Genomic DNA, 72089 nt, shown 5'->3' on the forward strand with positions numbered 1-72089 from the left:
ATAAATACATAAACTCATGTGTCTTCCAGTCAATGAAGATGAAAATACCCTTATTTTATTTAGATATTCTTATATTTCTCTCAACACATTAATAGTTTTCTATATAGAGATCCTGCACTTTTTCATTGGATTTATTCACAAGTGTTTGATAATTTTATTATTTTGTAAATTGTATCTTTTTAAACGATTTTAATAGTCAACCTTTGTTGCTAGGATATGGAAATACAATTGATTTGATACATTGACCTTATACGCAACAATTTTTTCTAAATTTATGCATAAATTCTGACAATTTATCTTTAGGTTTTGAATTTTCTACATAGATAATCATATCAACTGTAAATATTGTCAGTTTTATTTCAACTTTTTTGATTGTTACATATTTTATTCATTATTCTTGACTTAATGTGCTGTTAGCTAGTGCCTCCAGTACGATGTTGAATGGTTCTGAAGGTTGTGGGCATTCTCTCTAAATCCCAAACTCAGAGGCACACACCAACATTTTGCTGTTAAATGTGATATTTGATTGTGATATATAATAGATGTCCTTCTTAATATTAAGACAGTTCTTATATTTTTGTGTTAAGAAATTTTTAAAATAATAATCACAAATGGATATTTAATTTTATTACATTTTCATTAACTTCCTAAAGTGGTTCACTAAATGAGATCCAAGATTTACCATGGTAGCATTAGAAGTTGAAAGTGGTTCTAAGAGTTTGCTTGGCTGGGTAACTGAAACTTGGATTTAAAGATGGCTTAAATTTAAGGAAGTTAAAATTATTAACTTCCATAGTATAATACGGAGAAAGATACCAAAGATTCAGGAAGATAGGAATGCTGTATGTATTTATTACGTGAAACATGTTTACATTCCCACTGTTCCCCAGGAGGGCTCAGAAGACACTCTATTCGCTAAGACATTACCAAGTATCAGTGAAGCATCACTAGCTTCCATAAAGCCAGCTCTGTGGGGTCAGCCTTCTGTAGTACACCATTGTAATGGGCTCCTTTTTTGATGGGGATGATTTCTTCACGGCAGCACTTAAACATTTAACTAAGCACAAAAGTACAGTAATAAGCCAATTTAATCTGTATGATCTCTGTTTGTGGCCCATTAATCACGATGAACCTAGAAAATAAATAGGTAACTACTGATACATAGTATTACTCAATATATGCAACTGGGAAAAAACATCAAAGACTTTAGATCTGGAAACTTTAGATCTAGAAACTTCATAGAGAAGTTTCTCTATGTCTCTAATCTTAGAAGAGAGAACTCCAGGCTGGGAACGGTAGTTTAGGCCTGTAATCCTAGCACTTTGGGAGGCCAAGGCAGGTGGATCACCTGAGGTCAGGAGTTCAAGACCAACCTGACCAGCATGGTGAAACCCCATCTCTATTAAAAGAAAAAAAAAAAAAATTAGCCGATCGTGGTGGCACTATGCCTGTAGTCCCAGCTACTTGGGAGGCTGAGGCAGGAGAATCACTTGAACCCAGGAGGTAGAGGTTGCAGTGAGCCGAGATTGTGCCACTACACTCTAGCCTGGACCACAGAGTGAGACATCATCTCAAAAAAAAGAATAAAAGAAGAAGAAGAGATAACTCTAAGATGCAATGGAGAGAATTGGAGAAGGTCTGGAGCAGTATGGAAAAGAGAGGGCCCCACAGAGTACATCTTGCTTGGAGAATGAGGGTATCTAGCACATGTGGTCCAATCATATTGTCTAGCTAAAAGATTGCAACTAAAAGAGTGCCAGCTAGTTTTCCCTTTAATCTTACATTTACATTTTCTCCCCAGTTCTATCATACCCCTGAAATTCACTGTCACAGCACACCATGCCTGTGCACGTGCATTCATGCACACAACACACACATCCGCCATTCTCAGTATGGAGCAGCAAACACAATATTCACAATTAGTAACCAAGCCCTCTGAATATAGCACAAATCCCAGGAAATTTTGAAGAATTGCTTTATCTTTTTCTTTTCTGCTTCTTAAATTGCAGTGCAGTTTCCAAAGTATAGTTTCCTGTACCCATGTTTCCTTACATCTAAAGTGTCTTTGCCCAGTCTTAGCAATTACCGAGACTAATTGGTGATCCTGCCCAGCCATTGGGGTCACTCCCACAGGACCTATAGGTCTCTCCAAAGAGAATGTGAGCTGACTCCTTCCTACTCTCTAAATTTAGAACACTCTGACTTGGGATCAAAATTTTCTTTTATCCACCTCAAATAATCTCCCAACTAAATTCTGACTATTATACTACTCTGTTTTGTTTTATTTTATTTTATTTTATTTTATTTGAGACAGAGTATTGCTCTGTCACCCAGGCTGGAGTGCAATGGCACAATCTCGGCTCACTGCAACCTCTACCTCTTGGGTTCAAGCAATTCTCCTGCTTCAGCCTCCTGAGTAGCTGGGATTACAGGTGCGTGCCACCACGCCCAGCTAATTTTTGTATTTTTAGTAAAGACAGGGTTTCACCATGTTGGTCAGGCTGGTCTTGAACTCCTGACCTCATGATCCGCCCACCTCAGCCTCCCAAAGTGCTGGGATTACAGGCACAAGCTACCACACCCAGCCTGTAAGACTCTTAAATGATCTTTCGTCTTGTACCTTGACAATTACGCAGTCATGATTCCTAACTTGCTACCAGATCTAAGGCCTTCATGTTACTCTTCAGGTAGGGTAGTCATATCATTTACCATCCAAAAGGCACAGCTTTTGACAGTGTAATAAAAGTGTGTGCTATTAGTAATTACAATGGGACAACTGGCATAAACTAGGACCATTCTAGTTGTGTCACATTTTTAACCAACCTAGGATTTCCATGATGCTCCACTGATTCTCAGGATTCTAAGAGTCCAGGGAGTACACAGAGCTCTGTGATGACTAGGATCCCTTACCTAAGTCACTGAGCCCTTCCTACTGTGACCCAATTAGCTCCAATCAAGTTTATTATTATAAAGAATCACTTCATCGCCATTTAATAACATATCTGGCTCGGTTTACTTTAGGATGGGTGGAAGCTCCATACATACTGGAGTCATACCAAAACCCTTTTCCCAAAATAACTCTGCTGGAGCACTGCTAAATCAAATATAGAACTCCAGACTGTTGCCCTGGCCCTCTTCTCGCGCACATCTCATAAATATAGTCTCAACGCCTTAGTGTATTTTTTATGTAGTCTTGTTTTGAACTAATTTCAGCTTTTCTTTTAAATATTAGTTCTTAATTCCTCAATATCCACAGAGTATACTTACCACAGTTTGCCTCAGGAGCTCAGAATATTCCCATGCATTTTCCTAAAAATATCACTATAAGGTTTAATGAGACTTCCCTTTTCATTCCATCTGAATTTTACAAAGCCTCAGGTTCATGCGTCAAAGATAGGGATAAATGATGATAAAAATAAGTTAACTTTTATTGAACACTACTGTATACCTAACAGTGTGATCAAGCATTTGCATGCATTATCTCACTGGATCTGCACAAAATATAAAACAGGAACTATTATTGACAGGGAAAGTGGGTGAGGTCTAGGAAAGGTAAGTCACTTGCTTAAGAACATATAAATAATAAATACTGAGAGGAAATTTAACCCCAGGTTAGTAGAACTCAGAAACCACCAATTTTTTTTAGAGATGGAGTCTCGCTCTGTCACCCGGGCTGGAGTGCAATGGCATGCTCTCAGATCACTACAACCTCCGCCTTCCGGTTTCAAGTGATTCTCCTGCCTCAGCCTCCTGAGTAGCTGGGATTACAGGCATGTACCACCACACCTGGCTAATTTTTGTATTTTTAGTAGAGACAGGGTTTCTGCATGTTGGAAGACTGGTCTCGAACTCCTGACCTTATGATCTGCCTGCCTCGGACTCCCAAAGTGCTGAGATTACAGGCGTGAGCCACCGCGCCTGGCCCAGAAACCACTTTTAACTGAGAATGTGTATACTTAAATATGTAAGGCTAGCTAAATGTTTATAACTTGCTTTGTTTCTTGAAAGATTTTCACAAGCATTGTTTTAAGTCATTATTTACATTCATTCAAACTGTAAATAGAGGTATAGAACCATAGACAAACTTAGAAATTATAGACTTTATAAAAAATTGTTGCTTTTCTCATAGTTTTGTTTTCTGTCTCTAAATAATTATCTGCTACACAAAAATAGATATGGAAGGCAGTTACTTGGTTTTTCATGCTAAAAATCCATAACAGAATTTTTAATGAGAAACACATATATTGAAATTATTAAATATCACAAATCCTGAGCTTTAACTACAGCATAATTCTGAAACAGGAAGGAGCATTCCTGAGACAGTACATTCAGCCACAACATCCTCAGCTTTTCTTATCTGGTGGCCTCTAGCTGAAGATATTTTTCACAAAGGAATGGACACATAATATTGATGCTAACTGGGTTGCTAATGAAGAAATTGAGAGGCACAGCTTAGTTTTGATCATGAGCCCATTTTAATTTCTCATAAGAGAAAAGAAAAATGAATGTAAGTGGCCATGAGTTTTGTACAGGGCATCTAAGCAGATTGTGATACTGAGGCTTCCCTTTGCCTTTCCTGGATGTTGCCTCTAGGCCAGACATTACGATTTAAAATGACATAACATGACCTCATGAATAATTTGAGGTCTAACTTTGTGAACTCCAATTACAAAGTTACAGTGAGTTCCACAGAATGAAAGCCAGATGTAAGTAATTTACATTTTAGTCATGTATAAAAGGAAGAGATAAAAGGAGAAGTGCCATCTGGAAGATTAAAACCAACAGTAGCCACGTAATGGGCAGTTAGTGTCCACATAGGTCACCTGCCTCTTTAAAATGTTTGACACTTCCAGTGGCCAGCAGTTATTCTCTCTCTACAAATTGTCTACTTTATAAAACACCAATTCTGAGAAAACAAGTTGTGTTGAGGTGTAAGGACTATCTAGGATTCTAGAATCTTAAAAGACTTGTTTACCAGTGTCTAGAAAAGAGTTTGGGTGTAATTAATTTTGTTTTATGTGGTACTTTTCTTAGTAAACAACAACTTTTACTTGCTTGCCTCAAGATACTTAATGTTTTACCCTACCTTGAAAGCATTTTAGATCTTAAGATCCTGAAGAAATAAAGTATTGATTTGCTTCCGTGACACAAGTGACTAATTATGGCAGGTTCCTTATATGTAGAATGAGTGGTTTGTATTAATTGCTTATTAAATTCTATTCCAATTCTGAAATTCACACATGCTGTGAAGACACTGTACACATATGGAAAGAGTCATTATTCATGCTGCTTCTTCCGTCATTATCACATGACAGACTCTCTTGTGTCTTTTAAACTGCAACAGGGAGAGACTGATACATCCAGCAGGCCAAAGCATTGACTGGTATAATTAAGTGGAAAGCAAATATGAAAAGCTCATCTTTGGTTAGTATGAGTTAGCAGCTTTCTCCTACACTCTTATTTTCTTCAACTGAAATAGAATTTCTTTGTAGATATTTTTTATATTGCTTCAACATTTAAAGACTCTGTACTATTTCCTTTTATTTCCTGAAGTGAGAAAAGAATTTAATCCAGGAATGAGATTGTGAGTGAAAATGTTTCTCAATACCCTGAAATATTCTTTCTTATGCAGTTTTGATCATCTGCAAAGAAAGTGTTCAAGAACACAGTAGGATACACATTGAAGGGCATGGACAGGAGCAGCTCATCTAACCCAGTGAGGATTGTCTTCCAGTTCTTTAGATGGCCATTTTAAAAGTTATTTCTAAAGGAAATACCTAATTTTGTATCTTCCAGTTACTTATGAAAAACTTTTAAAGTTTACATTTGGCTCTTAAGCCTCAACTTAGGACAAATTTTGAAAGTGTGATATGGAAAGCCTTTCTATCATGAGCCTATGGGAGTGAAATACAGTGATCTCCTTCAACTTTAAGATGGAAAAATGTCCCCGAATCCTTAGGAGAAAAGGGCATAGCCACAAAATATAAAGACCCTCCCCCTCGCCAGTTTAGCTCTTACGTGGGTCAATTGCTCTGAAAGTTTATGTAGAAGCCTACAGACATCACAAAGAAACAGTGTTTGAAAGAGTAAGTTAACCAAGTTTGAATATGTAAAAAAATGAATAAATATAATCTAAATATGATGCCAAAGGAACACAATGAAATGATCTCCAACAGACTGTATTATGCTCGAGGAAAAAGCATATTCAAATAAACATTCCTATTTTAGGTTTTGGGGGAAAATGTCTGAATTTTTAAGAAGCAAAATAATGATCAAAAGCTAATTAACAGGGCAAGAAAACGATCAAAAAGTGAGATGGCAGACTTTGATTGTTGGAGCACTATCAATAGGTATTTTTTAAGAAGAGATTTGCAATTATTATTATAGGATAAGGCATCAGCAATCATTTTGGCAAAGGAGAAATGGGCAGGAAATATTTCTCTTTTATCTGGATGCAGACAAATTTTCTTTCCTGATAATTTACTTCCAATCTTGTGGGAGAGTACAGTGTTTTACAAGGACTTATACAAAGAATTGGACCTAGTCTCAGAACTGTGATCATGTGATATATTGAATATATTTGCTTCTTAATTAAATTTTCTCATTTCAAACTGTTAATACAGAGACACTTTATCGTTAACAAGGCAAATGACCTATAGAAGATAATGCATACATGCTTTTTAGCACTATTTACAGTCCTTGAGATGATATAACAGATATTTAAGAAAAAAATGTTGGTCTACATTGGCAAAACTAAAATATCTATGAGGCACTTTTCATAAGGAGAACAAAAGGTTTTTCCAATTTCATCTTTCTCCTTCCTTTCTTTCTTCCCTCCTTTCTTCTTTGTTTCCTTCATAGCTTAAATGCTTATAACTTTCTTTTAAAGTAATTCAATGGTTTATTTACTAAAAAAGTTTCTCACACTTTATTTTTCACACTCTTAAGCTTATTTTTATTGAACTTTTATTGTTCAGTAAAAATACTTCTTGATCAAGTACTTCTTAAAAATAGTTGAAATGCTTTGCTAAATTAATTTAGAACTCCTCTTACTTAAAATAAATGCCCTTTATATTGAGAACTCTTTTAACAGCAGATAACCTTGAGTTCAGGTCATTTCCATGACATATTATACTCATGTTTATGCTAAAGGTTGAAATAAAGCCAAAATCATGCTAGCACATTGAAAACATCCTGTTAGGCATAACATTTAAAGCATATACAAGGTTTTGTTGTTTACTTTCCAAGTAGTGCTTAGTATGGTTCAGGTGTATTAACTTGGATTGTGTTTCTGTGTTCTGAACTCATTGTCCATGAATGTTTGAACACAAAGAGATTCCTTTTCTTAGAACTTCAAAATCCCTTGCTAAATACAAGGAGGATACAGAGTCTGGTTGGCCTAAACATGAACAGATATAAAATATCTCCCATGATTGTCTCCAAATCCCATATTCTGACCCTACTTACAGTGAAAAATAAATATGTTTTCAGAAAATAAACAATATTGTGATGAAGTTATTGTGTCTTTAGTTTTCTGAGCTTTGTTATTGCTGCATTCAGCAATAGAAGATAAGTGATTTAAAATGCAACCACTATGTTAATTTTTTCCTGACTAGTAAAGGTATTAGGCAACTACAAATTCTTTATCTGTAAAATGAAAATACATACCCTACACTAGCTTCCTGATAGCATTGTTAAAACTAATTCATATTTCCAACTAATACTGAAAATTTGTGGTATAGTTGCATAGAAATAATAATGGGAATAAAAAATGTGTACTCTTCTTAGATGGTAAATGCTATTAATTTTGTTAAAAAGATTTAAATCCAGTAATAGTTGAGTCGTTAACATAATATACATTGTTGTTTCAGTTCTTAATAAAAAATAGAATGTACATCTCAAATCTTCACCAAGGCAGATAAGTAGATTTCTTCCACATTCTGAAACTTACTGTGATTTTTTGTGTCTAAAATAAGATTCTTTATTCACTTAGTCCCAGGGAACTTTACATAATTATTGTGCTATGCAAACGAAAAGCAAATAAACAAAACAAAATCACGTAATGAAGACCTTAATGGTATGTAAAACCCCTCCCCCCTCCAGAATACATGGAAGATGAAGGAAACGAAGGCAGGAGGTATATAATTTTTTAAAAAGTAAACATAGTATGGTGGGCTTTTGTTTCGAGAAAATTCCCTTAATGCGTGACTTTTTGTACTTTTTCTCTTCTCCGTCTGCCAGCTGGAGCGATATGGCTCCTGCATGAGCTGCTTGTACTGAAGGCTGTTCAGCAAGAAATTCGTGTGAAATCGTAGCATGTGATGCTCCTGGTTGGAGCAGTTAATAACTGGTTAAGCGGCATTTCCCTAAATGGCTGTTTTCCTCGGCCCAGCCGTCTCTCCCCCATCCCATTGCTCCCCGGTCCTCAGCAATGCCCCAACTCCCTCCCGGAACCTCTCTCTCTGAGCCCCCCGCCAGCGCCGCAATCCCGCCACTGTATTGTCCTCCTTGGCACCGAGCGATCTGATCCGCCGAGCCAGAAAGACACCCGATGGGGGAGAGAAGCAAAGTGGAAAAAAACCGACGTCCCTGCTCTTCAGAAGGGAGACCCCGGCGGAGCCGCTGTGCCCCGAGCCCTCCGCGGCCGCCCGGCTCGAGCTCCCGGGCGGGGCGCTGTCCAGCGCGCACAGAGTTAAAGGCATCATCGCAGCCATTAGAGGGAAAAGTTGCGGCGCCGCGAGCCCGGCGAAGTCCTCAGCCCGCCCCACTTGCCCACTCCCCACTTCCCAAACCGGCTCCGTGTTTAGGGAGGGCAGTGATCACGCAAGCCGGAGCGGCGGGCTGACGTTGGACGAGCTGCCAGGTAGCTGGAAGCAGGCAGCCAGGCAGCCGAGACACTTCGCAGCGATTCCAGCCTGGGCTCCGCTGGAAGCCTCGCTGAATCCCAGCCAGCTGGTTCTAACCTTCCAGAATCGCAGTCCCTTCTCCCCACAGCCAGCCCTCGCCGAGCAAGCAGCAGGATGTTTGTAGTGTCGCGCCCAGGGCTCTGAGACAGAACCTGCCATCCACTCGCACGCCTTTCTTTCAGGGCTTTTAGGCTGTTGGCTACACTGATGTGACCCCCCCCTCCCTTTTTGGAATGATGGGGATCTTTTTGGCGTATGTTGGATTTGTTTTCTTTTCCGTTTTATATGTACAACAAGGGCTTTCTTCTCACGGTAAGTCTGTGCTCAATGGCAAATATATATTTGCTCGCGTGTGTGTGTGTGTGTGTGTGTGTGTGTGTTTCTTACACTCAAAAAGAATGGACAGGCAGATAGAATAAGCTTCCTAGCAAGTAACAGTGGGCTTAGGCTGTATAAATAGTGTTCTGTTTGACGATTTTCTTTAAAGTTTATTAAACTGTAGACAAGCTAGGCTGGAGAGAAAATCTAGCTGGTGCCTGACAATGAGGTGGGCTCCTCGGTGAGCACAAACACAGGGTCGATGTGGTGTGTGTGTGTGTGTGCGTGTGTGTGTGTGCTTTCTATCTGTGTGCATGCATAGGGTAGCCACTCATGCATACATAATCATCACAAACAAACACAAGGCTGGATATGGGGACTCTCCATTACCAGTCCCTCTTCCTTGTGTAGTCAGACTGGGCTTAGAGTTTCCCTTTTCTAGGTCCCTGTGACTCCTTTTGTATGTGTGTTTATCAAAGGACAGACTCCTCTGAGGACCCCTAAAAAGCCACAACTTGCATGATAAGCAGCAGCAGTCTGCTGAACCCGATTGTTCAGGACTTCGTGGGCTGCAGTGGTCGTTTCAGCACCATGAACATATCACATCTCTGCTGCCAAAAGACTGCATCACTTCTGCAAGCAGAAATGCCATACTCCTTCTGCCAGCTAGAATAGAAAAGTCCTTTTCCGATTAGAATGTCTCCTTAATAGCTTCCCTGTTTTAGGTATAAACACAGTTTCATATCACTAGAGATTATTTTTGGGATTTCATAAAATGTTGAAAAGAGACCATGTCTCTCTTTAAAACGGAGGTGAGGTGAGGGGGGGGAGGAGTGCATCCACCCCAAATCATTTCTGCAGTCCTCACAGCCCTCCTCTCAGTAAGTGTGCATTGTGGTTGTGCATTTCCATTGGCCATACAAATCTTTCCAAGACTACTTTTAGGGAACCATCAGCTCTTTGCAAAGTGCCCCTTAGATAAGATAAGAACAACCATGTTGGTAACAAGATAAGAGCATTGCATGTTCAAGAAATGCCTTTAGGGGGAAGGAAACATTATATTTTTGTGAGTTTCACCATGGTTTCATGAATCATGCCAACCAGCAGTGTCAAGGTTGGTAATGAAAAGGCTGAGAAACATGGCCATAGTGACTTCTAAATAATATTTAATCTGAACTCAGCCTAGATGTGTGATCATTACATCCTAGGATGTATGGTAGTTCGAAATACAGTGACTCGATGGGAACAAATAAAGGTTAATTTGGAGAGAAGGAAACATACACAGTTTATAAAGTTTCACTCCTGCAGGCGTGTTTCACTGGTGTTGCTAATAACTGTTCTGCTGTATCAGGAATGTGCATTTTGACAGATAATCATGATCTACTGTGTTACATGAAACATCCAGTTAGTGGTAGATTGTTTAGAAACTTAGAGGCAAGAGACTCTCCTCATATATCAACTTGACAGATTGTCTAAATTGTATCTCACTAACTCTCTCAGTAAATTTTGCGGAATACTGCAATCTGACAAAAGGTATTTGGATCTACCTGCGGGGATCTTGGCTAACAGAGTTATTGGCAAGCTTGTTAACCTTTCCATTATCTGGATTTGATCAACAACATAGTGATTTAGGTATGATACCAAAAGTTAGACAGGAAAGAGGCAAAGGAAGGGGGCTGGGGGAACCAGACGAAGCCGAGGATGTAAGAGAGGGGTTTTGTTGTTATTTAAGTCCCGGAAAAATGCAGCGAGCTCTCAAGGAAAGAGACTGGGAAGAGGGGTGTGGATATTCCAAAAGGATGCCTTTCTGTTTTGCAGCAAAATTTACCGAGTTTCCGCGGAACGTGACGGCGACCGAGGGGCAGAATGTGGAGATGTCCTGCGCCTTCCAGAGCGGCTCCGCCTCGGTGTATCTGGAGATCCAGTGGTGGTTCCTGCGGGGGCCGGAGGAAATGGAGCCCGGGGCCCAGGGGGCCGGCGCGCAGGTAGCGGAGCCCGCCGACCCCGCGTCTCCCCTTCGTTTGCCGGGTCCTCAGGGTGTCCGGCCCGGGACTGAGGGCCGAGGTGCTGCCTGGGCACCCCTGGGGATCAGCCTGGTTCTGTGGAAGCGAGTGACCCCCAGGGCTTCCAGGGAGGGAGAGGGAATTTGTCCTGGGGACGCGAAGTTAAAACCCAGAAGGAAGTCCTGCTGCCCATTTTCTTCCTGGTAAACCGGGAAGCGCCTCCTCCTATAAGTTCTGGTTCTTAGGAAGATGCCCGCCTTGCCCCTACCGCGCTGCCGCTTCCCGGGACATCCGCGAGCCCCTTTCCAGGACGGAAGGAGGGGGAGGGGAATCGGTGGGCGGCCTTCACCCCCCGCCCCACCCCCTCTCCCTTCTCGGGGCACAAGGCACCCTCTGGGACCCCAGTCCCCGGGCTGAACAACCAGAGAACCGGAGCGGCCAGCTCCTCTCACCTCCAAATCTAACAGATACGTGGGGTGTCGGGAAAAGAGGGAGAGAGAAGGAAAGGGGACAATGGAGGAGTGAGAGAGGGAGAGAAGGAAGGGGGAGGCCGGGAGAGGCACAGAGAGGGAGAGAGAGGCGGAGAGGGGGAGGGGGAAGGGAAAGAGAAGGGAGGGAGAGAGAAGGTGGAAGAGGAGAGAGGGAAGGGGAGAAGAGGGAGGGAGGGAGAGAGGAGAGGGAGAGAAGGGAAAGGGGAAGGAGGGCAGGGAGGATTGGAGTGGGGAGGGGAGGAGGAGAGGAGGAGAGGAAGGGGGGAGGAGGAAGGGGTGGGAAACAGGGAAGGGGAGACGGGAAGAGAGTGAAGGGGAAAGAGAACGGGAAGGGGGGAAAAGGGAAGAGGGAAGGGAAAGAGAGGGGAGGGAGAGAGAAAGGAGGGGGGAGGGAGAGAGGGTAGGGGAAAAGGAGGCGGGGGGGGGAGAGGGAGAGAGAGAAGGGAGGGGGAAGGAAGGTAGGGAGGATTGAAGTAGAAAGAAGAGAAAGAAAGGGGTAGAGGGAGAAAGAAGGGGGAGAGAGGGAGAAAGGTGAGAGGGGGGAAGGTGTGGGAGAGGAGAGAGAATGAGAGGCCGAAGGGGGGAGGAAGAGACGGAGAAGGAGAGAGCTGGGGAGACAGGGCACAGAAGGGAGAGAGGGAGGGAGAGGGAAGGGACGGAAGGAGGGAGAGGGAAAGGAGAGGGATGGAAAGGAAGAGAGGGAGAGAAGGGAGAGGGAGTAGAGAAGGGGCAGAGAGAAGGAGGAGAGTGGAGAAGGGAAAGAAGAGAAGACAGGAAGCAGGAGAGAAGGGACTACCGGAGTGGGAGCATGGAGGGGACGGAAGGTGACTTGGGAAGAGGCCGGAGAGAGGGTGGGGAGGTGGGAAAGGAGGGGGAGAAAGGAGGAGAAGAGGAAAAGGAAAATAGTGGGAGGAGGGGAGAAGGGAAGGGGGTCCGGGCGAGAAGGGAGACCTAGTTGAGCGAGAGGCGGAGCCCCTGCGAGCCAGCAAGAGAATCTGCGGCCAGGACCCCGGGGCGGGACGGCGGGCGGGATGGCAGCCGGGGCAAGGGCGCAGAAATTCGTCCCAGGGCACTTCACCCTCACTCACGCCGGCGCCCCACCCCCGGCGCCTGCGCCACCTCCGGGCCAGCGTCCGCACGGGTCAACCCGCGAAAAAGACCCTGTGGCTCCCGGCCCAACCTCCGGAGCGCAGCCTCTGAGCGGCGGGGACAGCGCCGGGACGGTTCCGGGGACAGCGCCGGGAGGGCGCAGGGGACAGCATGGGGACGGCGCGGGGACGGTGTAGGGCAGACCGGGGACAGCGTGGGCGCGGTGCGGTAGGGGCCTGGAAGGGGGTGACCACGCCCCTGGTCGCTCCCCTGTCCCCAGGTCATCCTGACGGCCCTGCCCGGAGCCGCGAAGGCTGTGCTCGCGTGGGGGCTGGCGGTCGGGCTGGCCTGGCGCGGGACTGAGCGTTCGCTCCTTGCCCGCAGGTGGAGCTCTTGCCAGACAGAGACCCGGACAGCGACGGGACCAAGATCAGCGTGAGTGCGGGGGCGCGCCGGGGACCGCGGGCCCAGGCCCGGGACGCACAGCCCTTCCGTGTCCCGGGGAAGGCGGCTTGCCAGCGCTGCAGGACAGCCGGGTGCCCCTTGCTTGCCTCACTAGATACATACAAATGGAAGCACGTTTAGAATCCCTAAAGAAAATTACATATTTTAGTCACGTAAATATCTAAACATTCTAGAGAATCGTTTGCTATCCAGAGAGGTTGTGTGACACTTTCTTTCATTGCTTTTTGTAACTTACCTAACAGTAAGAGTAAATACAATGCTAACATCTATTCAAAATTATGGAAATAATTATATTTCAGTAGAAAGTAAAACACTAGCAGAGGAAAATATTTTTAGGGAGAAAAATATAAAGCATCCAACAGGATACTGAAATTGTGATTAAATTAAACAACTAAATTTTGAATGTCACTTTAATGCATGGAATGTATTTCCAGTGCTGTTATTCAGAATCATATAAATATAATGCCAAAAGCCAATATAAATGTAAAACCATTATTATAGGAGCTTGACCTATTGAAAATGTAAACTTACAGTTCCACTCTATTGCTTATTACTTTTAATAAGTGTGTGTAAAATTTAAAAAATGAAAGTCTTATTTTTTTACTCTACCTCAAATGAAGCCACATAGCATCAGTTAATATTAATAATACTGTTTCATTTGATAAATAGAAATGAAACAATTATGTAATACAAAAGGAAGAAATCTGTTAAGCATAAACATATCGTTATTATTTGTTTTTAGAAATCTAAATCCCAAATACATTTTGGGATTTAAAATACATTTTAAAAGAAAATGTATTTTAAGGCTCTTACAATAGCATAAAGTGGTAGAAGATTGGAGTTGCATCATAACTAAAAATGTACAAATATATTGTACATAGAATCTAATTCTGAGATCTAAATGTGTAATCTCAACATGGAAGAAAAAATGACAAAGATGAAATATCAACCATAAACTCTGATTTAAAACTCATAAAATTACTGACTTTTTTAGAATACTTCAATTATTCTTATATCACAGAAACTGTTGTTTTCCTACAATATTAGAAAAGCTTTATTGGTGAAATCTAGTTTTTTCTTAATTATTTTATTTTTCACATACATATATAACTAGATAGATTGCTTGGTGACTGTTCTTCCTTCAGCCTTCACCCATCCCCCTATATCTAAAGGCCAGTAACAAAAATAGTCTCATACATCCTGACCTCTGATGCATACAATGAGAAACATGATTACACACACCACTGTTGATGGTATTACCTATGCCAATAGTGCATAAAAGTTAATGAGTGGGAGAGAGTTTTAGACACAAACTGAGGCAGAAAGTAGTTTGTTCCCTGTTTACCCACTGTGTGACCTTGAACATATGTTCTCAACCAACAGTTATTAACTTTGAATTCCCAGGAGAGTTGTTATAAAATACTGATATAAGCTCCACCCTCTAGAGGTGCAGACTTAATATTTCTGTATTACTCCACATGACAGTATTTTTAACAGCACCCCAGGTGATTCTAATGTACACTCAGTGTTGAAAATCACTGACCCAAACACCCCAAGCCTCAGTTTACTCAACTATAAAATGGGATAATAATATAAAGACTCTAGCTACCTCAAACTTTATTAGGAGATTTAACCCAGAATAAATGTGGAAGTATTCATTTCCATTTTTATAGTATTAGTGTATTTATATGTAATTTTATATACACTTAAACCCATAGGGTTCAATTGTTGGAAATTATTTGTATATATACCTCTATATGTAAAAACAGATGAGTGCTTCTCAGGTTTTTCTAATAATTTATGGCTGTTTGAAAGTGTAGTGTAGTGGCCATTAGCAGAAAAAATAACTTTCAGCCTCCTTCATTTCTTTTCTGTATCTTTCAAAATCAACCAAATTCTTGAATCCCAAATGTCTTATGAAACCTATAATTGTCTCAGTTATGAAGAACACGTGATTATGTATTAAACCTAACTGTTCTGACAAAGATGCTTATATATATAATATATGATATATAATAGAAAATCATATATTATATCTAGTATATCTATCAGATATCTGATCTTGCTATTAATCTGGAATAAAACTTATTAGAAGAAATAAGAAAGCCAATTTCAATTTTGAAAATCAAGCCAATGTTTTATCGATGGCATCCCAAGTCCCTGTAGCATAAAGTCCCTATAATGGCATGGGATACATACTTTGAGCAACAAGACTTCAGGTGATAGGAAGCTGTACCCCCAAGTCATGCCACCCCATGACTAAAGGCAAGACTGCATATAAAATTTAAGAAGAAAAAATATTAATAGTCATCCCAGTGTGGGGATACAAGTGCATTCTCACTCAAACCCATGACCAACAAAACACTTTTGTGATGTCTCAGAGTTGAGGGGGTTAGTTTATAGCCCACAGGGAAGGAAAGAGGTTGTTTCACCTATAGAGTTGGCCTTATTGGTTTGTGCTTCATTGAACTGAGTTAAGCAGGGAAAGGCCAATCCCATGATGGAAAAATGACAGAGCTGCTACTGGCATGTGGACAATGGGGGGCATATGGCCGACAGAATCTGGCACTGGCTGCATTGAACTAATTATCCCCTGAGTCTGCAAGTGCAGTGGTTGGTGGAATAGGATAACCAAGGCCTTCGGATGTGATGTTAAGGAAATAAAAAGCTCCTTCACTATGGCTATGGGGCCATTAAGACCCTTTAGCTTTCCAATGTTAGCAAGCTCAGGGGAAAAAAATGGGAACAAAATCATTTGATGCAGCGCTTTATTTTTTTTTTTTTACCTGCAATTTTTCAGACAGTGAAAGTCCAAGGCAATGACATCTCCCACAAGCTTCAGATTTCCAAAGTGAGGAAAAAGGATGAAGGCTTATACGAGTGCAGGGTGACTGATGCCAACTACGGGGAGCTTCAGGAACACAAGGCCCAGGCCTATCTGAAAGTCAATGCCAACAGCCATGCCCGCAGAATGCAGGCCTTCGAAGCCTCTCCCATGTGGCTGCAGGATATGAAGCCCCGCAAGAACGTCTCCGCAGCTGTCCCCAGCAGCATCCATGGCTCTGCCAACCAACGAACGCACTCCACCTCCAGCCCTCAAGCGGTAGCCAAAATGCCCAAACAAAGTCCACAATCAGGTATGGAAACCCATTTCGAGCCTTTTATTTTACCATTCACAAACCCTCCACAGAAAGGTCAGTTGTATAGAGTAGACAGATTTGTGAATGATGGTTTTTAAAATCGGAGACCTAGTTCAGTGCAAGTGATTGAGAGGTGACTGCTGAGCCCGCACCGATTCACTCAGAGCTCAAAGCATGTGGGTGCGCCCCATGAGTCCCCTAGTGGTGCTGCATTTCCAGGGCATCTGAGAGCTGGACTCTTGGTTTTTTTCCTTTCTGTATTTACACATTATAAGAACAATAAATCATGTAATGTTGGTTACATTACAAATGCATGTTCATTTTTTCTACAGATTTATGTATCGATAATGACCCAAATTAAGAGGCTTTCAGTTCATCAAAATGTAAATGAGAGAGACATGCCATATCATGCATTTTCAGCGACCCATACCTCTAAGCAGGACTATTCTCCAAGTCCTCCAAGCAGGACTATTTGATTTTGAAGGAGAAACCTCAGCTGCCTGTGATGATGATAATGGAAGGACAGAGGGGGGATTGAAGACAGTAAGTGGTGCAGAGATAAGGCAACTCCTGTGAATGTGCCTTCCAGGCCAATTTAGAAGCTTAGTCACAGGATTCTGAAGGCAGCTGTGCAAGTTAAAGCTGTTCTGAATGGCATTAATGTATGCAGTCATTCAGCCAATGGAAATGCATAGAAGTTTTAACCTTGATGTGGGATAAAGGCTTCGTGGAATGAGCAGAACCCTGCACAACCCCGCGGCCATCACGCTTTCCTCAAACACATGACATGGGATGAAGGGAGCACAAACATACCGACTTCATCCTTCTTTAGGTTTTTCCCTTTATATTTTATCACTGAAGAAGTATTGATGCTACCATCAGTAATGGAAAATTACATTGCTAATATTATTTAAGACCTCTTCAGTCATTAAATTAAAAAGTCTGATTACTTCACCAGGATGATTTCTGAGATCTCATATCATCCTGAATACGTACACACACACACACACACACACACACACACACACATATCTCAGAAATCATCCTAATCAAATATAGACTTTAATATATATATCAAATATATATACATGTAGAAATACATATAAGTTTGTATCTTTAAGTCCTTGCTTGTGAACAATGCTTTTAAATGTTTTTAAAACACTGTATGCCAAAATAGGTTTTCTGTTAATGCTTTACTTCCTAATGGATGTGATTTGCATATTTGTAGGGCACTTGGATTAGGGTTCTCTTGAGTTTGCCCTGCCTTATAATGTAGATGAGCAACTCTCCTGGCATGCCCTGGTCATTGCAATTTATGTCAGTCTGATGAATAGATGGCTTAGCCTCTGTGAAGCCCAATGTGTGTGGATTTGTCTAATTTTTTTTCTTTATCATCTTTTCTGTTTCCCAAATTAAAGGAAAAACTAATATAGCTGGAACATATGTGTGTGTATCCATACACACAAAACACACAGGTATATGCTAAATTATAATGGTAACCAAATGATGGTTACAACTTTGTGACTATTATTTCAGGAAGATTTCTTCACATTATCAGAAAAGAAGTTAGACACTACAGGCAAAATTACAGAGTAGACTAAGCAGACAGTTTACAACCTAATTAGCAAGAACTCCAATCATGGAAGTGAAATTATTAATATTATCCTACATAGACTGTTCCAAGTTAGATGTCATCAATCTGTTCGGCAGAATAAAATCAAACAGCTTATCTATTCCAAGTGAAGAATTCCAAGGGTACAGTGAAATGCTTTATCTATTTCTAGAATATTTTCTTAGCTTTGGGGGTTTAATAATGCAATCTGAAACTATCTATTTATTTTATTTTAATATCTCTTAGCGCTGTGATTAGTGCTAAATGATAAACTCTAGATCTCTTCTAACAATTTTCAAATGAAAATTACTGCTCTTTTCTCATCCCATTACCAGCCTTGCTGTTAGATACAAAATTGCTTTTTCCAGAGTTAAAGATAGAAGGAGAGAAACAAATGACTCATGAAGTTTATATTCATTAAAAGTCCTGTTCACTAAAAGTATCTGCTTGTATCAAAGAGTAACCTGAAATATCTCAAAATATTTAATTTCAATATTTCCAACCAGTGAATACTGGATAATATTTTTATATACTTCTATCGACATTTTCTAATTTCTATTTCAGAAGCTGGGGCAGCCCAGCCACTGACTTATGTGTAAGTTCCTATACTTGCACAATTATTATATATAATTCAGTATCTGAGGTGGATATTTATATACTATATTCACTGTAATACCCACATCCTGATTTATGATTTTTGCCTTAAAATTTTCAGATTATATTCAAATAAAGCTTATTTCAATACCCATGTTTCATTTATTCATTCATTTATTCACCTTCCATGCCTCCCAGGAACTCACATACCAAGCATAGGGACACAAACATGGAAGACACACTTCTTCTCCTCAAGGAGTTTGTATTTTAGTTTGCAAGAAAACAAGATATTTGTACATTCCATTTATCATGCATCTTTATTTCATTATTCTGTGAAAGGCAAGATGTGGTGAAGGCACAAAAATCAAAATCTTACTTTTGGAAGTCAATAGCTATATTGTACTAGCCTTTTATCTTTTATTGTTTGACACAAAGAGGCATCCTTCATCTATGGTATATGGGACACTGTCATATCAACCTCTGTCACAAAAAGCTGGCCTGTTTGACCCTTTATTTTCATCATAATCTTTGACTTAGTTGACTAAATTATTTAAACTGAAGCACTTACCTCTTAATTGATACTATTTTTCTGTCGAATTTCTGTTTTATGAAGGAAAACATATTAGCTGAAAATAATTTTATATAAAATCTTCAAATTTTCATACAATTAATTTAACCAGTTTTTCTAGAGCAGAGATTTACATGAATAGAGGAAGATGGAAAAGATAGTCTATGACTATCTACCTATCACAAGATAAAGCTAACTATTATTTAAGGTATTTTCCAACAGTTTTTGAGCATGTGACTTTCCCCTCCCACTTAAAATTGCTTCTTTTTTATCTTTGTGAATCCTTTACTTGTAAAATTATTTGAATTCTACCTCCACTTTGTGATCAACAATTAAAACAAAATATTGAAGCAAAACGGTTAGGCAAACAGATAAACAAAACTTTGCTGTTGCAATCCCTTTAAAGTTTGCCGTCTTCAATTGTTCTGAACACTCTCCGGTTTTGTGTACCATGACCAACTTAGATCATATCAAACCTATTCCCCTCTGCCCACTTTTTTTGGCTCTATTTGCAAGAAGCTTATCAAGAGAGGATGCCAATAAATATGATGTTATCAGGAAAGCAATACATAAAGTTAGAAGCAGAAGAAATGTTCTATAGATGTTCTGAGAAGGTGAATTCTTGCTTCTTGCTGGAGGAGTCAGGGAGGGCAACCTGGATGAAGGGGCTTGGAGGATAGGGAGAGCTCACACAAGCAAATATGGTGAAGAAAGACCTTTCGGAGAGGAGGGTGGCACCAAGCATAACTGATTGTGGAAGTCCCAGGATCCTGACCAGGATGGGGTGGTTTAGGTCCCTCTTTGCAGAGCACACAGGACTCAATGCCACTCCACTGTGCCCCCAAATACCCCAATATACTAAGCCATTCTCTACTGGTTTCTTCCTGTCTCATTCAGTGTCTCCAATCCTTCCAGAAGTCAAACATCTCCTCCACAGACCACCTCTACCAGTCCTTCCTTTCTTCTCTCTGTCTTCATTTTTTTCTACTGACCCCTTCCCCACCTTCCCAAGGTCACACAGAACTGTGAAGCAGCTTCCTGCTCCTCCTCCCCAACCTGGCCGTGGATCAACCCCTGGTGTGCAGAGCTGCGTGCTGGCTCCTCCAGGTCAATTGCCCAGGTCACTCGTACTCCCAACGCTGTCATGCAAGTCACTGGTGTCTCCGGCTTCCAATTCCCCGCCCTCTCGCATCTCAGCCTTCCCAGTCTCTAGGTGACCTTTCTCCCTTGATCACTCTTTCCTGACACTCTTACCTCTCTTCTCTTTGCTGGCTGGTCCCCTATTTACTGGCTCCTAGCATTGCCCTCTCTCCTTTATTGGCCTCCCCCACTAAATTCCTCTCTTAAATATAGTTCTTTTCCCATTGTCAACTCCCTGATGTTCTCATCCACTTCCATGGTTTTGACTGCTAAATTTTCTTAGAAAATTGTTCCATTCACCTTTGTACTTCTGACTCATTTCTGTAGATCCATACTCATATTCACTCTTGTCCCCAAAGCATCTACATATATGTCCTGCAAGAACTGTGGCAGAGTAAGAATGTCTGCACACTTGTCTCCATCTCACCCAATGAAGCCTATTTTCCTTCCCCTGAGCATTGGCTGGCCTGTGACCACTCTGCCCAATAAAGTATGAAGAAGTGAGCTGTGCCAATTATAGACCTATCCTTTACAGGGGCAGGCAGTACCTGCTGAGCCCTCCTGGAGGCCAGCCACTGTGGAGGCAGTGCAGCCACCTTACTGAGTGAAGCTCAGCCATGGCCCTTGGTGTGCAAGCCTGGAAGCAACCTTGGGTATCCAGCCATTCCAGCCTTCCTCCAGTCACAGCTCCAGTGGCTGTCTCATTGCAGCACGAGGGAGCCCAAGTGAGCGCTGCCCAGCTAAGCACAGACAACATGCAGAACAGAGACAGATGATGATCTCCTGTCATTTTAAGACACTATGTTGTAGTGAGGTTTGTTTCTTGGTAGATACTCAGATAAGACATCTAAAACTCAAATATTCAAAACTGAATTTATCTTAGCTTTCTCACTAAAAAGAAATGTTCTTCCTCCTATGACCCCAAACTGTTTTAATAGCATTCATCACAGTCATTGGTCTTGAGGAAGCCTTGAAAATGTTCTCATCTCTTCTGTCAGTTGACACACTGAATTGTCCTAGTAATTGTCTCCCTAAAACATCCTTGAGAAACTGCATCTTTTCTGTTCTAACCAATACTGGTTTATTGTCAACACAGGCTCTTTTCATTTTCTTAATCTAATCCAATCTATTCCAATAAGAATTTCTTGTTTTAACTCTAATACAAGGGACATATCACAACAGACATGTATGAAATGATTATTATTTTCAAAGTGCCAACATTAGTTTTTGTAGTCTAACTCCAGCCTTGTTTCTTCTGAGTTACTAATCTCATTCAGTCTTTCCATTTGGTGTTGCAGGAATGTTTTCAGATATTTTGTTACCTCTATGGCTTTGCAAATGCTGTTTCCTTTCCCTATTTGCTGAGTTCCTACAAAAATGAAAACTCCTTTATTAAAGCTTTCCCCTTTTCTCTTTGTCAGAATTGGTTACTCATCAAGTTCTCAGCAATTTGTTTATACTTACTTTGAAGCCCTCACTGTGCCTTGTATTGTTGGACCTTTAGTGCTGAAAGTCACACATTCTGGAAAACCTCTTAGTTTTAAGCAAACCGGGACAGTTGATCACCCTAACTATAACTTCTTGGCTACAAATATCGTGACTTGCTTTTGCAGTTCCTCTATGTGCCCTGAACAAGTGGGGCTCATGTTCTTTGTGTGTGTGTGCGTGTGTGTGTGTATAATTATGTTTTCATAATTAGATAATTTTGCCACTACTCCAGAACTGATCAAGACTCCCAAACAGTGTTTCTGAAAGTGAGTCGTGCAGCCTACCTATGCCAGACTCGTCAGGGACCTTATTAAAAATTCATATTCCAGGACTCCACCCAGTGCCTACTGAACCAGCATGATTGTAGAACCAGAAATAAGCATGCTATGTTCCAAAAGTTAAAAGAATCATTAGCTTTTTGAAGTTTTTCAGAGTAAAAAAAATTTCTTCTTATCATTTACTATGAGGTATATATCTGTATATCTATCTGTGTCATGCTACAAAATTCTTTTTTTAGAGGCTCTGCTCTGTTGCTCTTATTGTTTCCAGTGTTGGGGTGGACTTTTGTGAATCTGTTCACTCCTGTGATCAACAGCTGGTATTTGTAAGGAAACTGGCTGCAGTGAAGGTGGTACTTGTGTCTCCATGTGTGGAGTCTGTAGTAGTTCAGCAGGAATGCTGATTCTCTGAACTCCGAAATACAATTATTGTGTGCTCACCGTGATATGAACCTGACTGTTAAGAGGCAGCTGCTGCAACAGCTGCCAGGAGCCCAGAGTGGCCACATTCAGCAGGATTCATCTTAACACGGGACGTCAAAGCCATTGGGAGGAGGGAGATGAGGGGCTGAGGGTCTTTGCAGGAAGATTGCTTGTCTCATTTAATATGTGAGTAAATGATGCACTGCTTTGAGGTAGAGTCAGTCATATACTTCAGCCCTTACTGCTGATTTTTGTTTAAATGATCCAACTTGGCTGCTTACACAGGTTAAATTAATTTGATCATTGTAATTCTATCATATAAATGGCAACTATGTAAATCAAGTGTCTATGAATAAGACGAAAAATAGATATGAGGGAGTGATTTGGATAATACAGGCCAAAGAATCTGCTAGGGCTATATTTGAACCAGAATTATGTAGATTAAGATTCTATACTGGTTAAATTCTCCTGCAAACCATATTTAATTTTACTCATTGAAGTTCAGAACTATTTGGGCCTAGAATATCAAGGCCTAGCTGTAGGTTGGATGGGCTTTTCCATTCATAACTGGCCACAAGGAGGCTTGCTTGTGACTACTAGTTCCTCTGTAGTTAAGGAGACATGAAACAGAATTTGCCAATGTACATATGAAGATTGGCGCTTAATAATCCCTGAATAAACGGTGGCTAGTTGCTGTAAAAATATGACTATTATTGCATATGCTTATGTACCATTATCAGCAATGAAATGGTTAGAGTTAATGGTTTTTACCACCTGGTTCTTCTAGGCAAATATTTTCCTTCTTGAGTGTATGGAAGTGATGGGTTAAGGAAAGAAGACTAGATCTCCATTTCTGGCTTAGGTTTTGTGGTTTATAATTTCAGAGCTTGCTTTCTTTTTTTTCTTCTGTCACAATGCCATTAATTGATGATAAATTTTCCTCTAAAGAAACACAACATATTAGCCACCAGCTGTCTTGCCCAAGGTTGTAACTAGATCTTTATTATAAAACATGATAAAATTCCAAAGTATTTTTAAGAATTTAAACTGCAACCTGAATAAATAACAATATTCTAAAGCCATAATTATACAAACTGGTGTTCATCTTAATTAAATTCAAGTTTTCAAAAAAAGTTTTCTGAGTTTTTAAAATCACAAAGTAATTAGTAATACATCTGAAAACATAAACAAGTTAGAGTATTATTTAAAGACTTGAAAAGAGACAAAAATGAAATAGGAATATAAATTAATAATAAAAATTTCATAGTTGATGGTACCAGGTAGATATAGATTTGATTCCTAGATTTGCTATCTACCAGCATGTTACTTTGGGTGAGCTGCTCACAAAATCTCTCTGAACCTCAAAATCTTATGTATAAAACTGATATGGTAATATTTATCTGCCAAGGATCATTTTTAGCATTAAATGAAATATTGAATTTTAAAAGTCTAGCAGAGTAAACCTAGCACGTGAGTGAGCTCAGCAATGCCCTAGTTCTCTATCTCTTTACCTACCAGATAGGAAAATATGCTACAAAATAACTATTATTTAAGAGGACAATAAAGAAACAGAAATATGAATAGAGATTAAAGCAAACAAAAACAAACTTGGAAAGCTCGGAAATTATACAAAATAGTATCTAATGAATTTTAAAATGTAACAATTAATGAAGGATTTATTTAATTAATAATGCCAAAAGGAGACATATAATCACAGTTTACAATACATATCCAAATGAACGCCAGTTAAAAAGCTAAGCAGAAAATAAAAATCAAATATAGGAAGATTAACATAAAATAAGATACTTGTGACTTTGAAGGTTAAAAGTTACAAAATAATTTGCAAGTGAAAATATTTAGCTATAACTTTAAATTTGTATTTAACTAAATAATATGTAACTAAAAAGTAAAGCATCAAACAAGGAAATATTTGTGTCATACTTAGGAAAATAATAAACGTCAATATTTACAGATGCTATGATTTTATAACCCACTCTTAGTCACTTAGAGATATTAAAAGTGATCATATAATATGAATAAAATTAAGATAAAAGTATAAACTTAGGTCAACCTTCTACATAACTCCAACACCAAAGTAGAAAATAATTTTAGGAATAATATTGAATCCTCAATAGTAGCAACAAGGAAAAGATATAAAATATATAATCATTTTTTGAAAAAGTATGGTTGCTAATCAGTAGTATGAATATGATGACCACTAAAAAACTTCATTAAGAGAGTTTAGGTTTGAATAAATGAGTTACAATGCTTTGTTTTTGGATGGCCCATCTCAGAATTGCAAGCATGTCAGGTTTTTCAGAAGTATTTATAGATTTGATGCAGTCCCAGTCAAAACCCTTTGTCATTAAAAAAATTGACAGACATAATCTTGGCAAAAGTTTTCTAAATCAACAAGCATCATAAAGGTTACAGTGAATCAGACATTCTGCTACATTGCCATTGGCATGGTGAATCAGTACTTCCCTTGTGAAGGAAAATTTGTCAGGGAAGAGTCGTCACGAGGCTTTAGATTATGCAGCCCGTGTGTCCCTGAAATTATACTTCCAGGAGGAAATTCCAAGGATATCATAGTGAGTCATGAAGTGCAATGCTTATCACGGAGTTTTTCATACACCTGAAAATACACAGATGACCAAAAGGCAAGTTACCTAGTGAATGTGTTAAAGCATACAGTGAACATTAAGCAGTTTCTAGAATCATATTCTCAAAGAATGTTTAGAGACATTAGAAAGGACTCAGTACGTAACATCACGTGAAAAAATATAGGATACAAAACTTTAAAGTGAAAAAATGTAGCGTACAAAGCTTTAAATCAGTCTGAGCCATGTGCACAGAAAAATAAAAGAAAAAAAGAAAATGTACAGCAGTCAATATGTTATTTTTAATTTTTTATTGTTTTGCTTGTTTATAACATTGTACAATGATAACATATTACTTAGTTATAAGTAGAAAAAGAAAATTTAAATTTTTTCCAATTAAAAAATGGTAAACAGTTGTCTCATGAGAGAGAAAATAAATTAGCAAACACATATCAAAGTGAAATAAAGTAAAATAATGGTGTATAATTATAGAGTTAATGACAAAATCTTAAACATATCTAGACATGTACATATATGTACCTAAAGTACTGTTGTGAAAATGGTCTACTCAGAAAATGCATTGAAATTAGGGGCTTTGTATTTTATTATATCTTATTTCCTGGAGTCTGGGTGGAAAATCTGACCATCAAGTTAGTCTTGTTTTTCTAAGCAAATAGGTGTGATCTTGATGAATTCATATTGATTAAATAAATCAAACACATACAAGTAAATAAAATATCATGCAATCGTTTTTCCTGTCAATGAGATGATTCACACAGCCCCCAATTCCAAGGGAGATCAAAGTGAGGAGCAATGCATTGTCATTGGGAGTATCAAGGGAAATTGGACACAGGAAGATTTATAAATGAGTATTATGTTTTACTTAATGCAACTGCTTCAAAACAGACTCTGAGAGAGCATTTTTGCATGAATTCAGAATCCTATAGGTATAAAACATACCTAATATAGGTTAAACAGTGCTTGAATTAAAGCAAATAGTAAAATCTAGGAGTTGTGCTTTCTTAGTCCATGAAGCTGACAAATATGAAGCTGTAGAGAAAATTTTAAAGATGAAATTAAGTCTAGCAATTTTATTATTAGCTTCACAGAGAAACATTTTAATGAAGTTAAATAATGCAGTGAAATACTTCAAATGTTAAAATGTAAAGGTATCAAGCACTGTGCAGTGAAGGGCTCTGTTATGAGATCAGTGTTTTTCTTGCTTCATTTTGATGCTTCTGTTACACACACACCCTGAAGAGCCTGTTCTTCAGCCATGCATATAATCTTTTACCTTTAGTTTTTCTGATTAAACAAATTCATATGCTATGAAGGCAATTTTCTAACTTCTAGCATTGTAAATAGTTAATTTGAAAAATCCAACATTTAGGGATTGAGCAATAGAATCACAACCACTAAATAGAAAAAAAAAACTTTAGAATTTAAAACCTCACTCTATTTCAAACTATCTGAAAATATTATAAGGGTTGTGAAGACAGGAATTGTGTCTTGAACTTTAGGTGTTATTGCAGCACCTAGCATTATGTTTAGCATGTACTTAGAGTTAAATGTTTAGGGATAGAAAATTACGTTTTGGTTTATGTATAGTGCAAAACACTTCTGAGGATAATACCACTGCTAAGAATATACTTGAAGTTTAATGTAATTTGGTGAATGTTTAAGAAAACAACTCAAGACTGCCTATGTAGCAGTGATCAGAAAAGATTAAAAAACATCCCTTGGACTATCCTTCATTACATATTCAGGATGATAATATTAATTTATTTAAAATGATATTTAATGACAAATTATGTCTGGGAAGTCTGATGAACAAATCCCAGGCAATGGCTTACTTCTGTCCTTTTATTTGTATATCTTGATAAATGAGACATGAATTTTTAAAATCTTGCTTCAAATATTTCTAATTACTTAATGCTGATAGCTAAGAAGATAACTTCTACTAATGAAGGTAATTAATAAAGCATTCTAACTAAGAAAACTTGAAATAGCTAGATTAAGGAAAAGGGTAAAGCCACTGGCTCAAACTTCGAAAAAATATGGGTAAAATCTTAAGACATTTTCCTTGTGTTAAAACAGGTATGTTTTCTGAAGCCATATAATTTATGTTTTTTAGGTCCTATTGACATTAGGTCCTCCAATAATTCATTCCTCAAAGTCAGACATTAATGAACCATAAAAATTCGTTTTTTAGTTTTTTGGTTTGCTTTTGTTTTTGAGACAGAGTCTCACTCTGTCACCCAGGCTGGAGTGTAGTGGCGTGATCTCAGCTCACTGCAACCTCCACCTCCCGGGTTCAAACAATTCTCTGTGTCAGCCTCCCAAGTAGCTGGGACTACAGGCATGTGCCCAGCTAATTTTTGTATTTTTAGTAGAGACGGGGTTTCACCATGTTGGCCAGGATGTTCTTGAACTCTAGACCTCGTGATCTGCCTGCCTCGGCCTCCCAAAGTGCTGGGATTACAAGGGTGAGCTACCGCTCCTGGTCTTTAGTTTTTATATTTATAAATCATGGCTATATCTTTATTTTTCAATTTATCTAAGAAGATATATGGGAAACGAAATCACATATTTGCAGCTATGTTTCTTTCCTTCTTTCTTTTTCTTCTATTTTTTTCACTCTGAGTTCCTCAGTTGCCATTTCTTTAAAAATATGAGATGTTTTTCCTGCTTTGATGAGAGATTTTTCTCTGACAGTATTGGCGGTGGAGGTCTATAGCAACATTCAAAGAGGACGTGGATAAGGAGAGGTATTCTTTATTTCACCAACTAATGAGCGACTTCTCAGATATTCAGCCAAACTGACCCCTGTTTCCTCAACTCACGAGTTATTCTTTTCTCTGACCTTTTCAGTTAGTAGTCAACAATACTAGCTGTGATGCACTTCTGCTGGCTTCCTAATTCAGGGCAAGCTGTCCTCACTGAGCCAGGGAAGGGCTCTGGGTGCACAATCGCTGAAAGGATGCCAGTGCACATGGATGCCATTTGTCTCTATTGCATTCCCCATCTTGAATATACTTTCTGAAACCCTTAGTCAAATTTAGCACCATTCATGATCAGGGCAACAAAACCACATGTGGAATTCCTAATATGAAATTTGTGATTTTTCAAATAAATCCTGGATTAATAACTACCTATACATGATTAATAAAGAGAATGCTAACGAATAATGAAAGCAGACAAGCAGGAAGCATTTTTAAACTCTGTGACTAAATAGTTTCAAGCATTTTAGCAACATTTGTCTATATACCAGTAAATGGAGCGCTAATTATAAATCATTCTTATTTATGCATTAAAGCAGTTATTAAATATATGCAGTATTAGAATTTCATTCTTGGAAAGGTTTCTGTTTGTTTTTCCACCAATTTATATTATTCTCCTTTACATTTTGCCAAAGCCATTCATATCTCTATATATTTTTAATAGGCAGAATTGGAAAAGTATAAAGTTTTCAGATGTGAGGAATTGCCATATGAAATTATGATGTAAATATTTGTACCATCTTAGCTCTACAGTCAAACAAAATCCGGATTTGAGTCTCACCTGTACCACCTACTAGTTGAATAAACTCCAATAAGTTACATAATCTCCTTCGGCTTCAGTTCCCTATCAGTAAAATGATTATGGTTAACTCCTGGGATCATAGCCAGAGGTAAAGAAATCATAAGTGTTCAAAATTATTGGCAGCTTCTATCATAACCATTATCCCATCTGCACAAAATCAGTTCTTGCTTGTATGGGTGTGCTACCATGAAAATGTACTGTTTTCAGATGTGCCATGTCCCCAGCAGGAGGAAGGCAGCATTGCTTGCACACATCCACTCTTCAGTTGCTGCAGGAGGTAGAAAGGCCTGCCAGCTGCAGAGGAGGATTCTAAGCAACAGAAGAGAACGGTCTTTGGTGAATGGAGTGGCACCCATGCACCCTGTCCTGTAGACCTGCATTCATGGGCAACTGCACTCTCCCTCAGCTACAGTAAGAGCCCTCATAACTAGAACAGAGCTGTAAATTTGCTGACTAAAGGAAAGCAAGAAAGGAAATTTAAACAGCTGCTACCAGCACGCCGGAGCACATTAAATAGGCAATTTATGTATTAGGTCAAAGTGAAGCACATTTCTTTTAAAAAACAGATTTCTGGAGGAAATTGGCACCGGACACATAAGCATTCTAATAAAAAGATATTCTTCTCAAAAAATTATGGGATAAAATCATTCCATTGTTTGACCTTTCCCCTTAAACAGTGATTTAGTATGTTCAAACCTGAATAAAAATTGCATTAGAAGCTAGCTCAGTTTTTCTCACACAGCGATTTTCATTTCTGAAGCTGGCACCTGTAATAAATGAGAAATATGTTGAAGGGGCCTGTGTACTCGAAGAGCTGTAATGGACGCTCAGTTCCTCATAAGCTGGACTTCTTCGCAGACAGAAAAGTATTTGACTGTTGCTACTTTTACCGTTGGAGGATTTCTATTTTTAAGTTTGTTGTTATGACCCTCACTCATATTCACTTTTACAAAACAAGGATTCTGGAGTCAGACCACGCAGTCACAGTGGGGTGGCGGGTGGGAGTAGAAAATGTTTTCTTTCTTTTTCCTTCCTCCTTTTGATTCCATTAGATACCCAAACAAGAAGAGAAAGAAAAGAAAAGCCGATCAGGAATCATGCCTAACTCTGCAGAACAATGCCCTGAAAATACTGATGGTACCCCATATCTAAGCCAACTAAACTTGTATTTACATAGGAAATTAATCCATCAGAAAATATTCAAAGCCAAGAGAAAGTGCGTATTTGGAGAACTGGTCAAATGTACATGGAATAAGTTGTTTATTTCATTTTCTTCACTCAGCACTTTGAATTAAATACCCACATCCCCTTCCGGGATCTTTCTCAGAGCCCAGAAGACTAGTTCTCATCCCCCACCTGCCACTAACTAATGATAGTACTTTGATCCATCAATGTAACCTTTCCTGGGCCCAGACTACCAAATTTGAATAAAAAGCTTGGAGAAGAGGTTTTTGAAAAGAAGAAGGAATCCTAGAATAATAGTGGAGCCAGGTATTAAATGAATATTTAAATAAATTCAGAGGAACCTTTGTAAGCTATAAAAGTCTATGCTATGAAAAGTTCAAAATATTGTTATAAGAAATTTGGTACACTGCAGAGAACAAACAAGCTTTACGTTTTATTAATGCATAGAAAAACCAAGAGGCTGGTAATGTTTTCATATTCAATATTTATCAGTTCAGAGTTGGGGAAAAGTTAAGTTTTATATCAAGTATGAAGTATGTTATATGCAAACTATGTTATATGTAGTGCATTTCCTCTGAAAAGATGAGTATACATTCAAATGACAGCTGCGCATCTCAATTTAACAAATGTGAGGTATTGGAGCAAGGTTGCTTGCCCCAGGGGGTTTCAGAAAGCGGTAGATTTCTGCTCTGTGTTGATGGACCACACTGCTGTTTCTTCATTTCTGTGTCTTTGCATCGCTCCCTGCTAGGATGAGTTACTTCACATTGCTGGGTTACATTTTCCTGATCTGCGTATTTGTCACACAGGGTTGTTGTGAGGATTAACCAATATGATGGAGGCACAGTGCCTACTGCATGTTGCCTGGCATCTAGCAGGTCCCCAATAGTTTCAGCCGTTTTGGAGGGTAAGGTGTGGGCACGTGGAGAGATGCAGCACCGTTCAGCCTGCCCACTGTCTCCCAGCCTGGTGACCGCAGACGCAGGGAAAAAATGGTAGCACAGACGGAGGTCTAAACTGAAAAGGAAGGTGCTGAAAGGCAGCCACACTTCTACCTGGCGGACATATGAGAAGGGCATGGAAGGGCAAGGGGCATGAGAACAGGAGCTGGTGGCACTCAGGCAGTGACGCAGAAGCAGACCCTGACCTCTCCAGGCAGTGGCCCTCTCTGGCTGGCAACAGGCAGTCCACTTGAGGGGAGCAGCCCCACACCGTTTCCGCCGGACTGCTGAGGCTGCCAAGGTCTCAACTACTATGCTTTGATTGTTTTTAATTTTACTTTCTTTTGGTAATGAAATATATGGAATTTCTGTTATTCTCTGAAATCATAACCATAGTGAAGTTAATACCTGGAAGGTTTTTTCCATGTTTCTCCACGGTTGGGCTTTCATTTGTCACACTCTCTTGAGAAATGCTTGCTTGCTGCATCTCAGGAGAGGCAAGGCCCACACCACTCTTGCATGAGGAAGAGAAAAGGATGAGAAATGGAAGCCAAGTTTCTGCCCTGCTTAGACTTCTAAGACTTCTCAGACTCTTCTGTTTACAAAATGAAGAAAACACCTCCTCCGCCTTACAAAGATGGGGGAATTACACTTGCGAGAGCACTATGAAAATCTTTAAGCATAGAAACAAAGCAAATGAAAGGCATCATGATTAAACAGATGTCGAAGGACATTATGAAATGGCAGTCTGTGTCCAAGAGAAACCTCTAGGTCCTATTAGGCCTATCTTCATCTAAGCCTACTGTCTGTAAATTTTCTTCACATAATTTAGATAATAGCATCTTCCTTTCTTCTTCACAGAGCATTTTATGTTGGGGGTAAAGTTTGAAAACTCTCAAGGCCTTGCTTTACACATTGAAAGTAATTTTTAAAATTGCAAAAAATTTTACTCCTTGCTTTTAATGAGCTAATAGCATAATCAGTGAGGTAAGACAAATATGATTAATTACGCACAATGTAGGCCTGGTAAAGAACCTAGCAAAAGAAAATACTGCTGAAGTTCAGAGGAGAGAGAGATCACAACTAACTACTAGGAACAGACAAATGGACAGGCAATTATCTGAGGGCAATAGTTGCTTAAACGTGTGACTGTATTAAGGGGATAACAGATTACCCTGCTTGGCCTCAGCAGAGAACAAAAGAAATCAAATAAAACAAAGCAGGCAATCCTATCACAACACAATACCTGGCATACTAATATGATGAGAATAAGACAATTCTACACAGTTATTATGCTCACTTTAGGAAACACGGGGAAATAGTATCTCATTTAAGATCTCAAAAGTGAGTGGCAGCAGAGGAAATCAGAACTCAGGGGTCCTGATGGCAACCCTGGCTCTGAGTATTTCACAAAAGTAAAGCATTTCTATCTGTAAAATGAGCAGAGAGTGGCCGAAGTTTACTTGTTACATAAAAGTTAATATTTCCATACAATAAACCATAACATGTTTGATAAGAAGTAATGGCATTATGTAATTAGCATAAATCTGAATGAAAATGACTGTGATAATTATTTGTTAAAATTACACAGGACAAATTATAGCATTTTAGATTCTCAGATGTCACTTCTAAAAGTCTTTGGGCATACAAAGATAAAGAAGTACATATCTTTTCATTCAAGACATAAAAAAACAGAAAGGAGAGAAACACAGTCAGTGATTTGATGACAATACACCTTTGCTTTAGAATTCACTATATAGGAAAAAATCTTTGTAATTTTCCTAGTGAAAATGAATTGCATTTAATTAAAAATATGCTAGTAAATGCATGCACCTAGAGTGTCTGGATGATTACAATCTGAAAACAAAAGTACCATGCTTCAATAGTTTATTACATGTCTGATGGAAGTTCAAAATTTTAGTAGGCTCAAAATATTCTTTACACTGCATCATTGGGTTTCTTTTTAGTTATAATACTCATGTAAATTACGCTTTAACTTGCACATGCTGGATATAGTATGATAGGAAATGGTGGGTCAAAATGAAGCAGCTGTTTCCATAATATCTCACTGGGCTAATGGGATCGGGCATGTCCTATGAAGGGTTGATTAATTAAGAAAAGGGACGACATAAGTTATGGTGCAGTTTCAACAAATTTGAGCCAATCTGCAACGCCCATGTTGAAAAGAAAACCATTATTTCACAAAATACATTTAAAATAGTGAATTACTTTACCAAGTTATATTTGTTTTCATCATTTTAAAACTTGTATTCAATACCAGACATACTTTGTGTGAAATCAAGGACCATTACCTATTTGGGGAAGCATTTAATAATTTATTTTTCTTTTTTTTTTTTTTTCATTAAATGAATCCCTGTCAAAGAGTTTCTCTTCAAAAGATAATGAGAATACGTGTTTAATTTTGGAAAGCTCTGATGTTATTGGTTCTACATAGATTGTGTACATTTTCCTTGTAAAATCTCTGTACTTAGAACTGCATGTGAACTGAGCTATCACAGTTGCATTTTTTGAAACTTGTCATCCAACTTGAATAGAGGACCATTCTGCAGAGCCCCACTACTAACCTCTGGGTCTTCCTCCAGTCACTAGGTTTCTGTGAGCAGATACTGTATACTGGTAAATACATAGCCCTCCTACCAGTAAGGCAAATCAATGACAACACTAAAGTAACCTAGCAGAAATGCAGTAATGTGAGTTTACTAAATGGCTACTTTGGAAGCCCCAAATATTTATTCTACATACAGTGACTTTTAGAGAAAAAGGGGTTCTGCCACAATTTTTATCATTGCCAATGTGGACACAAACATGATTTAGATGAAGTATTCAAAAGATTGCATTTCCCCACGCTCACCCCCTTCACACACATTTAGTCTTTGTCCAGTTAAAGATGAAAGAAGGTAATGCTTTGATCCTCATCACATTTTTGTTCTTTACTAATAAAGGTATTCGATATGTCATTTGTAGCTAGAAGCTTATTGAATAAAATATATGAAGAAAAAAATGCAAAACTACAATTTCTTCCCTGAGATAATCTTGGAGCTCTTTCAGGAGTTTCCAATTCTTGATAGCACTTTCTCCAAGATTTCGAGGATTAAAAAAAAAAAAAAAACTCACTCTAAAAGTAAGTGCCCAAATGCACCCACCCTAGAACAAGTTCCCCCCTCATTGAGGAACCTGCTGTTCTCAGGTTGTGTCATATGCCCTGTGGATTTATGCTCACGCAGTAGGAAAAAAAAAGGGATGTGTTTTAAGGTACCATTATAGGAAGAACCAGATGACTTTAGGGAATGATCCTCAAGGAATTACTTGAGGGAAAAGTATCTGGATTTGCCCCTCTCAGTGTTCCCAGCCATGGGATGGCATTGTTTGAAAACAGACAAAACAAACAACACCAACTTCCTGGGACTGAAATCCTTTGTATGTGTTGTTGTTTGCAGTGCATGCCAAGACATTCATGAGCACCAGAGCCAAGCTGGCGAGCTAATTAAATATATATATGTATATGTTTAAAACAGCCTAATAAGGAGCGTTGGAAATCTTCAAGATGAGCGAATATCTTATAACTTCTTCCGCAGGTGCGAGGATAGCTACAAGCCATGGACTTTCTGTCCTGCTTCTTGTTTGTGGCTTTGTGAAGGGTGCTTTGCTTTAATCTAAAGTGCTGACTTTTTTCCAATATCACTTTCTCTTCTTAAAGCAAAGAGCAAATCGCCTGTAAAATCTACGGAGCGGACAGCAAAGTTGACCCTAAACTCCAAGCACCACCCTGCACCCACTGTACTCTAATTCACTACACAAGGAGCGCCTGCTTCCGGAAGCATAAATGAAGAGGCTATCACATGCTTTGTTGATCATATTTTCTTTGGCAAAACACTGATCTTTTATTTTAAGAGAATTAGTGTGAAGCGATAGAACGTTTTCTAATAGCAAGATCTATTTTTTTCCCTTTTCTTTTGGCGACTAAAATCATCTCACTGACTACTCGAGGGTTGGCCTGAATGTCATCAGGATAGGGAATATTTACTATGGATATCACTGATTTCCTACTAAAGGATCCAGTATCTTCAGGAAGCAAACAGAGATCGAAAGGCTACAGAACAGAAGCTATCATCAAACAAAACCCCCTTTTTAGGGCAGGAACAAAACTATCAACACTGCAAGTCAACAAGGAGGACATTACTTTAAATAAGGAATAACACGAGAGAAATTTTTTTTATTTTCCCCTTTTTTCTTGGATTTTTCTTCTTTTTCTTGATTACAGTTCTTGTTCAATGGTGGCAAGTGCTGGTTATGGCCAATCTCCGTCAATCCTAGGAGGTTTATAAAACTACATTTTGAGTGTTCTATATTTCAATGTATTTTAATTCATTTTGCAATTCCTGTATATGCAAACCTGACAAATTCTGTAAATTGCTTATAGTATATGTGCTATAACTTCAAAGTAGATGTACTGCGACCCTCATGCAAGCTAATTTTTATCATTATATATATAAATATATACTTAAGAATATCTACGTGTTGGGCCACTGACCAACTTTTTTTGACCAAGTGTTTGTTTTTCGTTGATAATTCATACACTGCGTGAATTTTGTAATCCATTGTTTCACTTCCACAGGTTTGACAGCTGCAGATGGTCTCTGTTGTCCTCTGCTTCATTCTGGAAAGTGCATATTCAAAATTGTATCAGTCTCTGATCGATTAATTAATTTTGTTACGTCTGTGCTAAGTTAGAATTTGCTATGTTCCTTTATACATGGGATAAAGGTTTATTGAGGTTTGAGAGTCTCTTGACTCGGAAGAATGTACACTCTCTGGTTTTGACAGCTATTTCTGTATTATCATCATTATACTCTTGTCAAATAGAAATGTTACTTCTAGAAAATTTGCCTTGGAGGTGAATGTGGGGAAGGTGAAGCTCTCACCGTAATTCCCAAAATTCATGTTAGAACATTTCTTGCTATGGCTAAAAATGCTGCTTCCTTTGACCTTTATGAATTTCTGTACCTTTGTCATTCTGTTATTTGCTGCTAATTATATTTTAATGTCTCCTAATTAAAAATTAAAATTTGGTTGTTGGCTAAATACAATATGCAAAAGATGATGGCAGGTCCCTGACTAAATAAGATTAATGTGTTCAGTTTTCACTGGTTAAGTGAATTATAATTTTAAATATTCCATTCTTATTTTTGGCTTTATGATAATTCAGACTATTTTATTTTGAACCTGTTTTCTACTCTGGCAAAGAAAGATAGGCAGAACTATTAAAGTGTTCCATATACATTACGGAATAGATATAGCTTGAGAGATAAATGACCTAAGTTTTCCTTCCAGAGAGATTCTTCCATTTTCTCTCATTACAAAACCAGAAGATCAGCTATGTGGGGCCATCAGCTCCCAGCCTAAGGTCCTATAACCCGAAGTTTGAAGGCAATCAGTACCTCTGCTTTTCAAAGGTAAATGCATTCATTTTCTTTGATTCAGTTATAAGCAAGTATATATTTTCATAATATTCTTGACATTACCTGAGAAATAATATTTCATGCTAAATCTTTTACTGCCATTTTTCTCATTCATTTGGTTTATCATTTCAGTTTAATGAGAAAACTTAATAAAGGTTTTGATTGCACTATTTTATTAATCTAGAAATGTATTTTCTTTCAAAGTTTAATACTTAAAAATGCATAAAATAATGGTACGATAAATACCATCTATTAAGTTTATCTGGGCCTTAAAGATTGCATATATTAAAGCATAAGTATACTGTTTCAAATTCAGTCAAATTGGGAAAAATCTACATGTAATGTACTTTTACTCAAAATTTAGGTCATGAGATTGGTCATTTCTAAAGCAACAAAGACTTGTACCTGTATCAGCAATGTTTGCCATGCTCATAATCAAAGACATATGCTAGTTTGGAATGAGCTACTGGCTCATTGTATCAGTGTCCAAAATAATGAAGATTTATCTGTCACTGTGCCACCAAGAGTCCAACTCACTGGCCATTTTGAGAAAGAACATGGCGCACTATTTGCTTCAAACTTAAAAAGTTAATATGGAACCTTAAAAACTGGAACAGAAACTAAAACAAATTAAGGAGATCTTTCAGAGATTTTAACCTTATATTTTGTCTCTGCAACTATAACTTTGTAAATAACCATAACTATGAATATGAACAAAGATTTAAAAATAAGTTAGCAGACATTCTCAACCTTGTTTCCAAGATTATGTAATGTTTATCATGAGAGAATCCTAAAATATTAAAATTGCTTTCTTGAATTTAAGTTGAATGCTTTTGTTCTTTCTTAAAGACTTATAAATTGCTTGCAACAAAATAATGCAAATGAAAACAGATGAGCCTAAAATAATAAAATAAGATAAAAATTATTTAAAGCAAAAGCCGCTAGACGGGGTTAGTAAATAAGCTTAGTGGAGTTTGTGAACCCACTGAAATTCCATGTATATTTTTGCAAATCTGTTTTATGGAGATGGTCTTTCATATGGCCAATCAATTCATTGATTCTGAGTGATTTGATTATGATTTGCTGGCCTAAAAGAAGAATGTTTAGATGATTTTGAGCATCTAAGAAAACCTAATTATCATTTTGAACTGGTTTGCCTTAAAGTTCTTGAATATAATTTAGGAAGATATGCTAAGGCACACATATGTGTGGGTGAGTGCAGGGGGGACAAAAAAACGCATTTTTAAGTTCAGAAAAAAAATTATTGCAATTTGTTAACAGCATGGACTAATGATACAGGAGGATGTTGGCTGAATTTTCAGGAATAGTAATGTAATTTTGCAATGGATACGTAGATGCCATTCAAATAAATGGTTCTGTTATTTATCCTATATTTTTTTAAAGTGAAAATAGTAAACATAACTTAGTTTGTATAAGAAAAAATAATTGCAGGAGGTCAATGCAACCTGTCTGAGGTAACACATAAAATTCTGATGATTATATTTTGGAGTTGAGACTATGAAGCTAAAAAAATATGTGTGCACATAATTTCAAACATTAGGCCCAAGTAATTTTATTTTCAGAACTGCTCATTAATTATGGGAGCACTCAGTGTTTCAGGAAGTGTTAAGACTTCAGGGTTTCAGCAATGAAATTGATAAGGCTCTTCCCTAGATCTAGGGAGAGATAAGACAATAAACATTCAAAAGCAAGAACATGTAAGATACTGATACATTCTAAGAAGAAAACCCAATAGGATGATACACAGGGGTGTGACCCTGTATCTCAGGGAGGTCAGAGGAGGCTGCTCCGAGGAGGTGACATTTATACAAATCTGAATGATAGGAAGCCGGGCAAGAGATCTGGGAGCCAAGCCTTCCAGGGAAAGGGAAGGACTTGTGGAAAACCCCAGAGGCGAAGTCCATCTAGGCTTGCTCAAGGTCGAGAAAGAGGATAAGAGCATTAAGTGTGGGGAGAGTGGGGAGAGGCAAGATCATCAGGCAAGGGCGCCTTAGACAAGACCACGCCAAGGGGAGGGCACAGGACAGAGCAGGAGTGTGTGGAAATTCCAACATGAATGACTTGCAAAATCAGGACACAGGCTCCCTCCCCAGCCTGACCTCTTCTGGTGCTTAACTAACTTGTTAGCAAAACTCCTTGGGGCACAGCACTGAGTCTTCCAGCCAGGCTGCCCCTTTGTATTGACATTGCAGGGATACAGGAGGCAGTAGAGACTAACTTTCTAGAGTTACAATGTCTCTCGAATTACTAGAGACATTCTATGCTGATTTACAATTGATCTGGCAAAGATAGATAGGCAGAACTATTAAAGTGTTCAATTTCCTTCCAGAGAGATTCCTCCATGTTCTCTCATTACAAAACCAGAAAATCAGTTATATAGGGCCATCAGCTCCCAGCCTAAGGTCCTATAACCCGAAGCTTGAAGGCAATCAGTACTTCTGCTTTACAGTTGATCACTTTGAGGGGCCAAAGCAAAGAGTGAAAGATTGGGACCACTTTGAGTGGACGTGGCACTGAACTCGTTGTAATAACTACAAATGCAATTCAAAATAAAAGCATGAGTATATAAATTGAAAGGGTAGGTGGACAGAAAGAAGAGACTGACTCCTAGACAGGTGCTGAGAAAGCAGTGTAATTAAAAAGGTAAAGAAAGAAGCTACAATATGTATACCACACACGTTATCAGATATTCAAAAAACTAGATCTTAGACCCCACAATACAAACCCTAGAGGACAAATTACAGTCTTGTCAGGGAAAAATATTGTGATAAAATCATTGCATACTTAGCTATGTTTTCATTGTTAAAGAAATAAACAGACCATTTTGAGGTAGTTAAAGCTCAGAGGAGAATAGCATGTATTTACTCGTCTTGAAATCTATGTTGGCTTTATGCCCCAGCTAAGATAGGAATCAAAGGTGAGGTTGAAAATAAATAGGCATAATATAAACTGTCCACCAGATTGTGTTAAATCTAAAGAATGGTTCAGTATTTTATTGTATCTCACTGTATGTCAAAAGAAACAAAAGTTTCATAAAATACCCTTATTTTGTATATGCAGTGCATTATAATATTTTCTATTTTGTTCTGTCTCTTTTTTTGTTCATGCTTGACACAAAACATTAAATTGGTTTCGCAACCTACAATTTAACATAAAAATCACAGATGTATTTATTCCAAAATAGAATACTAACAGCAAACATAATTGAGAATATATCATAGAAAATGATAACTTTAGTTTTACACTATTATGTTATTAAAAGCCAGGAAGTCAGAAATGATTCAAAGAAGAAAAAATGCATTATTTGCCCCCTGCTATAAGTGGTTGTGACTCTGGTTGGCATTGGGAGGCGATGGGGCTGATTTTCATGTCTGTGGTCCTTGCCTGTTGTTTCGGGTTTCTTTCTTTCTTTTCTGGCTTATCATCCTCTGAACTCCTTCCTATTTTGAGTTATCCCCAACCCCTAGTGACAACTCATGGGGTCTTCCAGAAGACATTTCCTTCTTCAAAGCTTGAAGAACGCACTGGAGGATAGCATGCCAGCCCGTGAGTCCACCTGTGCTATCCCCAGTACCCAGAGAGTGAGCAGACTTTGATGAAGTTCTGAGTAATCACTAATCTGACCAACTTTGAATGGTACATGGCCCATGGGGCTACTAGGGAAGAAAGAGAAGGACAACCTTCTTGAATATACGCTTGATTTGTATAACCTCATAAAAATGGTTCTTCAGTTCTTGAAAGCAGAGTTATGGACCACCACAATAAAGTCACACCCCCTGATCTAAACCCACCAGCAGAGTTTATAAGCCTAGAGCACCATAACTGAAGAGTGCATTGGCCCCAACGATAATATGTCCTGTGTGTACTGGGAGTATTACTCTCAGCCTCCCACAGAGAGAGGCCTTTTGGAGACTATTAGAGAAAAAAAATACACCTCACCATGTGACCAGACAGTGGCTCAGAACTAATACTATATCTTGGGGTCACTAAGGTGCCTTAGTCAAAGATTTAGGCGGCAAGTACTTAGACCCCCTTAAGCCCTAGGAGACCACTATACCCACGTGTAATATTTCTGCCGCTTCTAAACATACAGTTGAAAGGTATACCTTAAAGATGGAAAAAAGTGTGCATTGGTTCTCTGTCCTGTAAAGGCTGTAATTTTATGAAAGGACCAGGAATTTCTCCTCTTTACCAAAATAGTAAAAAGCAGTGTCTTGTCCCTGGAGGAAACGTGGCTCTCCCTCTTTCTTTGGTAGTACCCGGGGCAGCGGAGTCCTCACTCTGGGCCACCACAGACTTGCTTCCATGCTGAGCACAGTGGTTGCTGCTGGTCCTCATGTGGGCTACTTACCGGAGCAAATTAGCAGAGTTCCTGGCTCCTGTCCTGTAGTCTATAATTTGGTAATTTCCTACCTTACTGCAGTTAGAATTTTAGAAAAAGGTATCTGGCTTGTTTTTTGTTGTTTTCTATTTGTTTACCTGGAAGGGATGGAAGTACCTTTACATTATAATTTTGCCTCCAAGTTGCATTGATTTTCCAGATCTGAGCCATAATTTAGTCAGCCTGACCATCCCCTATGATGTCCTATTGATGAGATCTGGAGATCAGGAAGAAGCAGCACCTTAGAGGCCTTTATGTATTTATATACACACTCAACAGGATGGAAAAACTTTGTAAAATATGTGAAGCCATGGATGGCTCCAAACATATCTTTAAACATTCAAGGAAGTAATAATTCCAGTCTTTCACCAACTATTGCAGTCAATAGAAAGACAAGGAATGCTCTCCAATACATTTTATAAGGCAAGCATTACCTTGCTAGAGGGTCTGACCGTGACTGTGAGAGAAAAGGCCATTACAGGTTAATCTAACTCATGGATGTAGGAGCAAAAATCATCCATAGAATAATGGCAGAACAAACCCAGCAATATACAATATATCACTTGAAATAAACATGGTTATTTGCATTTCAGGAATGCAAAGTTGGAAAAACCAACAATAAAATGCTCAACAATCTTAGATTGGATTTCCCCCAGAAGCAGACACTAGATAAGAACATGAGTCGAATCAATTTATTTAGTAGTTTCAGGAACCACCAGTAGAGGAGGATGAAATAGGATTAAAAAAATTTAGGCAGAATGTGTTATCAAACTCGCTACCATGCATGCAACTGGAGTTTACTCCCACAGAGGTTTCAGACAGCATGAAACACACACCTCAGGGTTATCCCCAGACGAAGGAGTATATGGAATATGTAAATACCAGCTCCTGTCAGTCATCGGTTGAGGGTGCTGGCCCTGGGAGGGAAAAAGAAAGTTGGAGGTTGATACCCAGGCACTTCAAGCCTGCCTTATGAGGAGAGAGAACAGTTTTCCGCAGCTTCCAGGACAGTCTTCAGGAGGAGAATTTCAGATGGTGGCAGCTGGAGACTTGCTTACATATTGACATGCTCGATTCACAGAATAAAAGAAAAAAGCATACATAGATCTCAGTAGATGAGGGAAAGGCATTCGATGAAATTCATTATCCATTCATGATTAGAAAACTATAGGAACAGAAAAGCATTCATCTATACCCTGGTAAAGAGTATTTTTTAAAAATGTTAGCAAACATTGTTCTTAATTATGACACATGGAATATTATTCCTTTTATAATCAGAAATGAGGAACAAAACAATGATGCCCATTACCCCACATCTATCTCCCATGTGAAACTGTTCTTAGAATTATTTTACTAATCCACAATTGGGAAGAACATAAATAACAATCATTAATAGTAGAATATATAAGCAAGTAGTATATTCACCAAAAGGAAGACTGGGCAGTAAAGAAAATAAATAAATTAGGTCTATTTACAGCATTATGAATGAATAATTGATGGACTCTTTGAAAAAAATCTAGCAAAGTAAAATCTAAATGAGAAAAGAGTAAATGACAGTACAGCACCTAAATTTTAAGTAAGTAAAGATTCAACATCAAAAGATGTAAAACTAAGGGAGAAAAACCAACATACATAATTGTCAAAAATCAAGTATCCTCACATATTAATTTAAAAACTCTTATTTCAATAAACAGGGAAAAATATCTCAGCAATTTAAAATTTGGGCAAATTATAACTTTTCTTGAAAAACATAGCCAGTATATGAAAATTTTCAGCCTCACTGAAAATAAAAGAAAGGAATTACACCATGACCATGATGGACTAAATATTGGTGAAACATCAATTCATAAATTGAAATTCTAATTCTAAAGTGAGGGTATTTGGAGCTGAGGCATTTGAGAAATAATTAGGTCATGAGAGTGGAGTCTATGAAAAGGGATTACTGCTCTTATAAAAGAGAAGCAGAGACCTGCTTCTTCCTTTTTAACCATGTGAGGACACAGTGAGAAGACAGCTGACTATGAACACATGAACCGGAAGCAAATCTTCAGCAAATCTACGAACTTCCCAGCCTGCAGAACCATGGGAAGTCAGTGTTTGATTAAGTCATCCAGTCTATGGTATTCTTATTTTCACAGCCTGAACAAACTAAAACAAAGAGTAATTAATGTTTTGTATATAAAATTCTGAATTTTAGAAAAATGGATGTTCTCAAATATTTTATTTCCAAACAAGAAAGAAATTGTATAAATTATACTCTCAACCTCAGAAGGTAACAATTACCATTTAAATGAACCACAGGATAAGAAGAAAAATAAAGATAAAAACAATAAACTATATAATGGAAAAACTTTAAAGAACAGATATGAGAAAGTTGTTGGACAAATAATAGCAAAATAAGTAAAACTCTGGGTAATAAATTGAATAAAAAAATGGAAGAAATAAATTTTTAAGACTTATAAGAAGAGATCAGCCAGGCGCGGTGGCTCATGCCTATAATCCCAGCACTTTGGGAGACTGAGGCGGGCGGATCATGAGGTCAGGAGATCGAGACCATCCTGGCCAGCATGATGAATCCCCGTCTCTACTAAAAATACAAAAATTAGCTGGGTGTGGTGGTGTGTGCCTGTAATTCCAGCTACTTGAGAGGCTGAAGCAGGAGAATCACTTGAACTCAGAGGTGGAGCTTGCAGTGAGCCAAGATCGCGCCATTTCACTCCAGCCTAACGACAGAGCAAGACTCCATCTCAGGAAAAAAAAAAAAAAAAGAAAGAAAGAAAGAGATGAAACATGAAAAGACTACACAAGAATATAAGTTACATGTCATGATACTCTACAGCATATTCAGTAGCATATAAAGCTTAAAATGGCTTAAAAGGGAGTAATCGCTACTTTCAGTTAAACGAAACTAGTGCTTTCACTTGGTAGACGCATGCTTTCGTTGGAACCAAAGGTAGTAGAGCTTGATGGAGGAAGAAGATAAATATTCTGTGAGTGAGAAATCTTGTGTAACAGTGGAGGAAACACTCCCAGTTGGTTCTTGATTCCTGGACCCATATATTCAAGCTTTGGAAAAATCAGCACCCCATATCAGATGCTGATTCAAATCATCTACTATCTTTAGGACAGTGCTTCTTTTTTTCTGGGTGTTGGTTCCAATTAGGGTATAGCTAAGTGCTAAGTCTTCCCGAGGCCAGGCCATTTGTTTCACTAGGTTAGCTGCTTCTGGGTGAGAAGGAGGCTAAGTGTAGCATGGTGAGTCTTCTGGGACTGAGTCCTTCAACATGTGTCCTCTGTGCAATAAGCACATTAATCAGAGGCAATGTTGGAATAATAGTGCCGGCAAAAGCACAACTACAGAGAGGAAAACCCACATGCAGAAAAAGCCTGTGTGTTCCCAAGCAAAGGCCCACCCCCTCCCTGATGGAGAGAATCCAGTGTCACCAACTGAATACCAGAGCATCCTGGGAATGTGGGGGTCTCAGCGCCAGTTTCTACAATCAGCAAATTGGTCACTCAACAGCTGTAGCAACTGAAACAACCCCTGTGTGGCGGAGCCCCAGGCATTGAGCCCAAGCATATGTATACACTTAAAATACGATGAAGTTAGGTAAGATAGTACAAGACTTCAATACACTAGAAAAATAGAAATCACCTCCACAGACAATAAATGGTATTCGATAACATTTAAAATATTTTTAAAATAACCTTATAAACTTGAATTTGAAAGACACTTTCTCAATAAAACAAATTAAGTCTATTTAAAACTAACAAACCACATTTTTAACATTTAAACACTACAAACACTTCTATTAAGCTTAGAAACAACCAGAATCTCTGCTATTAATGTTTAATATTTAATATTGATCTAATAATCTAGTGAGCACAAAAGAGAGAAACAAGAAACAAAAACTGGAAAGAGTATAATCATTACAATTGGAATGTAATATAATTATCTGCTGAAAGCCACAACAGAATAAACTGACTTTTTTAGGGTTAGTAATTGACTCTAGTATGGTAAAAGATAAAATATTGATATACAAAACAGCATTTCCCTCTATGTTAGTTAGAAAAAACATAATGGAAATGGAAATACATTCACAATAAGAACACACACACATAAATTTAACAAGAACAACAATGTCAAGAAATACGTTATACCTAAATGAAGAAAACAAAACAAAGCAAAATACTGAGGGCACAAAGGAAGACTAATTATAGGAAAATTATACACTATTTCAGAATGAGTCTCTATAAAGATAACAATCCTTCCTAAAGTCATGCATCTCCAAATATATCCTAAATAGTTTTTGTGGAGTTTTTCTTTTTTGGAATTTTGCCAAATTACTTTAAGCTTGATCTTAGAGAAGAAATGAAGGAAAATAGCCAAAGAAGATTTTTAAAGATAAATGAATGGAGAGTTAACCACCAAGATAATGAAAGTACAATAATTAAAAGATTGTGGTGCAGTTCCAACAATTGACAGGAAGATGAATGAAACACATCCAATGGTCTAGAAAGTGCTTGATTATATTTAAATAATACTACATGATAAAGGTGAGATGGACAGGAACTGGGAAGGTGGGGTATTCAATGATTATGATTTGATTAAAAAGGCAGTTGAATAGTCCCTATTCACCACAAATGCATGAACATTCTAGAGGATTAGACAATTACATGGAAAAATCAAGACATTCGAAATTGGTGGCAAAAAAAACTTCTAAGTATGAAGCACTGGGAACAAGCAATTACAAGGGAAAGTAATAAACTATGTTGAAACATAAAATTTCTGTAAGAAAACAAAACATTGAAAGACAACAACTTGAAAAAAGGAAAAAAAGAAACACACAGATAAGTGAATTATACCCTTAATATTAACGAGATTATAAATAAGAAAAGAACTAGTTGGAAAATGGGCTAAAGATACATACAGCTACCAGACAAAAGAAAAAAAATATTTAAAATAGGAAGAAAGGGACACAGAAGTGATATAGAGGGAATTAAAATTATAAGAGAATATATAAATCTATGCAAATATATTTGAAAATATAGATATAGTGAGGATATAGGCATTAAATGCTTTTTTCATCCACTCAATACTCTGCAGACATTCACTGCCTAGGTGGTCTGTGATATTTGTCATTATAAAGAAAATGCCTGAAGACAGTCTGAATTTTATCTCAGGGTTGCTCCAATTTTTTTTCTAAAAGCTTTTAGGGTTTTTAATTTTATTCCTTAATGTTAAAAATTGTCGTGAAAATATTTTTTCTCACAAATTATCTATTTAACCTTTATCTAAATATTAGCACTCTCCGCCATTTTTGTTGCTGTAAGATGTGATGGTAGTTTTTTGGCAGCAAAAACTGCCTCCGGGAGCCTGTATACACATACGGCAAAACTATCAAGGATCTGCCTGAGAATGAACGGTTTAGACATTCGCTTTAATCTGCTTTTGCTCAAGTTTCTCAAGTGACTTGCTCAGCATCCAGCACAAAGCAGATGAAAATAAATAATTCCTTCTTTAGTTTCTCTTGATGACAAGATCATTTCATGATTGGTCCAGACTTCCATTTTGGTTTAATCAGCATGCAGTTTCTCTTCTGATATGGTGGGCAAATCCACAATGTGAAAGTATAATGCAATTTATGAAAGAATGACTCAAGTTAATGCAGCACTGAAGCAGGGCATGGGTGAAGGACTGACACTTCCTAAGTCCAAGACTCACTATAAAGCTATTAACAAAATAGACAAATCGATCAATGGAGTGAAAAAGAGAACTCAGAAATACAGCCACACATTTATAGCCTATTGACCTCTGACAAAAGAGCAAAGGTAATACTTTGGAGCAACTATAGTCTTTTTACCCATGGTGCTGGAATAACCAGACACTCAAATGTCAAAAAGAAAAGAAAAGAATCTAGACCTAGACCTTACACCTTTCACAAAAATTCACTCAAAATGGATTGCAATGTAAGACTTGTAAAACTATAACTATAAAGCTCTTAGAAGAAAACTTAGGGAAAATTGCCCTGGATTCGGCAATTTGTTTTTAGATACAATACCAAAAGCATACTCCTTGAAAGAAAAAAAAAGTGATAAGTTGAACTTCATTAAAATTAAAAACTTTTGTGAAAGAAACTATTTTTTAAAAGGTAAAAACAAGCCACATACTAAGAGAAAATATTTTCAAAACTCATATCTGATGAAAGAGTTGTATCCCAAATAAACAGAAAATAATTAAAAATGACTCATTTTAAAAATGGTTAAAGCATCTGAACAGTCATCTTACCAGAGAAAATATGGCATCTTTCCAAAAGAAAATATGATGCCAATGGCAACAGAACCTATGAAAACTGCTCAATATCATATACCACTGGGGAATTCCAAATTAAAACCATGGAATCCACTACATAACTGTGAGAATATCTAAACCCAAAACACTGACACCACCAAATGCTAGTGAAGATGTGGAGCAACAGGAATTTTCATTCAATGCAGGTAGGAATGCAACATGGTACAACCTCTTGGGAAGACAATTTGGCAGTGTCTTAGAAAACTAACATGCCTGTCCAAAACTCTGCACAAAGATGTTTATAGCAGCTTTATTAATAATCACCCAAATTATAAACAACCAAGATGTCCTTCAGTAGATGAACAGATAAACTGTGTTTTGCCAACAATCAAATATTATTCAGTACTAAAAAGAAATTAGCTATCATGTCATGAAAAGACATGGAAGAAACTTAAATGCATATTACTAAGTGAAAGACACCAATCTAAAAAGGCCACATACTGTATGATTCCAAATATATGACATGTCGGCAAAAGCCAAACTATGGAGACAATAAAAAGATCAGTTGTTGCCAAGTGTTGGGGGGAGGGTGGGATAAGTAAGTGAAACACTGGGGATTTTAGCACAGTAAAACTACTCTGTAGGACACCATAATGGTGGACACACAGCATTCCGGCTTTGTCAATACCCACAGAATGGACAACATCAAGTGTGAACCCTAATGTAAAGCATGGCCTTTAGCTGATAATGGTGTGTCAATGTTGGTTCATCAACTTGGTAGGGGATGTTGATAGGAGGGGAGGCTACGCTTGCATGGGGCAGGTGGCATATGGCATATGGAAAGTCTCTGTATTTTCCGCTCAGTTTTACTGTGAACCTAGAAATCAGTACATAAAAGGGATACTTGCACTCACATGCTTATTGCAGCACTATTCAAAACCGCAAAGATAAGGAATCAATCCTAAGTGTCCATTGACAGAAAAGTGGACAAAGAAAATGTGGTCTGTATGCACAAGAGAATAGTATTCTGCCATAAAAAAGAAGGAAATCATGTCATTTGCAGCAACATAGATGGAATTGGAAGTCATTATGTTAAATGAAATAAGCTAGAAAGGCAAATATATAGCATGTTCTCAGAAGTAGGCAATAAAAAAGATGATCTCAGGCAGATACAGAGAATGATGGATACCAGAGTTTGAGAAGGGTGTGTGGGTTGGGGGAATGAAGAGACATTGCTCAGTGGATACAAACATATAGTTAGATAGGCGATATGAGTTCTAATGTCCCATAACAGAGTAGGACCACTATAATTAGCAGGAATGTATTGCATATTTCAAAGTAGCTAGAAGAGAGGACTTGAAATATTTCCAAAGCATAGACATGATAACTACTCAAGGTGCTGGACACCTCAAATATCCTGACTTGATCATTACGCACTATATGCATGTAACAAATACTCACATGTACCCCACATATAGGAAAATATTATGTATGAATTTTGTAAAAGCCTATTAACAAAAAGAAATGTGTTATCAAGTCACAAAAAAGACATGGGGGAACCTTAAATGCATATTACTTGGTGAAATAAGTCAATCTAAAAAGGGTGCAAACTGTATTATTCCAACTATATGACATTCTGGAAAAGCAAAACTATGGAGACTTAGAAGGATTAATGGTTGCCAGGAATTCCTGGGTACAGGGGAAATATGAAGAGGTGAAGCACAGCAGTTTTGTTACAGTGGAACTATTCTGTATGATACTATAATAGTGAGTACATGAAGTACACTTTTAGAACTACACAAGACAAAGTGCGAACCCTAATGTAAACTACAGACTTTAGTTAATAATTACATATCAATATTAGTTTATCAATATTTACAAATGTACACCAGTGCACTGTGGTAATAATAGGAGAAAACGTAGAGGAGAGAGAGTAGAAAGTATGTTAGAGCTCTCTGTACTATCTGTTCAATTTTCTGTAAACCTAAAACTGCTCTAAAAAACAAAAGCTATTAATCTTTTTTTAAAAGGTGACTCTGATGCTGTAAAATATGTCAACACACTTTACCGTGTTTCCAAAAAAATTTGAGACACTCTAACCACTCAGCATGATTGAGGTCAAGGATTTGGACAGGGTTGCGGCAATCACTTTGCTATTACTCTTATGTCTTTAATGTCAGATGCCAATGTCACCAAGTAATTATGAAGTCAATATCTTCAACTAAAAATCAAGACAAATAATAATTATATCTTCACACACTGAGATGCAAAATATACACTAAACCTTATGCTACTAAAAATGTTATGATTATGTTGATTATGCAAAGAAAACTATAATGGAAGCAATGAGCCCTTAAAGTACATCATACACATTTTCTACATGATGCCAAGTTAGGAATTTTTGCTGTAAGATTTCATTCTGTCTGCAAGTCAAATTCAAAGGTTTGAAAATGTGAATCACAGACCTATGGGTGGATGCCAGTGGCCCATTTCATAAGTCTCTCTAAAGTATATCTATCTCTAGCAGTAGTGTAGGCTCTTGGAGTTGAAATGGAGTATAAATACAATGCATGCATATAAAGAAAGAAAGAGGAAACAAGGGAGGAGGGAAGCAAAAGAAAATAAAGGAAAGAATGAAGATTCCTTGATTGAGCTGTGTGTGAAAATGCCTAAATTCCTTGTTTAAGTCTGAGAGAGTTCTGAGTATTCTCCATCCTACAGAATTTCAGGAATCAGAAAGATAGTCAAACTCTTTTGTATCTGACTTATATTTCAAATTTCTCAGAATATCAGAAAGTGTTAGATACAGCACTGGTTGCCTTGAAACTAAGCTCATTTTCCCCAGAACCTCTTGCAGATTTTTCTTAAAGAATCTGTTTTGTATGTATTTGCTTCAGTGACAGTTATGGATAAGGCTGACGTGCCTAAAATATTTTAATGTTCCAAGACAGGAATGCATCAAATGTTTAATAAGAGCCTCACTTCATTTTTAAATTGGCAGCAACAGCACACATTCTCATATTCCCCAGCATTAACACATACCGGTTCCCTTTATTATAGCAACAGCATGGTTGGAATGAAAAGCATTGTCACATCATTTTAGATGTTTATTGTGGTGCAACGTTGCATTTTATTATCTACAGTTTCAGGTAGTGAATGAAAATGATTTATACAAGCTTCTTAAATTATACCTATCTGTAAAAACATGACTATGCTTTTAGTTGACAATGATGCTTCTTTTTGTTACATATTAATTTGATCACCTTTCTTCTTTCTCTTTTATCTTCCTTTTATGCTCTTTCAGGGAGTGAGAGGGTAGAAAAGAGAAACTCATAAATTTGAGAAGAGTGGGTATGGGCATTGGGAAAGAACAGATAAAATTGCAAAAATAGGAGATCCTCTTGGTATCAAACAACAATAAAGATGACCCCAGGAGAACCAATCTTAAAACATGATAGGGAAGAATTCCATCAAAAATCTCTAAAATCAAAATACTAATTATATTGACAGGAAAACTAGAAGAGGTAAAGATACTGATGTCACCATTAAACTCAGCAAAATTAGAATCCAAAATGAATGTTGATGCACTCTAATTCATCTTAGGTCCTGTATTGTTTTCCCACAATATACAGTAGAGAATGCACATATTGAATAGTTTCATGAACTATTGCTATAAGGCATTAACCTATATATTCTTTATAGTATCTACATATTTATTATAAACATCTAACAAATTAAGAAAATGTACACAATTATAATAATACACAAACCATACAATGTAAATAGTTTCCAATGTTAAAGTCACTTAGCTTATTAAATCCACTTGGTAACCAACGAACCCATCCAATGAATGCACAGTATAATTTTGCTCAACACTTTTCAATATCTCCCATGTGTCCATAAAACATAAATTACATAAGTAGGCAATTAGAATTCTTCATGGCCTGGATTCACCCTGTGGTCCTGGCCCCATCCTGTACTGATTCTTCCCAGATACTCTCTGGTTCAACAAAAACCCTATTTACCACACCCCAATGCTCTGCAAGCTGTCATTAGTGACACAACCCAGAAACACATCATTCAAGCCTCAGGATGGTACATCTCAGGCTATTTTTTAAATGTCTCTTCACAAAAAAAAAAAACAAAACAAAACAAAACAAAAAAAAAACTATTCATCCAATTATTTTCAAGAAGTGGCAGATACTATGGGAAAAGGTAATAATGTCCAAAACAGTAAGGTCCATGTATTCTTCAGCACAAAATATGTCATAGGTCTTCATCAATTATATATACAGATAAGTGTTTCAACAGAGGAAATAATCACGAATATAGTCATGTGTCACTTAACTGGGGATATATTCTGAAAAATACATCCTCAGGTGATTTCATCATTGTATGAACATCAGAGAGTGTACTTAACACAAACCTAGCTGGTAGAGCCCACTACACACCTAGGCTATATGGTGTGGCCTATTGCTCCTAGGCTACAAACCTGCACAGCATGCTACTGTCGTGAATACTATAGGCAGTTGTAACATAATAGTAGGTATTTCTGTATATAAACATATCTAAACATAGAAAAGGTACAATAAAAATATAGTATAAAAGATAAAACATGGTACACCAGCATAGGGCACTTACCACTTGAAGGACTGGAAGTTGCTCTGGGTGAGTCAGTGAGTGAGTGATGAGTGAATGGAAAGGCCTTGGACATTACTGTGCACTGCTGTAGACTTTATGATCACTGTATAATTAGGCTACATTCAATTTATAAAGAAATACTTTTTCAATAATAAATTAACTTTAGTTTACTTTTTGTATACAAACTTAAATTTTTTAACTTTTGTAATAACATGTTGCTTAAAATACACATTATATAGGTTTTATATATACATATACATATATGTAAGATTTTCTTTATATACTTATTCTATAAACTTTTTCTATTTAAATTTTTACTTAATTTTTACTTCTTAAATTGTTTTTAATGTCTTACAAACACACACATTAGCCTAGGCCTACAGGGGTCAGGATCATCAATATCACCATCTTCCACCTCCACATCTTGTCCCACTGGAGGGTCTTCAGGGTCAAATAAGTAGAAGTATACTCTAAAATAACAGTAGCTGGGTGCAGTGGCCCACGCCTATAATCCCAGCACTTTGGAAGGCAGAGGCAGGTGGATCACCTGAAGTCAGGAGTTTGAGACCAGCCTGGACAACATGATGAAACCCTGTCTCTACTAAAAATACAAAAATTAGTTGGGCGTGCTGGCAAGCACCTGTAATCCCAGCTGCTTGGGAGGCTGAGGTGGGAGAATTGCTTGAACTTGGGAGGTGGAGGTTGCAATGAGTGGAGATCACACCACTGCACTCCAGCCTGGGTGACAAAGTGAGACTGTCTCAAAAAAATAAAATAAAATAATAACAATAAAAGTATAGTATATCAATATATAAACTAGTAACATAGTCATTTATTATGATCAAGTATTAGGTACTGTACATCATTGTATTGCTAGACTTTCCTACGACAGGCAGCACAGCAATTTGTTTACACCAGTGTCACCACAAATGCCTGAGGAATGCATGTGCTGCAACACTGGGAAGGCTAGGCCTCTAGGAGATAGGGATTTTTCAGTTCCACTATAATCTTCAGGGACCGCCATCATATTTGCAGGCCATCATTGACCGAAACTTGTGTGGGACATGACTGTAATCGTCACAAAAGCTGCTTTTCCATGTCATTGCTGGCATTTCACCCCTCCCTGCCTTGTCATCTGTCCTCTTTGTTGGCCTGGTCCACCCTACCTGACCTGCCCACTCCGGGCTCATCACATTCATTATCTGAAGCTTCCAATTCACCTTAGGGGTTTGCAGTTAAGGTGTTTCCATAATTTGGTGTGTTTCATTTTAGGTGTCTCATTTAAAAACACAGATTTCAGGGAATTTAAATGACATGGCCAAGCCAGTTACAGAAGACAGGAAAAGACAGGATTCACAGATACTATTTTCTAAGCCGGTGTCTTCCTCCTACTCCATGCTCCTTTCAATAAAAATGATGCCTTTCACCAGAGAAGTGGCGTGGCGGTGATGAGCCACTTAACCTCCCTGAGCCCCAATTTCCTCATCTGTCAGGGGGAATTATGAGTTCTGCCCTGCCTATCTCGTATGGCAGCTGCAAGAAGCAAATAAGATAATGTATGTGAAGAAGTTTCTGAAGTGCTAATAAAAAATTAAAAGTGTCATTTTATTATCTGCACATGAAAGACAACTCACGAGCACCAGGATTAAAAATACCAGATTTAACCTCTTACTGTGTTGCCATGGCAAATAATGAAAGCTGTTTGGGCTTAATGTTTTTCCAAACTATGAAACAACAATGCTAAACAAAATGCTCACACAGTCCCTACTAGGGATGGAACCAAGGTTTGTGAGAAACTGATGGTGACTCATGTCTTCCCACCTACCAATTAAAATAGCCTTCAAGACATCAGAAGAAGTAGAAAACTTGCAAAAGATTAAGGGTGTTTAAGAATTATTAGAAATGTTCTTCCTTAAAGTACAATGCCTTTGGGTTTTGAGTAAGATTACCGATTGTGCTTCCATTAAACTGAAGTCTCATTAGAAAGTTCCAAAATGAGGCCTAGGAAGACTCATGAAAATTCATTCCATTTTTAAAAGCTAAGATTGACAGTAAGTGTATTGCTAGAATTTGCAAGGGTTTTATATTAATTACAACATCAGGGAAGCTGGATTTAGAATTGTCCCTGGGAGTCTTCCACACTCAAAACAGAGAAGCCTCCATCACAAAGGGCTGCTGCTCACAGATTACAATGGTTCTTCCCCAGGAGGAAGGAGTGGCCATCCTCAGCTGAGTTGTAGCTGCTGTGAGGCAGCAGAGAAATATTTGCTCCCAATCAGAGGATGAGGTCAGAGAAGACAGGAAGACGTTCGATGTCCAAGTAATCTGTGAATTGGGGTTTTTCGTCGATGCCACCGTCTCTTCAACATCAATAAACAAGCCAGATCGCACTGAAGAACGATCTGATTTTAGTCCAGCAGAACCACATGAGGTGAATTGCTGGACAATTACTCCGAGGCTTTGCTTGTTCAGCAGTTACAGATTGGAGATGGGAACTCACAAAGGACCAGGATGGATGTTAGAAGTGCTGAGACCAATATTCCTACCCTGAAAGTAGACAATAGGTCTTGATATAGCCCTTTTTTTTAGTTCTTATTTTGCAAAAAGAGAAAATTCATGCATAAATACATTGAAAAATAAATGAACCCAAAAGAGTGGGATTTAATGAAAAGGGTACATGTTGATCACAAAACTAATCAGATATAAGTGTTACTATTATGTTTCAAATACATGTAATAATACATAAAGCCTTAAATTATTTGTAACCACTTTTCATAGTCTATTCCAAGACGAACGGATCCAAACATGGAAAAAAAATCCATATATCAATTCAAAGGTTCTATAATCAAAGCATTATGGGAGTGGGTAAAAGGATATGTTTACAACATTATAAAAATGTTTTTGAAAAATATCAAAGCATGAAATTTTATACAAAATATGATAATAACTAATATTACCAAGTACTCACAATGTGCCAACCACATTTCTGATATTTACACATATTAACTTATTTCATTCTCATAAACATGTGAAGTAGACACTGCAATTTTCTCTCTTGAAGGAAGAAACTTAGATTCAAAGAGGTTAAGTAATGTGTATCTGTGACTCAATGTCCAAGAGACACAATGTCAATGTCTACCACCAAGAGAGTATGGTAGAATTTCAATGACTCGGTGTCACCAAGAGAGTATGGTAGAATCTCAGTGACTCAATATCACCCAGATGGTATAGTAGAATCAGAATTTAAAGACATCACTCTCTGGTTTCAGATTCCTCACTTATAATGACTATACTGCATTAACAACAGCAACAACACATACATACAGCATACACACACACAGTATACACATATACACACACACAGTATACAACATATACATATAGTATACACACACATGCTGTATACACACATAATGGTATACATGTATACAACATATACATACACTATACACAGTATATACACACAGTATATACATTACACACACAGTGTATAACATATACATACATATACATACAGCATATACATAGTATACACACATACACATACATACATATACATACAGCATATACACAGTATACACACACATACAGTATACACATACAGTATACACATATACACACAGTATACACATATACACACAGTATATAACATATACACACAGTATACACACATTCAGTATACACATATATACACACATACAGTATACAACATGTACATCCAGTATACACACAGTACACACACATACAGTATACACATATACCCACACATAGTATACAACATATGCATGCAGTATACACACAGTATACACACACATACAGTATACACACATGCGGTATACACATATGCACACATGTGCAGTATACAACATATGCATATAGTATACACACAGTATACACATATATACAGTGTACACTTATACACACAGTATACAACATATACATGCACACACAGAGTATACACATGCATATATATTATACACATATACACACAGAATAAACAAATATACAGTATACACACATATGCAGTATACACATATATACACACATACATTATACAACATATGCATACAGTATGCACACAGTATACACACACATATAATTAATGCTAGAAGGCTATACACAGGAACACTATTGATTGTTGTATTAAGCTATAGGATTCAAGGATATTTACTGTCCTGTACAACTTAATAATTTTTATTATGAAAGTCCCTCTATTAATACTTCTATAGTTATTTAAAACGTTAAAGCACTTTAAAAAATAATTTTACCACCTATTGATGCAGACATGAGCAATAGAATAAACATAAACAGTAAGAAAGACACCATCTGTACAATTGTGCAGCCAAATCCAAGTGGATTTTACTCTTGTTAAAGCAAGCATGTTGATTCAGTGATGTGTTGTTTCCAAGTTGACTCAATTTAGGTGGCCTATTCCATTCTTTCTATGTAGGGCTTCTTTATTTCTTTAGTTGTATTTATACATTGTTTTAAAATATAAAGGAAATAATGTTAAACAATGCTTCTAAATCAGATAGTGTAAAAAGGTAAAATCATTATCAATATTCAAATAAATGGACCAGACCCTAGAACCTGAAAGGAAGTAAACTGTGCACAACACATTCAAGATGACGCTGTGAGTGTGAGTTTAAACTACCTGTTGCTCAGGCCATGTTGAACAGGAACTAATGCAATGAGCACAGGCTCAGGCAGCCACATTTTGGGATCATTTTAGATCTTAACCCCTGTGTCTCAATTTCTTCTTCCATAAACTAGGGATAATAATAGAACCTGCATCACAGGGTTGTTGGGAAGATTAAATAAAATGTTGTCATAAAATGTAACGGTGTGAGGTTCTGTTTGTTTGTTTGTTCATTTGTTTGTTTTGATACAGGGTCTCACTGTGCTGCCCAGGCTGGAGGACAGTGGTGTGATCATGGTTCACTGCAGCCTCAACCTCCTGGGCCCAAGCCGTCCTCCCACCTCAGCCTCTGGAGTAGCTGGGACTACAAGCACACAGATCCATGCCCGGCTAATTTTTTTCAGTTTTTTTTGTAGAGACAGAGTCCCACTAGGTTGCCTAGGCTGGTTCTTAATTAGAACAGTGCTTGCTATATAGTAAGTGTTCAAAAGATGTTAACTACTATTCTTATTTAGGAAATAAAGTAACGGGCAACAGAAATAAGCAGCACCGTGCCTCCCTATGTTCCCTTATAGAAAGGTAATTCCTGTGGTTAGCGGGTGGATAAGGCTGCCTTGGATGAGATTGAATAGACTACAGCCTTTCTACCCTGTGTGTTTCTGAGATTAGCAGCGCCTTCATCACCAGCAAGTTTGTTAGAAATGCAGAATCTCAGTGCCCTCCCACATGCCTGAATCAAAATCTGCATTTCAGCAAGACCTCCCGGGAGATGCTGTTCAGGAAGCCCTGATCCAGAGCGCAGACGCGGCTTGTTATTGTGTGGCTGTCCTCACACCTGAGGTCAGAGGCTCTCCAGCCTCCTTCCTGAGGCCTCTGGGTTCAGGAGTCCCAGCTTCATTTGGCAAAGCACTCCTTCAACCAAACTCAGCCTGGCCAAGACAATCACCTGTCACTAATTTTCCTGCCACTCAGTTTAAAGTCTATGATAAAGAAAATATCTAAAAAGAAGCTATCTGAAGTTTTTATTCTATTTTATTTATATTGCAAATTGCTTCTAGCAGAACCTGACAAAAATAACCCCTGCTCTTTCTGAAAATGATCACTAGTCACCATAAGGGCACGGTATGCCTTACTAAATTACGCTGTCAACTGGAAATTAGCAATTGACCTGCGCATCCCTTTTAAATAAGAACATCCCTGCTGGTATTGATTTATATGGAGCATTATTTCCTATTGCAGTATGAGTAGTAATAATTTTTCCTTGGAGGCACCTTAAGTTTTTAAGAGTTCCTTTAACAAATGAGATTTTAACAAGGCAGGAGTAATTTCATGTGATTGTAGGCTGTTTGTTATGCACTGGTGATTTGTTTAATTGAACACAATAGAGAAGACTCCAGTATTACAAATACATACCACCAACAACCTCTTTACACACATCTGAAAATAGAAAGGGAACACGAGATGATGAAAGCATTGAGGCATTTTTAAACTCATGAAGAGAAAAGGCACCCAATTTTAATTTGGAACCATCTAGAATGTCCACTTGCCTAGTTGGTATTTAATTTCTCTACACACTGAGCATTCTATGTTGACATTAGTGAGTGTTAAGCTCCTGGGCTCATACCCTGTGTCCTAACATGACTGTAATTTTCTGCTCTTACTCAATGAACCGGCTTTTTGGTGTCACTCTGGTTTTCTTGACTGCTTTGCCCACTTGTAAGAGACAGTGTCATTGAAATGGAGGAAAGTATATCTCCGTTTGGACAGATGCCTTGGTAATCTCAAAACTTTCAAAAGAGAATATCAACACTACCTCAAGTGATTATTTGTTATGTCATGTGGCTTGGTTCCCATTAGGAAGCAGATTCAGTTGCACTCAAGCTACTCATCTGGGGCACATAGTCTTGAGCTCATTGCTACTCAGAACGTATTAAAATTCTATTGAGCTAATCCACACTTCAGGGGAAGGACTGCTGTCTTTCCCTGCCTGAAAATACTTCCTCATCTCTAGGTCAAAAGAAATCAGAGATCTACGTAGATAGGCCTTGTCACACTGGCCATGAGAATTCTTACTCTCATTCTAGTTCACTTTAGCGTAATAGCACACACATCTAATGATATCATATGAAAAATAAAGAAGCTGTGAACACATTCACGGAGCTTATGTAAATGATGCTGTCAAAGATAATTTTATGTACCACATGCAGTGATTATCTCTGAGAGGAAGTCCTCTTTGGTGCTCATAAGAAATTAGTTGTACGTCTTCTTAAAATTTAGTTTATTTTCATCTTGTGGACAATGATTTATATAACTAAAAGGTTTTCCTTTCTGCTTTCTCTGCTGGAAAGCTTCTGGCTGACTCAGTTCTTTCAACTTTGTCTTATTTCTGGCACCATTTTTTGTCTCCATCTTTAGTCTATTTTCTGATGCTTCCACTTTTAACATTTATTATCTGCTTGGATTTTAGTTTTCTTTGTAAACTACCATAAATCTTTAATAGGAAGTAGATAAATTAACAGCAGAGACAGGTGACTGCCAACAGGAGACCATGTGCCCACCCAAAGCCATGCACACACGAAGGACACATCCTTCTGAACAATGTGTCTAGAAATCACCATGGGCATCCTATTGTGCACTTTAATTTCTTACTAAACAAAACAACAAAATGAAATTGCGTTGATAAAACAAGACGGAACTTTGCTGACCACGAAATTCTTATTCATGAGATAAATAGGCAAATGGGAGAAAAAGAGTTTTAAATGAAAAATAACTGATGCTTACTCACCTCCATTTACATGAATAAAGATAATTTCTATTCATGAAAACGGTCCCTCTTTAATAATTCTCTAGAGGTTCTTGACTTCTGAAGAATTTTCCTCTGAGAGATTTTACATTAGCAGAAATACCTTCAGATGGAGGAGTAATTTAAACTATTCCCTGAAGCCAACTGAAGAAACATTTTAAAGCAAGAACAGAAGAGCAAGTTGTTTAACTGCTGCTGTCACATGGAAAAAAATGAGGACCAAGAAATAACAGTCACTGGAATTGAAAACATAAAGGTCACAAATGACCTTGAGTGAGGTTTCTGTACAATGGTAGGAATGGAGGCTTGTTACATGGGTTCAAGAGGGAATGAGAGAATGTAAAACGAAGAAAAGAAGTGTAGAAAATGTTTTCAAGACATTTTTCTAAAAAGTCAGCAGATAAGGAGGGCATTGCTGGAGGAGAACATAGAGTCAAGGGAGGACTTTTTTAGTTTCTTTTTAAGCTTACATGTATGATGATGAAAATGGTCCAACAGAGAAAAAAATCTAATCATACAAAACATAGATGATTCAAGCACGCACCTGAGTCAGAAATAGGGAATAAATAGGGAATAAATAAGAAAGGTGAGTACAGGAATAGAGGAACCAGCTTTAGGAGCAGAAAGATGTAAATGCAATGGAAGACAAAGCAGGGAAAAAAACATACACATACACACACAAAGGGAGTGAGTGTGTGAGAGAGATGCAGGTATATTAGTGCAGGAGCTATGAACGTTTTCACATTTACATTTTCTCAGAGAAACAGAAAGAGAGGGAGGGACTCAAGGAGACTTCTGGAAAAGTGGAAATTAAAAAAAACTAGGGAAATATGGGATTACTGTCACCAAAAACTCTCTGAAGTACACTGATGGTGAATTTAATGTGAGACCCACCAGTATCACTGCATATTTTCCTCTAGTCTCGTTTAAAGTGTATGGGGAATTGGAATTAACTGCATAGAATGTTTTGCCAGGAACAAAAGGAAAGTATGTGAAAGTGACAACAGTGAATGACAAGGGGCCTTCTTCGGCTAGGAAGGAAAGGAAGTGCGGCATGTAGGGAGTCTGCGGGACAGTGGCAAAGCTGTGGAGCAACTGATTGGATGATTCTGTGAATGAATGAAGTTGGAGTGCAGAGAAAGGAAGCAGAGGTGATTCAAAGTGGTGATTAGAGAGTGTAATCCTTAAAATTGAGGCTGTGGAGGGGTTGTCATTATTGGTAATAACAACATTAAAGGTAAAAATGAATGACCATTGATTGTGGGCAAGATTACTAGAAGTGGAAAACTCAAGGAAATGAGAAGTGCCAGGGCATTAAAAACATTTTCCATGAAAATATTGGCATAACCAAGAGAGTATGAATCATGAGTGGTTAGAATAAAAAGAACACCTAGGAATACAAGTGAAAGTCATTCAAAAGAAAATTATAACATATGTGATTACAAAACAAAAGAGCTAAAAAATGAGAGATTTACAATGTGTTCATAGATAGAAAGGCTAAATATCATAAAAATGACAATGCTTCCCAAATTAATCTATAAATTCAGAGTAATTGTCATTAAAATCTCAAGAGTTATTCACAGAACTTGACCAGACTGAAAAGTAAACAAAAACAGAGCCACATAAAAAATCCTAATTGTGAAATTTTGAACATCAAGGATAAACAACAAATCTTAAAGCCTCCAAGAAAGAAAACCAGATCAAGAAAGCCTTTCAAAGGCCTAGAGATTAGAAGGGCATTTGACTTTTCAGAGCATTTCTGACACCGAGAACAATGTGGCAATGAATTCAAAGTTGAATATTTAAAAAAAAAAAAAAAATTTAAGGAAAAGAAAAAGATCTCCTAACTACTCCTTCTCAGGAAGTTAACAGAGACCATACTTCATTGGAGAAAAGTAGAAAATAGGCCAAGAAGTTAGAAGCCATGAGATCTGCAGTGAGAGAGGAGAAGGCAGTTATGAAATGTGTCATAAGTTTTGCTGCCCAGAAAGAGCCTCTTAACAATTCTCCCTAAATCAATGATTTTCAAATAGTAGCTCTCATTTCACCTGGAAACTTGTGAAAAATGTAAATTCTCAGGGTTCTTCCCAGATCTACAGGATCAAAATCCCTGTAGCTGGGGACACAGCAATCCAAATCCACACTGCATTTAGCCCTCTCAGGGTTTCTGCTGCAACACAGGTGTAAGAGCCACTGGCTGCGTGCCCCATTTCCCAGATGTCTTTCTTGTCATACCGATTTCCCTAAGGCCTGCTCTAGGTTTCTAACATGGGTTTATTTTTGAAGGGTTTCAGTCTTATTTTAAAAATAATACATGATCTCAACTGATATTTTGGAAAATATAGAAAAACATAAATGAGAAAAATCCTCTACAATTTCATATATGTAGTAAACATGTATGTGTATATATATATTTGAATTATGTGAATTATGTGGCATATACCTTTTTTATATTATTTTTATTCAAATTTATATAATATTTTCTGTATTACTGAAATATCTTCTAAAACCCTATTGTACTGGCTGCATGTTTCATAATATAGTAGTAGTATGATTTATAAAAATGCTCTTTTGATACAGGACTTCAGAAGAAATGACTTAGGCAGATAGTGAGGGTATGGGGGTCCTCAGTAAGGTTTTTGTTTTCATGAAAAGCAGCCCCAAAACCATTTTCTTTTTTAACAAACAGCAGCCTGTAATATCATGTTGCAGACATAGACAAGCAAGCTGGAAGCTTGCACGGGTGAATGCTGGCAGTTGTACCAATACGAAAAAGCTACCTGGGACTAGGCATGTTCAAAATTGTGGTTCTATCTTCCCTTCTCTCTGCCAAACCACGTGTACAGTAAGAAGAAAATATGGCACCAGCCAGGCAAAAACCCTGTTTGCATAGTAAGATTAGGGTGGGGCAACCAGCCTTCTCCGTGTGCTATGTAAATACCACACCTGATCAAACCAATCTGTGGGCCCTAATTAAATGAGACACTGCCACCTCAAGCCTGTCTATAAAATCTAGTGCAGTCTGCCATGCACGAGATTTTCCTTTCAGAAGCCCCTCTCTCTCATAAGGGAGAAAGCTGTTCTCCTTTCTCTTTCTTTTGCTTATTAAACCTCTGCTCCTAAACTTGTCATGTGTGGTCTGTGTCCTCAATCTTTTTGGCACTAGACAGTGAACCTCAGTTATTTACCCCAGACAATGACACCACTTCACTTTTATCTACAGTTCTTAGAATTGTTTGAAAGAATAATTAAGCTGCAATGAATTTCATGATGGTTCTTTGTGGTTCTGGTTACGGGCATAGACTTTGCAGGCAGAGAGACCTGGGTGTTACTCCAAGATGTGCCATTTACTAGTTGAATAGCTTTTTGCATGTAACTCACCTCTCAGAGTTTCAGTTCCTCATCTGTAAAAAAAAAATAATGAGGACATTAGAATTCTTCATCTAGAATCGTTGTGAGGCTTGAACAGTGTAATAAAAAAGGGCTTAGTCCAGTGCCTATCTGAAACAACTGCTAACAAGTGTGCGGCTGCAGTTGAAATAATACTGATATCAGGAGTAACAGTCACATGTCTCATTATTGGTTCTTATAAATTAATTGTTAGTAAATTATTGGGTTTTAAAGCCAAATGTACTGGGTTAACAACTTGGATTGATAAGCCTTTTGTTTTCCCTTCCAGAAAATGTTTTATTGATTTAACATCTTACGGATAATCTGTGAGAGTAGTCATCCTATCGAATCCCTAGCAGCATGGGACATTCGCCATGACTGTTTAATAGGCAAAAGACAACACATTGTTGTAATTTGCTGTTGTTGTTTATGTTAACAGTGTTGACCAATAGTAAACAACAATGTATTGTATACTTAAGCATTTATTAAGAGGGTGAATGTTACATTTAGTGTTTTTACCACAATAACTTTAAGTGTTAAATATTCTTTATGCATATAAAAATTATACTTCCTAGCACTAAATCTGCCCAAATGCTTTGGTTAAGCTTTCATGGAATATTGATAGTGGAAGTGACTTCTGAAAGTAGGCTACTAATGTTTTCCTGAGAAGCATGGCGGGTGGTGTGGAGGGCTTCATTCTCAATAGAGTAAGGAGCACACAGGAGGAGGTGTGGAATGAGGAGGACTTGGGAGGCAGTGATCTGTTTAATGTGCCCCGGAAATATGTGGGTAGAATTTCAGAAAAGAAGGATGGCCAGATAGAATGCAGGTTCTTTTTAAGCTATGGTAAGTTTTGTAAACTTTGTTTACAAAACAAAAATTATTTAATCAATTAATTTGTATTATCAGATTTTGTTTTAGAATCATAATTGAGGGTAGTGAAGAGGACAAGTTGGAAAAAAGAAAGCTGAAACACAAAACGTCAGGCCTTTGGAATTATCTAGAACAGGGTTGTCCAAGGAAGAGAATACAGCTATGCATTCTTAGTTTCTGTTTCTGGTTGGGCCAGTAAACCCCTTCCTCATCCATTTTTTCCACTTGTCACTGGAGACAGAAACTAAAAACCATGACTTCAGGTTGCTAAAAGCCTAAAACAAAACAAAACAGAGCAATAACCACAACAAAATACGAGGAAGGCAGGTTGGACAAGCTTGGTCTAGAAGAAAGAACAAAGCCACTGGCGGAGGAGATGTGAAGAGAATGGAAGCAAGGACTCTTTCCGAGGTAGAATCTCTAAGTTTGTGAGCAATTGAATTTTAGCACTAAGGGGAAATTTAGCACTTTAATTTTTACCTTGACCAAACACAGCGGGAATTTTCACCCTAACAACTTGGAGAATATGTGGAAAAGAGGAGAAATACACACACACACACACACACATGCACACACACATACCCTTTATTTTGAGGATTTTTTTCTCCCATTTTTCAAACTGTCTCCGTTCTCATTTTAACAATCTCTCTTGCTGCTGACAGTCTTTTCAAGCAGTGCTCTGTGTCTGAATTTTTTTTCTTCTCCCTAATGTGTTCCTCCCTTCCAGTACTGGAAACACAGCTTCTAGGCTGAATGTCTTACTTTTGCTCCTCTAAATCTGATCTTCACCTTTCATCATTCTGTTGTGTGTCCCTGAAGGCTGATCAATCACACCTTGGTAAAGGGGGGTTCCTTGCTGCATCTTGCAGTTGGGCTGCCGATAAGGACCACCAGCAGAAGGGAGAAGGAGCAGAAAGGAAGAGGGGTTGGTTTTCCAGGCTCCAGCCCTCTCTGCAGGAGAGTTGCTGGCAAGGGCCCCAACCACCACACAAAGCTCTCTCTCCATCTCTCCAGATTGGTTCTGAGATTTTCAGGACGCTTCCCTTCCCTCCTCTTCTGGCTTATTCAGTCCTAGAGTTGGGAATGGAGCCTTCCCCCACTACTAAATCAGGAGTGCTGTACGCTTCTTTTTGGTTTCCCTACATTATGCCCACATCTATGTAAATAGTGCCTTGATTAAACTGTTGTCAAATTGCTCAAATTGAGTGTAACATCTGTTTCCTGCTGGGATGTTAACTGATACAGAAATTGGTACTAGAAATAGCTCCAGGAAACAGCCCCTCAACATGGGATTCTAGGATTGAGTTACTCTCTCTTTGCCATAGGGAAGAGGGACATGAGTAACCAACTGCATGTGGGAGATCATGATTATTCAAATTAAAGTGGAAGAGAATAAAGGGCAAGTAGAGGGTAAGTTGTTAGAAAGTCGATTTGCTGTAGTAATTAGTCCCTATAGTGAGATTATGGATTATAAGAACGTGCCATTATGTGGATTTTCTAATAGCTTTAGAGCAGTGCTTCTCAACTGGTGGAAATTTGGCCCTCCAGGGGACTTTTGGCAATGTCTGAAGACATTTTTGATAGTCATAACTTGGCGATGGAAGGTTACTATTGGCATCTAGTGGAGCAATACCAGGGATACAGTTAAACATCCTATAATGTACAACCACCACAATTATCCAACCCAAAATGTCACCAGTGATAAAGTTGAGAAACTGCCCTAGGGTGGACTGGAAAGCAGTGAATATCATATTAAGAACATGTGTAGAAATGAGGAGTCTCTGCAGCAAATTTGAAAGAGCTCCTTATCTCCTGGAGTCAGGGGGCAGGTGGGATGAAAGACCAAGCCAGGTGTCTGATCACAAGACTGCAGAGGAATACTTAGCCCTCACAGACCTTGCACACCAATATCAGGGTCCTGCTACAGAGGTGTGGACCCATAAGACAATAGACCCAGAAGACAGGCTCAGGACGTAGAACTCGCACATCTTTCTGAGAGCCCCTTAACTTCCCCATGAGAAGGAGCCAGTCTTCCTTTGCATAAAACCTTAGAAATGACTTTACCAGGCCCAGCGCGGAGGCTCATGCCTCTAATCCCAGCACTTTGGGAAACCCAGGCGGGTGGATCACGAGGTCAGGAGATCGAGACCATCCTGGCTAACGTGGTGAAACCCCATCTCTACTAAAAGTACAAAAAATTAGCCAGGCGTAGTGGCGGGCACCTGTAGTCCCAGCTACTAGGGAGGCTGAGGCAGGAGAATGGCATGAACCTGGGAGGCGGAGCTTGCAGCAGGCAGAGATTGTGCCACAGAACTCCAGCCTGGGTGACAGAGCGAGACTCTGTTTCAAAAAATAAATAAGTAAATAAATGAAAGAAATGACTTTACCAAAACCATTACGGCCACAAGCTGATGCCAGTTTTCATCAGAACACACCCTCTCCTCCATGCCTACAGGCCCCTAGTTAAAGTGAGATTCCAGTACAGCCAGGACAAAGAAGTACCAGGGCTTCTCTGGAAAAGGATTACTATCAGAAAATGTCTACTATCACGCCAAACTCTGTCGGCAGGGCCTGGGGAGCACATGAGAGAGTAGATTGCAGGGTGCATCAGACCAAAGAGAGTTAGGCCTGAAGTCTGAGCAGATCATTGTCAATAAAATCTCAGGACTCACTTCAGGCTTTGTATTTAACGTACTGCATCAAGCTCTTGGGCTAATGTAGATCATCTGCTAGGTTGGCTAACTGAAACTCAACAGTGGTTTACAGTCTGTGAAGTGCAAATCCTGCAACTACCCTGGCGTGTTCTGGCAGAGATTCTCTGGTCCTATCAGGTTCATCGGGGGAATTGGCTAAAAAATACAAAGAACTACTCTGCTACTAGTCTCCTCTACTAGTCTAGAGCAGCGGCTTTCAAACTCCAGTCACATCAGAGGCACTTGGGGAGCCTTCAGAATTCACAAAGCTTAGGTCACCTTCCAGACCAATCAAATCAGAATCTCTGGGGGTGGCACCAACCACCAGTGCTTTTTGAAGCTTCCCAGATGATTCTAATTGGCACGCAAGATTGACAGCCACCAGAGGAAGGAGTTCAAAGGTCCAGAGGAAGTGCTGGGTTCTTCGGAAGTGGCCCCTGCAATGTGGATTCAGGAGTCTATCACGAATCTCCCCATGATGTCCCAAAGGAGTTTATCGACATTAACCAGTATACCGATGCAGTGAGAACAAGGACATTCCACAGTGCTTCCAAGCACTGCCAACCCCCGTGCTCTGCCCATACATTTGTAAAGAGTCTCTTTATTAAACTCTCTTCAAATTAGACTAGCTTTGATCTAACTTTGACTCTAGCTCTCCATCTATCCCCCTGGAGACATAGATGGTTGCCATGGCCCCTGGCCAAAGTGGCGCAGTGAAGGTCAGGTGATAGATGGAGCCATGACCTGTGTCCTTCCCATAGTGGAGCTAGAAGGACTGGGGGTTCACCCTGTGGTGCTGCACCAGTCCCTGAAAACACAGTAAAGATAATAGACTCATTAATAGACTCAGCTACTGAGAGAATTTCCTTGTTTCTTTTCTGGTCAATAAATTAGACACTAACTCAGTAGAAAAGGCTAGATGGAAGCCCCTGGAAATGCTTCCCTTCCCACTGGCCTCATCAAGACCGTCAACCAAAATAAAATACCATTTCTCTAGAGAATTTAAAAGCTAAATGTTCCCACTGAATGTTTAAAAACTATTTGAGTAACCTATCACATCCCTGTTACACCTCGCCTGTTTGCCTGGTGCAAAAGAGACATGGGTCCTGGACTCCTTCACCAGAAGTCATGTGGCTGACCGCTGCTGTGGTGTGTGCAATCGACCAACCACAGAGTGTGACTTCCCACAAGAGAGTGACCAGCCTGCTACCTGTTATCTTGGACTCCTTTCCTCAGAAGGAGATTACTGACTTCTCTTCACAGGGACAAACACACTGTTGGTAGAAAATTGGTCTCCATTGCCCCCACTTCTGCCAGTGTCACATTCACAGTCCTGTGGAATATCTCATCCATCTTTGTGTGGTCCTGCCCATACTATATCTGTTCCAGAAGCTTGTTTTCTGGTGAAGGATGTGTGGCAATGCAATTCCGTGTTCTCAGTGCCTGCTCTTTATCCCAGATGCTGAAAGTTCAGTTATGATAGCAGTTGGGAGACAGTATTCTGCCCAAGCTGGGTACCATCTTACAGGACACAGTGGATCCCTTAACCAGGGGCTAATGCATGGTGCCATATCACCCATGGTCAGACTTAAGAACCGGGACATGGAGGTAGAAGTGCTCCTGTTACTAATAAAAGTCTGGACAAATGTTTGATTTGAGTCTCCAGAATCTCAGCTGCATGAGATTCAGAGGTTTTATGCCCAAGCAAACTATGTTTCACCAAGAAACATAGTCATGATTGAACAATTTGGAAGCAGATTTCTGGGTCATTTTGGACCCTTCATATCACCAAAACAGCAAACAGAGAGGGAACTACTCTCTCTTATCAGATATTAGAGCAAGGAGGACTAACGACACCAGAACCAGGAGATTTCTTGTCACTAGAGAACTATGGCCATTGGTGAAGACAGAACACCCTTGACCTCATGGCACAGCTACGTGAAGATGTGGGTCATCTCTCCAGGCAAAGGACCTACTAGATGCAGACTAGCAGAGCATAACGAGAATACAGAAAGGCTGGAGGAAGGTGACAGCGATGAACGCAGCAGAGGCCGTGGATTGAGCCAGCGCTGACACACAGTGTTCTCCCTTGCTTTCATTCTCTGCTGCCTTACCACAGGCCCCTGGTTGCAGCTAATGTTTCAGGCTTCAGGCAGGAGTATGTCATATCAACAACTCCCCATGATGATATGCTAGCTGAGGGGATTTTCTGCGTTCTCTGTGTTGAGGACATGGGCTTCTTACCTGGATGAAGGACATCAGCGAAGGCTGAGGAACCAGTGGTACACTGATGAGCACCATCCACTGGCCCCTTAGATCCACAGATGCTGTGTGCCCTGGGAGCACGATCAGTAAGAACAGAGCCCGTGGCCTCTGGCTTCAGGTTTAGTGCAGACCACAGGAAGCCCTAACAAGAAACAGAAGGATGGTGAGGGGTGGAGAGTGAGATCAGGGTCCTAGGGACTAGCAACTGGCTTCCACGGAGGTGATGGGCGCCCAACGCACAGCTTGCATCTTCTCTAGGTCCTGGTTCGCTGCTTCCGCCCTTTGCCCATCAGGCCCGGGGTGCTCCAGAGCACTGCGCCTCCTCACCGTCCCCTCAACCCCCCGCCCCACCAGCGTGCTCTGCCCACACATTTGTAACAAGTCTCTTTATTAAACTCTCCTCAAATTACCCAATTTAACTGTGCCATCTGTTTTTGCCCGGACCCTGACTGATACAGTTTCTCTTTTAGTGAGTTTTTTTCCTATGTTTTTTTTTTTTTTCTTTCTATGCTGTATCTAAAAGGATTTAGGAATTTCTAATTAAAAGGAAAGTTTGTAAAAAGAAAATGAAAATGCATCTTTCTTTTCTTTTAACATTTTGGGATGATGAAATTCTAAAGAGCCATGATTTTGGATTGCAGTCTGCCAAATTACACTGTAAATAGCTTTGATTTGGAATTGTGTGCCCTAGAATCAAGGTTATTTGCAAATTTATTTTGCCAAAATCAGAAACCAGGTTTGAGAGGCCCAATCCTCTTATTTATGGGAAATATTTTAACAAACTGAGCATAATTGTAGAAGGAAAGTATAGAAACATTTTTCTTGCCTGTGTATATCTAATTTGCCAACCACAAACAATATTTAAGCCATTCATTTGAGCTCATTTGCTCAGTTATTGTGGTTCCTTCAATCAGAACTATAGTTCTCTCAGCATGCTCCTGCCCAGCTGAGGATGTGAATTCAGCACACTGCTCTTAGTACACTGAGTCAGAATTTCCAAAGAATCTTCAACAAGCTAGCCAAAGAAATTAACGCATTTTATTCATCTTCAAAAACATTTAAAATCCAAACACAGGCAAAAATAAAGACATCTCACGATGGAAGTTATAAAATAAGGGTTCAAAATAACATGATATTTAGTAATAACAGGACTAAAATTATTTCTTCTTTTTTCAGGTAGCAATATACTTCAATAGTTTGTTCTTGTCACTACACATATATAAAAACTACGTTGAATCACTGACCATATTCTTTTATGCTCAATTTCAGGGCTGTTTTTCAATTATCTCAATGTTAAAACGTGACTTATTTAGACTCAGTCATTATTAAAGCCCCAACATTCAAGATGACAATAGTCGCTGAACACGTCCACTGCCCAAAGTGAGCTAGACCCTAGGTCATCTCAGAAGTATTGGAGAAAGTCATCAGTATCATGGCAAAAGTTATCTAAGTATGTAGCAAGATGACCTTGAAGTTCTGATGAAGGTGTTGTTCATTATAGAGAAGCCACATGTGACTATCAGTGCTTTCTTCTGATGACAAATTTGAACATTTTATTCAAATTGGTCAAATTTGTGAAAAGTTAAAAATTACCAAAAAATTACTTTGGAAATACTGGAAAAACTGAATGATCCTATGTTATGAGATTTCATATAACTGCATAGTATATTTTTATATATTCATGATATTCTGTAATATGTATTTGGTCTTTGTACCTGTTTCCTGGAACACAACTCCTAAAATCCTTGAAACCTTCAATGTGCTATCTTTTTTATGCTAATGTGGACTGATAGTTTCAGGGTGGGGCTGGTCATCAGAAAAAGGCATGAGTAGAGAGTTGGGACTTTGAGCCCCACCCCTAACCTCTAGGGAGAGGAGAGGAGATGAAGGTCAAACTGATCACCATTGGCCAATGGTTTAATCAATCACACCTAAGTAATGAAGCTTTCATAAAACCCCGAGAGAACAGGGTTTAAAGAGCTTCCTGATAGCTGAGCACATGGACACTGACAGGAAAGTGAACAAGAACTCATCCATGAGCCAGGAAGGTGGCCCTCCTGGACTCCACCTGGACAGAACAGAAGCGTCTGCACTCGGAGCCCTTCCAGACCTCACTCTATGTGTCTCTTAATCAATCTGTGTATTCGTATCCTTTAAAATATCCTTTGTAATAAACTGATAAACATAATAAGTATTTCTCCAAGTTCTGTGAGCCACTCTAGCAAAGTAATCCAACCCAAAGAGGAGGTTATGGGAATCCCAAGTTGAAGCCAGTCAGTCATAAGTTCCAGAGGCCTGGACTTGGAACTGGTAGGAGGGAGGTCTTGTGGAATTAAGCCTTCACCATATGGGATCTGAGGCTATGTCCAGGTAGACAGTAATGGAACTGAACTGGAGGACACCCAGCTTATAACTGTTACAGAACTGATTGCTCCCTTGCTAGTGGTGAGAAATTCCCACACATTGTGTGGTCACAGAAGTCTTCTGTGTTGATTGCTGTGCTGTGAAAGCAGGGGAAAAACACAGACTGAAGGATTTTTCAAAACAATTTTAAATATATTATTAAACAATATAATTAATGCTTAATATAATGCTTAATAATCTCCTTTATGAAGAAACCACAAGGCCCAGATCTGCTTATGTGCAAGTTCTAAGAATTCAGTAAAAGAAAATTTCCAGACCAGGCGCGGTGGCTCATGCCTGTAATCCCAGCACTTTGGGAGGCCGAGGCGGGCAGATCACCTGTGGTTGGGAGTTCGAGACCAGCCTGACCAACATGGAGAAACCCCATCTCTACTAAAAATACAAAATCAGCTGGGCGTGGTGGCACATGCCTGAAATCCTATCTACTTGGGAGGCTGAGGTAGGAGAATCACTTGAACCTGGGAGGCAGAGGTTGCAGTGAGCCAAGATTGTACCATTGCACTCCAGCCTGGGTGACAAGAGCGAAACTCCGTGTCAAAAAAAGAAAAGAAAATTTCCATATTATAGAAACTCTTTTACACTATATTCTTCACCCAATTTTTAAGGAGAGTTTATTTTAATACCAAAACCAGAAAAAAATAGTATGAGAAATAAAAATTACAAGTTAAACTCACTTACAAATGTGAACAGATAAACACTGTTCTCTGTTGCAAATTGATTGCAGCAATGAATGAGAAAAAAAAATAAATTTATCCCAGGAATTCAAGACTGGTTTCCTGATTTATCCAATAACATGCATGAATCTCAAAAGCATTAGGTTGAATTTTTTAAAATAGATATAAAAGACTATATATTTTATGATCCTGTTTATATGCCATTTGGGGCAGAAATAAGGATAGAGTTTGTCTGCAGATGTGGGAGAAGCTTGGATAATTTTATGGGGTAATAGAAATAGTCTATATATTGATATATAGTGGTGGGGGTTGCAGAGCTGTATATGTTTGTCAAAATTCATTTAACCATATACTTAAAAAGAATAAATTTTAAGTTTTACTGCATTTATAATATCCCCCAATAAACCTGACTTTAAAATAGAGATTATATGTATATAAATTTCACAAATATATATATTGAGAGATATATTTATATCTCAAAACGATCTTCCCAATTCTATTTTAGAATATTTTAGAAATTCTAGAGCATAGAGAAAAAGGGAAATAATACATATAAGACTTGGAAAAAAGAAAGACAATTTCTATCATTCACACATGATATTATTATCTATATTAAAAACCTTAAAGTATCTACAGAAAAATTACTAACAAAGATTAACAGCATTGCCAGATCTAAAATGAATATTAAAA

General features: G+C 38.4%; 1 protein-coding gene across 5 annotated transcripts; it reads left to right on the forward strand.

The window, feature by feature from the left end:
* The first annotated feature begins 8731 nt into the window (after positions 1–8731).
* Positions 8732–36486, forward strand: VSTM2A (V-set and transmembrane domain containing 2A). 5 transcript variants are annotated; one of them, XM_023232047.1, is made up of 6 exons: positions 8732–9218; positions 11043–11209; positions 13192–13242; positions 16073–16409; positions 20084–20293; positions 34542–36486. In XM_023232047.1, exons 1-6 carry the CDS (start codon positions 9140–9142, stop codon positions 34628–34630), a joined length of 933 nt encoding a protein of 310 aa, XP_023087815.1. In that variant the 5' UTR covers positions 8732–9139; the 3' UTR covers positions 34631–36486. The 5 variants fall into 5 exon arrangements, with proteins under 5 accessions (XP_023087815.1, XP_023087818.1, XP_023087817.1 ...); XM_023232050.1 differs by lacking the exon at positions 20084–20293 and having other exon boundaries at positions 34420–36486; XM_023232049.1 differs by lacking the exon at positions 20084–20293.
* The last annotated feature ends 35603 nt before the right edge of the window (positions 36487–72089 follow it).

The sequence above is a fragment of the Piliocolobus tephrosceles genome, chromosome 8, assembly GCF_002776525.5.
Source record: "Piliocolobus tephrosceles isolate RC106 chromosome 8, ASM277652v3, whole genome shotgun sequence".
NCBI classification, from domain to species: Eukaryota; Metazoa; Chordata; class Mammalia; order Primates; family Cercopithecidae; genus Piliocolobus; species Piliocolobus tephrosceles.

What these genes read in the sequence shown, in the direction of transcription:
- VSTM2A (XM_023232047.1), top strand. Translation starts at nt 9,140, where the DNA reads ATGATGGGGATCTTTTTGGCGTATGTTGGATTTGTTTTCTTTTCCGTT. An exon ending in ACAAGGGCTTTCTTCTCACG is followed by an intron (nt 9,219 to 11,042) that starts GTAAGTCTGTGC and finishes TCTGTTTTGCAG; the next exon opens with CAAAATTTACCGAGTTTCCG. An exon ending in GCGACGGGACCAAGATCAGC is followed by an intron (nt 13,243 to 16,072) that starts GTGAGTGCGGGG and finishes GCAATTTTTCAG; the next exon opens with ACAGTGAAAGTCCAAGGCAA.